The 69,513-nt window shown below is 42.0% G+C and overlaps 4 protein-coding genes across 7 annotated transcripts in view; 2 read left to right on the top strand and 2 right to left on the bottom strand.

Moving 5' to 3' along the window:
• The window catches only part of LOC117730546 (immunoglobulin-like and fibronectin type III domain-containing protein 1), a 10,668-nt gene extending 3,785 nt beyond the window's left edge, over positions 1–6,883 (top strand). Inside the window, exons 11-22 of the mRNA XM_034532302.1 lie at positions 1–126; positions 808–932; positions 1,069–1,210; positions 1,317–1,610; positions 1,721–2,020; positions 2,378–2,554; positions 2,967–3,095; positions 3,243–3,551; positions 4,375–4,460; positions 4,551–4,743; positions 4,868–5,164; positions 6,486–6,883. The exon at positions 1–126 is cut by the window's left edge and continues 60 nt beyond it. Of these exons, the coding sequence (XP_034388193.1) occupies positions 1–126; positions 808–932; positions 1,069–1,210; positions 1,317–1,610; positions 1,721–2,020; positions 2,378–2,554; positions 2,967–3,095; positions 3,243–3,551; positions 4,375–4,460; positions 4,551–4,743; positions 4,868–5,164; positions 6,486–6,883 (2,576 nt within the window). The remainder of the gene's footprint in view (positions 127–807; positions 933–1,068; positions 1,211–1,316; positions 1,611–1,720; positions 2,021–2,377; positions 2,555–2,966; positions 3,096–3,242; positions 3,552–4,374; positions 4,461–4,550; positions 4,744–4,867; positions 5,165–6,485) is intronic.
• Positions 6,884–14,496: 7,613 nt separating this feature from the next.
• LOC117730860 (protein phosphatase 1 regulatory subunit 12B-like) lies at positions 14,497–22,335 on the top strand. 4 transcript variants are annotated; one of them, XM_034532878.1, is made up of 7 exons: positions 14,497–14,978; positions 18,603–18,619; positions 18,774–18,912; positions 20,087–20,188; positions 20,561–20,599; positions 20,708–20,758; positions 21,951–22,335. In XM_034532878.1, the coding sequence occupies exons 1-7, from the start codon at positions 14,850–14,852 to the stop codon at positions 22,035–22,037; spliced, it is 564 nt and encodes a 187-aa protein (XP_034388769.1). In that variant the 5' UTR covers positions 14,497–14,849; the 3' UTR covers positions 22,038–22,335. The 4 variants fall into 4 exon arrangements, with proteins under 4 accessions (XP_034388769.1, XP_034388770.1, XP_034388768.1 ...); XM_034532877.1 differs by lacking the exon at positions 14,497–14,978 and adding an exon at positions 15,012–15,183; XM_034532880.1 differs by lacking the exon at positions 14,497–14,978 and adding an exon at positions 15,314–18,258.
• Positions 22,336–28,214: 5,879 nt separating this feature from the next.
• Positions 28,215–34,744, bottom strand: LOC117730981 (synaptotagmin-2-like). The gene is made up of 8 exons (XM_034533085.1): positions 34,531–34,744; positions 34,227–34,384; positions 32,174–32,308; positions 30,954–31,121; positions 29,540–29,707; positions 29,057–29,174; positions 28,592–28,725; positions 28,215–28,430 (listed from the first exon to the last, which is right to left on the bottom strand). The coding sequence occupies exons 1-8, from the start codon at positions 34,742–34,744 to the stop codon at positions 28,215–28,217; spliced, it is 1,311 nt and encodes a 436-aa protein (XP_034388976.1).
• A 25,393-nt stretch (positions 34,745–60,137) lies between these two features.
• Positions 60,138–69,513, bottom strand: part of mybphb (myosin binding protein Hb) — a 10,453-nt gene continuing 1,077 nt past the window's right edge. The window contains exons 2-10 of the mRNA XM_034533306.1: positions 67,757–67,891; positions 66,854–67,021; positions 64,573–64,661; positions 64,283–64,478; positions 62,684–62,823; positions 62,430–62,589; positions 61,781–61,917; positions 60,299–60,485; positions 60,138–60,169 (exon numbers count right to left, since the gene is read on the bottom strand). Of these exons, the coding sequence (XP_034389197.1) occupies positions 60,138–60,169; positions 60,299–60,485; positions 61,781–61,917; positions 62,430–62,589; positions 62,684–62,823; positions 64,283–64,478; positions 64,573–64,661; positions 66,854–67,021; positions 67,757–67,891 (1,244 nt within the window). The remainder of the gene's footprint in view (positions 60,170–60,298; positions 60,486–61,780; positions 61,918–62,429; positions 62,590–62,683; positions 62,824–64,282; positions 64,479–64,572; positions 64,662–66,853; positions 67,022–67,756; positions 67,892–69,513) is intronic.

The raw sequence follows: 69,513 nt of genomic DNA, 5'->3' as shown, positions 1-69,513 counted from the left end.
TAGAGGCAGCCCGACGAGCGCAGGCTGAAAAGGAGGGCGAAGAGGATGAAAATAAAGGGAACGATGCAGATGATAAGAAAACGAAGCGAGTACGAGCCGGCCCGTTGGTTCCTGACACCGTTAGAGGTAAAACACTGAATAAAGTGTCGCTATAGTTTAAAGGCCCGGTTGTCATAACATTGTGACACTGTACAGGACCGGTCAGATCTATGGATTCAGAAAAGTTTTTTTTAAATGTGGTATTTAATTTCTGGATTAAAATCAAACTAATTTAATAGCTTTTGGATTTTCCAATAACATAACTCACTACAACAACAAGTTCGGAGGCAGAAAATGAACTGTTACTGGTCAGACAAACAATTTGGGACAATTCAATGGACACTTTGTAAAAGGATTATGTTTCTATTTAGGGCAACTCTTTAATTTAATAATTATAAAGGACTTTGATGATCTACAATATGAAACATCTTGTGCAGTGCTGCATATAGACACATATTATATATATATATATATACATACATACATACATATACACACACACACACACACACACATAGTGACATACTGGAAATAAGGAAGCTAGAAGTGTTAACAGTAAAAAAAGAAAGAATTAAAACTGCATGCGCCTTCAACTTTGTTTCTTTGTTTGCTCTGTTTACAACACACTTTATTTCTTTCTATGGAATGGAACAATAAAGTGGTCAATTAAAATACATTATTATATTTACCAGAAGTTGCATGTGGCCAAACACATTAAACACAGTCATTTTTGATGATTTCACAAATGTATTTTGTTCTTATTTGCAGATCGCGGCGTCCAGTTCGTCTGTGGACTCTCAGACACAGTTGCTAATGTGGGTCAACGGGCAGAGCTGTCTTGCAAACTAAGCAGTGACACCTCTGAGGGACGTTGGTATAAAAATGAGACGTTGGTAAGTATAGAAGACTATTGCCATGAATGTCCCTGTTAAAAAGGACCCATCATAGTCATCAACCTTTTAGTGCACTGCATGCCTTAATTTATCTAAATGTTTGTGTGATGAATATTGAATCTTTTTATCCGACAAGCTAACCAGTGAGGATGGGGTAACAATTATCAAAGATGGAGCCTGTCACAGGTTGGTAATTGATTGCTGTAAAGAAGATGATGCAGCAGTGTACTGCTTTGAAGCCGAAGGCCGTAAATCAGAAGCAGCGCTTAATATTCAAGGTCAGAATAAATGTCAATAACATGGTTTGGCATCAATTGATCAATTATCCGTTGGGTTAAATGGGTGAAGGTTTTTTGACAACAACTTTTTTCTCCAACACTGAAGATCCACCAATAATCGATGATGACGCGCTAGGAAAATTCACAAAGCCAGTCATTATAAAGGCAGGTGAAAATGCAGAGTGGAAGCTGCCATTCTCAGGTGGGGCTCCGATGACTATACAGTGGTTTAAGGATGACGATGAGCTTTTGCCCGCTCTCAATGTGAAGATTGAAACATCCGCCGCTGAGAGCAAACTACGCCTTGTTAAGTGTCAAAGGAACGATGGTGGCGAGATCAAAATAAGAATAAAAAATGAATTCGGTACAACGGAAGTTATTTCCAAACTTATCGTACTGGGTGAGTTGTCAAATCAAAAGAGACTTAAAGTGTTGCTCACTGTTCTGTACGTATGGAGAGAAAAGCTTTTCCCGGTTTTCCCAGTACGACTGCTTTCATTCCATCAACAGACAAACCCACACCACCACAGGGGCCGGTGGACATTATGGAAAGTGCTGTAACATCTGTGGAGTTTAAATGGAAGCCACCAAAAGACAGTGGCGGATGCCCGGTCACAAACTATGTCCTAGAACGCCAACAAGTCGGGCGCAATAAATGGTCAGATCTCGGTGAGATCCCCGGCAGCAACCCAAGTTATAAAGACTCAGACGTGAACCCTGGGAGGAAATACTGCTACCGGATCAGAGCCAAGAACGCAGAAGGCATCAGTGATTACCTGCAGACAGAGGACATCGCAGCTGGTGTATTACGTAAGTCTTTAGCTTAACTCGGGCTTAGAGTAAAACAAGCAAACAAAAGATGATATATATTTATTTACATCTATTTTAAGTTCTTTCATGATTTTCGATCTTCACTCACAAACCTTTACATAATGTATCACGGAAATATGTTTGCATTAATTGGAGGAAAACATAACTTCATCCATCTGCCACTGGAATACAAGTTGAAACGCCCGGCTTTGAGAAATGTAAAACAATCTTTTCTTTCTCTTGCTGGTTTTATTTGGTGAATAAAACAGGGTGGAGTTAACATGTTTTAATTTCGAATGGAATAAAAAGCAATATAGCATAACACAGAATAGTCAAAATGTCACGTTTCCTCCACAGGTTATCCCGGATCCCCAACAGCACTAAAAGTGGTCAGTGCCTTTAAAGATTGCATCAATCTGGCATGGTGTCCTCCATGTGACACTGGAGGAACCAAAATAGTGGGATACAACTTGGAAAAGAACAAGAAGGGCACAAATTACTGGAGCCTTGTAAATCAAGGAGGGCCTATTACAGGTATCCAACTCTTATGGCAAGCTGCAGAAATATACCGAATAACCCAGTGTGAATATTAACGCCTGCTACGCATACTAAAAGGTGTGAATCTTCACTGGCTTCTGAACTCTTGTTTTATTCAGCTTTTTTATAATAATAATAATAATAATATACCAAGCTGCATCTTTTCATACCAGTGTCCGTGTTAGTTGGTTGGTCACTTTTCCTTTTTCGCAGCTCTTCTACTCTTACGAAGAAACTCTCTGAAAACAGAGACCAGAGGAGAGTGGAGAGAAAACAAGCGCTTCAGCTAATGACAGCAACACGCAGTAAAGACTCAATCTAGAAATACCCATACCCTCTAATGCATGTACGGCGACACAATTTAACATTTATAGTAATAGGACAACAAAACATCTTTCTTTTTCCACAGATACAAAGTATGCAGTGAAAGATGTTTTTGAAGGGGCGGCATATGAATTTAGGGTGTCTGCTATCAACCTATCTGGTGCTGGAGATCCTAGTATTCCATGTGACACGGTGATCGCAAGAGATCCAATGAGTAAGCCTGTCACACTGAATTATTATACTCTACTGCGGTTGTCATGCATCATGGTGAACCTGTTCAACAGAATGCTCTCTGTACCTCTTTGGTTAATATAAAAGCATGGCAATGGTGGGCCAATATTTCTAATTTCTGCATTTTCAGAACCTCCAGGGAAAGTCACAGATCTGAAGTTAACATCCTCCAATTACACCACATTTTCACTGGCTTGGACTAAACCTAAAGACATGAAAGGGGTGGAGGATGAAGCCCAAGGCTACTATGTGGAGATCAGACCAATAGAAAACCTTGAATGGACTCGTTGTAATGCCATCCCAATTACTCTAACTTCCTACACCGTGCATGGCTTGAAGGCAATGGCCAGCTACTGGGTGAGGGTAATTGCCACCAATTATGGAGGCAATGGAGAACCTCACGGCTTCGACAGTTACGTCATTGCTATGCCTCCTCCTGGTAAGATTTTGTTTTGCTATAGTGTTTGTTTAGTTTCTGACCATATTTTTAGGGGGATTGATGTGACATGACAGTTCAATGTGCAGGATTTAGTGACATCTAGTGCTGAGGCTGCAGATTGCTAATGTCTAATGTAAAAACACGACAAGCTCTGTCGTGTATTTGGTTTGTCCATTCTGGGCTACTGTAGAAAGAATGGAGGTGCAACATGGCGGACTCTACGAAGAGGACCCGCTCCCCGTAACCAAACGCAGAGTAAAACATTTTTAGGCGACTTTCAAAAAGTTAAAACGCCCTATGAAAGGGTTAAAGTTCTAACCCGAAAACACAGTCAACTACCAAAACCAGACCACGCTGTAGTCGTGACCTGTCAATCACAAGGTAGCCTTGCCCAAAATTACTAAATTAACATCATGCTGTATTGAAGACTTGGAACTAGAGATTGAGCCAATAAACTCATGTTAACAATGTTTACTAAAGTAATAAATCAAGAAAGAAGTAGGGTAATTTTCTCATAAGCATCTGTTTAATCAGACTTCCTTTTGCAATCACATGAGTCGCCCCCTGATGGCCATTAGAAAGAATGCAAGTTTTAAAGTTTCTTCAGCATTGGCTTTGCTCTACAGGCCTAGAGGCTGCTGCTTAAAATGTAAAGTATGTGGCATGTTTAAAAATAAACAGTGAATCTCTGGACGTGTCGAGATTTGGGTGTTAAAAATCAAAGAATGAGTATATTATTTCAAGAAGAATAAAAGACTATCAGTTTGCTAAATTGTATAATTACAAGAATCTAAACATTTTATTCTAAATGTTACCCTCACAGTAAGGCCAAAGTTTAAAGATCGCAACATGAAGACCTTTATGGTGGTACGATCTGGAAATACTGTCCGTCTGAACATCAACTTTGAGGTATTGTGCAAGACGTTTTCCTCCTAATGGGTTTATTGGAAATGTAATAAATCTAATGAACAAATTGATTTTCTTTTTTTCTGCCTGCAGGCCTCCCCCTTGCCACAAATCGTGTGGCAAAAAGATGGTACTCCAGTGTCCAAACATGTGACTATTACCAGCTCTGATAAAGGCTCTCAAATGTTAATCCCCACATCTGAGCGGTCCGACAGCGGCATCTACACCCTTATTGTCAAGAACATTGTCGGCCAGGAGAGCGTCAATGTTGAAATCAGAGTCACGGGTGAATCTCAGTGTGCATGGCCATGAAATGAGAAACTGAGCCGGATATAACAACAGGTACAGTTTGTTGCATAAAAGATACACTTTTCTGACTCGACCCTTTGTCTCTCTAAATCTGGACGTAGATGATCCCAAGCCTCCAGGTCCAGTGGAGCTGGATCAGAACATCCCAGGAACAGTGACTCTGTCCTGGACCTCCTCTCCAGATGAGAAGAGGGATGACAGACTACATTACATGGTATCCATGCGTGACTCCTTCAAACGCACTTGGAGGACAGTGGCTGACAACCTCTTCAACAATAAGTTCACGGTTATCAATATTATGTCTGGACGGGAGTATTACTTCAGGGTTTTTGCTAAAAATGACATGGGTCTTTCACCACCTTCCGAATCCCCCGTGTTTGGAACCATAAGTCAAAAAGGTTGGTGTCTATTGTTAAATCACTGTTTAACTCTATTGATCCCTCAGGCATACTGACCTTAGATACACAGTATAAACAGAATGAATTACCGGGGATTTTAAAAACTTGAATGTCTCACCCCAGTGGGGGATTTTTTTTTTTTCAAACGTTTAACTTTAATCACTTTATGAATTCAACTACTTAGTCAGAACCGTATTACTGTATTTAAAAATGAAACTGTTCCAGAGATAAGAAAGCAACACTTCAATACTGCAAAAATGCATACGGACAACTTAATCTTGCTCACTAGTTAAGGTATATTGCGAAGTTCATTCCATTTATCCAGACAAGTGAAGAGTAAACCGAACGTCAAGCGTAAACTTGATAACGTGTCCTATTAAGACTTTTTGAGAGTCCCTAAGCGAACACCATTTCCCACACACAGCCCATTTCTTTGGTGAAATGTCATCTCATCTTGACAGACTGAGACCAGTTCAACTGTGGTCTACTAAACTAGGCCTACATGAGAACCAGGAGGACTGAACAGACTCTCTCTAAGTGATGGAGATTACAGCTAAAAGCTGACATTAGAAGAGCGTATAAGGGAGAGACAGTTCTGTCTCTTGGCCCAGTGACCCTTAAATGGGATCAAGTAAAACAATTAACTTACTGGCTTATGTTACTGGCCATACAAGCTGTATTAAAAATGATGGATTCATACATTTATTGTTATCATTAAGAGGCATGTGAAATTGTCATCAAAGTTAGGCTGCATTTTGGTGAGGGAAAGGTTGGCATTTCTTTTCCCGTTTTGAAATAACCAACTTGACCTTTTGTGTTTTATAATCATATTAAGTATATATATATATATGCAAAACAAAGCATTGGACGGGTCTATAACACTGGATTTAGAAATGGTTGTGGCCAAGAGCTTATTTGAAATTGCCATAACCTCTTGCAGCAGCAGCCTTGGCCTTTCTCTGCTGCATTTCTTTGGTAATATTCTCCAGCTCGAATAAATACGGCTGAATATCCGAGTCAGCTAAAACACTTTTCCTCCTTCAAAACATCCCTTTTCTTCCCCGTCTCCAACTACTTCCCCGTCTCCTCAAAAGATGACACAGGAAGAACAGATTTCGTAGCTACGAACTCAGCTTTCTCAGTCAACACAGCATGCATTGAGGAATATATTGGTTCAATCGACAACATGAGCCCTAATATAACTCATATTTTGTTTACTTTTTCCATTTAAAAAAAGGGTTCAAATTCATATAGCATGTGCTGCGGTAGATCATCAATCCACTTGTGAAAGCCTCAACTTTTGCGTTCCGTCGCATTTCAGGAAAGTTCAAAGTAAACATGCCGGAGAGAAAACCCCTCGACTTGCAGTCGCCGCCATCTTTTATCGTTCCCCTGAAGACGCGCACGGCTCCACAGGGTTACGAGAGCTACATGAGCTGCGCGGTTAGGGGGGATCCAGCTCCACGAGTGACGTGGTACCACAACAACATCAGCCTGAACACAAACACCAACTACCACGTCACCAACGTGTGTGGAGTCTGCTCCTTGCTCATACTGACGGTGGGACCCAGGGACAACGGGGAGTACAAAGTGGTCATCGAGAACAAACTGGGGACGGCCGAGTCCTCAATGACACTGGCTGTCAGAGGTATTAACACTTGTATGAGGTTTACAGGGTTTTTCGTCTGGACACTGAGGAATGGTTCGAGTGAGCAGTAAGTGAATGAGACAAACTGAGAGAATCCATATGTTCCTTTGCAGAGTGAAGAAGAGCTGCAGCTGCCGAACAGAAGCTGAACCAAAAAGGCGTCTACTGCGTTTTAAATCAATTATCCAAAATGTAGTGACAACGCATTCATTTGAAGTTACTTCATCTCCAGCTGGTGTGAGGCGCCACTATTTAAACCCCTTTATTTTAGAAAGTACCAACACATGAATTGTGTCTTTTGGGGGAAATGTTAGACATCCTGTACTATTAAACTTTGGAGATACTTCACCATCCTGCTCGTATTTCCTGAAAATGAGTTCAAATACAAAATGTGATGTATTATGTAAACATTTTAAAGTTCTACTGTTCAATGATCTTAAATTATTAAGTCCTTTTAACAGTTTAATATTGTTCTAGATTTAGTGCAGCACACTATTGGTTCTGGACATTTTGGTAGAGAGACACTGAACATGTTGTTTCTCTCATACAGTAGACTGGGGTATTTCTATAAATACAGAACTGGTTCAATTTCTGGTGTCTTACATTAAATTGCTAAAAGAGAGCCTTGGGAATTGTAATCCTTGCCCTGAACACCACAGTCTGATCTATTACACACAAAGGCAACATGATACACCTTCCTGTCAACGGGTTCACGCCATTGGTCGGTTTGAAAATGACAGCTGTCAAGCGAGTTTCAACCTACGGCCAGGCTCCATGGACATGCTGTGCATAGGAAGTGGCACCAGAAGTGGGGGAAATAAAAAAGTTAAAACGTATTCAAATGCTTTACATAATGGAATTTAATTTAGTGTTTTAACATTCTACACAAATTCTACTCTTAGGGTTTCATTTCTATTCCGCTACATTTATCTGATGGTTCAATTTCAAGCGTGTCAAATATGATGCATTACTACAAACGAACAACCACAGCAGCACATAATCTGGCCACACCTGGACCAGCTTTAAAAGTATAATGTTGCTTTTAACATTACGCATTCTAAGCCTTTGAAAGTTGTTATGAACAGAGTAGTTTTTTTTTTTTTGGATTTCTTTGCATTTTGATAATTATCCACATTTTATTGCTAATGCCACTGCACTTCCCCTTGAAAATAAGTTATGAATGTAAGACCCTTGCAATCTAATTGAGTATTTTTTTATAATGGTGGTATTATACTGCAGTCACATAACATGCTGCCACGCCCCCCCACCCCACCAGTTGCTGTGGGTGTTATGGGTGTCATGGGGGTCCAATGAATGACTAGGTCAAAGGGAAGAAGGAAAAAAAAAAAAACTGATACCTTTTGTATCTCCAGACGAGAAGCCACACTTTGCACAATCCAGTTCCCTGAAGCAGGTCTTCCGAGTCACGTCCAGTCCTCCTCTCCCCCCGCTGTCATGACCAAGCGCAAGTCAAAGAAGCCGCAAGATGACACCTCCATTTTATTGGAGCCATCGGTGTCGCAGGCCGAGAGCAAGACAAACGCCAACACTTGTTCTCCAGCGTTGTTGTTCGTCGTGGTCTTCACGGTCGGGGCCTCTGTGATGGGGTGGTTTTGTGCTCAGCAGCAGCAGAGCCTCGACCAACTGTCGGACACTTTTACAACGATGCAAAATAGAGTCGCAAACCTGCAGCAGGTGGTGGAGATGACCGACGCTCAGGTGACTTTAACTTAGTTTTTCTGTGTTTTTTCTGCACGGACATTGTTAAATAGTGGGACGTTATTTGCATTTACTGATTTTTTTTTTAGTGTTATTTGGTACCAAGGTCAAATATCTGTTTGCACTTTATTTCGGCGTTGCAAGGGGCTAATTGTCAGTGCGTGGCTGTGCAAGTGCAACAGCTGCGTTTAACTCGCTGAAGAGAGCGCACGATACCGGATGTCGGGGGATGTGCCTTCAAGATAATGTATTCACAATTGTCTTTTTTGAAAGAATGATTTAATATGAATTAACAAACACATATAAAAGGGTGCATGTGAAAAGGCTATTTCAGACGTGTAGTCTGCGGCGTTTAGAAGGATAATATGACTAAAAATCTAGGTCTATGACTTTATTTTGAAAAGCTTTCGATGTCCAATGTCTTAAAATTGTAGGTTTGACTTTGAGAGACACGCGTGTTAATTTTTTAGCAGGACCTGACTTTCAGTGGCATTTACAGCCCCGACGACTATTGTGAAATATTAATAGCCTTATGCAAAATATATTTTATCATTATCAGCAGTGATGTTTAGTCTAATAGTATATTTACTATAAAATCATTTAATTTGGAGTGTCTTAAAAAATCTTTTAAAAAAACCATCACTCAGTGATTCTTTTTTTTTTTTTTTTAACTCTACCCACAATGGTCTAATACACCCAGAGAGATTAACAGTTATAAACAATATTTAGATGTTGCTGACAAATGTATATTGTCTAATGGAAGGCTATAAATTAGCATATTGCACCAACCCCACTAGCTACAGCAATATGTCAGCTCAGTTCAGATTTAAAATGTTTGAACGGAAGTCAAACCACATGGCTAAATAATGTGTATCTCACTCTCTAGACTGATGCAGGTTTTGGTGTGGAGGAGAGGATGTTTGCCCTGGAGGAGGCGCAGAAACAGGCTCAGGAGAAGGCTGACGTTGCCCTTGCCACTTCAGAGAAGTTGAAGAATTCCGACAACTACGAGCAGCTGTGGGCCCTGCATGATGACATGGACACTCGACTGACTGGGATAAAGCAGGTCGTCCTGTCCGTCACAACCCTCCAGGCCATGTTCAATAACCAGAGTGAGGAGTTTGAGGCTGTGAAGGAGAGCGTCGTGGCCGGTTTGAGCTCCAGCTCGGCACTGGCCGAAAGCGTGGCTGGGTTAACCAGTGCTGTGCTCAGTGCATGCTCCAGAGTTGACGAGCAGGTTGCATCAGTGGAGGCTCTTAATGCTCAGTTAGAGGGGCAGGCATCAGACCTGAGTGAGCTTAAAGAGTTGATGTACCTTCATAAAGATGCACTTCACACAAACAACCAGGAGATGGCTGCAATAAAGTGAGCTCTGGTTTGATTTAACAGCTCTTATACGCCTGCCTTAACACTAATTCAATTTTATGGCTTTCCGAAGAAGTGTTAAATTATGTTTTGCGTTTTTGTGTTTTTCAGGGAGCTCGTCGAGGCGAAGCAGGCCATGCGTGCCCAGGCATTAGAGGAGATGCTCAGCTCAGTGCAGATGACTCTGGATGAGCAGTATTTCACTTCACAAACGCTTCGCAGCAGCCTCATGTCTCAGCTGCAGACGTTTCACTCTCAGGTCAAATAAAAAAAAAAAAAACTTTTTCAAAGTACTTTTCCTCTCAAACACCTGAGGAATTAATAATGAATAACATATCCAATTATTTCAGTTGGCGAATGCTTCCTCTTGGTCAATGAAAGCTAAATCAAATGAAGAGGGTCCAGCAGCAGAAGAGTTTGTCTCCACTACAGCACAGAATGCCGCTGAGGTGACGGAGGAGAAGCTAGAAGATGATGAGGAAAAGGATGAGCACCAGGACACTGACGATGAAGCAGAAGAGGAGGCCGAAGAGGAGGAAGCAATGCAAGAAGTACAGCCACTGGAACAGGAAGTAGAGAGAGGCCTTATAGAGGAGGAGGAAATTACAGAGGAGGAGGAAGAAGAAATTACACCAGAGAAGAAAGAAGAAATTACACCAGAGGAAGAAGAAATTACACCAGAGAAGAAAGAAGAAATTGCACCAGAGGAAGAAGAAATTACACCAGAGAAGAAAGAAGAAATTGCACCAGAGAAGGAAGAAGAAATTACACCAGAGAAGAAAGAAGAAATTGCACCAGAGAAGGAAGAAGAAATTACACCAGAGAAGGAAGAAGAAATTACACCACAGGAGAAAGCGGTTGCAGAGACTGTAGACGGTCATGTTTTAGACCAGTCTTTGGAAGAGGAGGTATCTGAAGAAGTTGGAGAGACTGTAGTGGAAGATTCTGGTGAATTAAATGGCGAGGTCTTCATGGACGGAAATGGGGAGGAGGTGTAAGTCATTAGTTCACAAGACTGTTGTTTTTCTAAGTCTTATTAGGATCAATGGGAACCATTTTTACACGCAGCACACTTTCTTACAAATTATTTTGAAGTATTTGTTTTGTTCTAGAAATTACATTTTATAAATTTAGGTCTTGACAACAAGTATAGATGTATGATCGCTTTTGCCAGTTAAATATACAAATGTATAGTCGGCGGAAACACTGAAACGATTGAAAGTCACATAAAGACAGAGTTCTTTAGTCCGACCCGAAAATGGATTTACAATATGTTGATGCTGAAGGTTACTGAGAATGAAGTGATGGAAATTACGCAATTCATGTAAAGTAATTTCAACAAACCTTTGAAATAATTTAAAATTAAATTAACTGCATTTTATCTGTTTATGCATGAAGAGATTAGAGTATGAGAGTATACAATGTAAAGTGTTTTTTGCAATATGACAGACATGATTGTGACTGTACTTACAGCTTGTAATTTAACACAAGTACATATGTATTGCTTCTCTCAGTGAAGTTATTTATGGTACAAGTATGCTGTGCACATGGGTACATGTGATTCTATTGGTACATACTGTTCTCTAGTCATGTCACAACCTCTTTTGTGAAAAGGTTAAAATGCTATTTCTGCCAGCAGGTGGTGCCTGATTACTACCATAATGATAAAGAAGAATCAACAAACAAAACCTTTTCTAAAAGAAGAGGTTATCTGAGTGGTTCTGAATGACTTTTATTTTGGTAAAATAAGATAAATTCCACTAACGATTAGTATCATATATTAGCCTTCTCATGCTGTACATTTAGGGGGATCAATTGGCACAAATGTATTATGATATTAATAAGTCTGTTTTCGTTTGTTTATAATCTAAAGATAGTCCAAAAATAGATTCAGTGGCTTGTTTTACCTTAGAATGAGCCATTGGTTGCGATCTGCCACTTCACAACTAGATGTCACCAGATCTTACACACTAGAACTTAAATGGTGATTTTTATTTATTTTATAAATGGGAGTAATTACATAAATCTCTCAGCACAATACAACAAAAGTGGAGCATGATGACCAGTTGGAGACAAGCTGACAGGTATATTTAATGTACAGTGCATCCGGAAAGTATTCACAGCGCTTCACTTTTTCCACATTTTGTTATGTTACAGCCTTATTCCAAAATGGATTAAATTCATTATTTTCCTCAACATTCGAGTTGTAGAAACATCTCAAGGATGATCAGTGGAAACAGGATGCACCTGAGCTAAATGTTGAGTGTCATGGCGAAGGCTGTGAATACTGAATGTACATGTTGTGTTTTCGTTCTTTATTTTTAATAGATTTCCAAAAAACTGTTTTCACTTTGTCATTATGGGTTGTTGTGTGTAGAATGTTGAGGAAAATAATGAATTTAATCCATTTTGGAATAAGGCTGTAACATAACAAAATGTGGAAAAAGTGAAGCGCTGTGAATACTTTCCGGATGCACTGTACAACAGCTATCGGGTGTCATAAAGCAAAACCTAATGGGAGGGTTAACTGTTGAATGTTAAACACGTAATTTCTATATCTTTTTAATATGATGATGTTCTTAAACAGTAATGTTTATCCAGAAAAAGAAAAAAACATGAGGAAAAACAGGAGCCGAATGGATATTCCCATTCAGATCGACGTAGCAGGATGGTTTTTAGCGGTGGCCATTTTTATGTCTGCCATTGTGACTGCTTAAGGGAGCTCACTATACAAACTAAAACGACTTGCAGCAAGTCACGATTGTCACGACAGTGATGTTTTGCTGCAGCAAATAAAATGAGCGATGGAGTGGTACCGTTACGAAGCCTAGAGGGCCCCGAGTAAATTAGTAACATTGAACGACTTAATGCTTAATCCACACACTCCTGCAACAGTGTAGGATCGCCAGATCAATGGCAATTTTGGCTTATTTTCTGTACACAGTGTAGCATTTAAGCATGGTGGAATTAACTAGCGGACAGCTAGCTAGCTCAGACTAGCTTGCTAATTTTGCCATGCTATATTAAGATAAGATAAGATAATCCTTTATTAGTTTGCTACTTTATTATATTGCTACACTGGTTAAAGAAAACCAACCGAACAGCGGGAAGGACAAGCTACCTAGCTAGCTACCCAGCCGTTTAGCTGCAACAACACTTCACGGCCCCACTGACGTGTGATGTCACCTTAACAGCGGAACAATAATCCCCATTTTCTTTTGTACGAGGCAAATGACCACAGAAAACCATTCACTGTTAGTTTGACTGCTACTCTATTCGCTGAGAAAAATCCCTTTATCCAAGCGATTGCTAGCGGAGCACCACATGCACTCATCAGTGTCACTGTGGGAATGGAAAAGTGTGAAACTATTCATCTTATGCATGCCGAGGCTCGCTCTGACAGCCAACTCTTGACTGGAAATAATTAGAAGCAAACTGAAAATGGAGACATGGAATTAGACATGTGTGTATCACCATATTAAGACGTTAAGATGTATTTTTGAGCCATACCACATATTTTGTGTGAAACTTTACAGTGTAAGCTACTTGATTTGACATATGTGTCCCATACACATTTACTCCATGATTAACACGGCACTCCCTTTTTAGGAGAATAAATTGCAAACAAATGACCTGTGCTAACATAATGAATGCAACTGTGTCACGTAACATAGTCAGAAAGCTGTCAACACATGCAGCCTCCAGCTTGTTGTTTTTTTATACACTCTTATCTCGCTCCGACATAAAGATGCCTGCTTGTCCAACACAACTCTGTGTATTTTTTAATTATACTTCCAGATTTAGCTTCTCCCAATTGTTTTAATTGAGGACTTACCATCTTTAACTGTGTTTTGTTTCCAGTGGTGGAATGTAACTAAGCTTTACTAAGTACTGTGCTTCAGTACATTTTTGTGGTTTCCTGTTATGCTACTTCATACTTTTACTCCACTAATTCAGAAGGAAATGTTGCATTTCTAGTTACTTTGCAGATTCTGATTAATACAAAAGGAAATCAACTAATAAAGTATGATTTATTATTATACCCAGCAGTATTAAATTATCTCCAACTTTACCAGCTGTAACATTAAAGTGATGTACACATAATGCATCAGTATTTATAATGTGATTATATAATAAACATGATTCTGGACCATTATGCATGATACGTACTTTTGCTTTTGGTACTTCCAAACATTTGATACTTCTAAACATTTGGATACTTCTAAATATTTTGATACTTCTAAATCCAAGTAACATTTATCATTTTTACTTGTAACAAAGTAGATTTGTTGTAGTGCTACTTCTACTTTAGTAAAATATCTGAGTACTTCTTCCACCATTGGTTCTCAAAGTTTCCTCTTTGTACAAAAAGTGTAATAAAATCACACTTATTTTTAATGCAAAGGAAACTACGCTTATAATAAGCATACGTTCCTGTGTATTACACACATAACCAAAATAGAGTGCTGAGATGTGAATAATACACACATTATGGAAACAAGTTTCACATTTATATAACAGAAACTACCCTAAAAGCAGCAAGACTGATGATGTTTCCATTTTTGGCTGAATGACCGAGTCCCTTGAGAGCCCTTGTGCACAATACTGCTGTCAAATCCTTGTGTGCAGACACACACACACACGCACACACACACACACACAATCACACACAATACTGCCCGCCTACTCCCCAGTCCCACCACTTCCTCCACAGCTCTCACATTTGTGCAGTTCTTTCACGCTCATCACATATTCAACGTCTCACCATCACAGGAAGATCACACTTGCTCACTTAAACGAAGGGAACCAGCCACAGAATTTAATACCAGTCGGTGGATTATAAATAGATCCCCCCTCCTACATCTCTTTTTGCTGCTTTTTTTTGTTTGTTTGTTTCAGACAAGAAGAAAAAAAAAAACTTTTCGAAAGTCCTTTGGACCAAATTACAGCTGCATGCGGAGGCCAGCAGCTTTGGGAGCGATGTCGTCTCTACTTTCTCACAACAAAGATCAACCACGCATCCGAAAGTCGCTCTCGGACTCTTCTCCAACTTCATCCACTGCCACCACCAAGAGCCAGAGGGTAAGGCCGGACTGTCTTTAATCTCTCCAGTGTCTGTTTGGTTAGAGGAAATACCACGGCTGACATGATGCAAACACTAACATTCAAGTTCATTCCCTGTCAAACACACGTCTCTAACGAGCCACAGAGGTATTCCTGTGTGTTTGTCTGCTCGGACCTACAACAACATTGTTTACGTGCGACAGCTGTTGGAATGCAACTAAAGGTTGTTCTAATGTCCTCCGATCCGCTTTGCACTGTCTACGGCACTATTATTATTGCAATATTATTGCAATTATTGCAATTATTGCATTTATATTGTGCTGCAATCGAGAAAAAGTATGTAGAAGGAGAATTTCTCAAGGGATGGCGTAGTCGGTGACTTTTAAAGCTCAAAATATCCTTTAACGCATTTATTTGTGTGCTATAATTGACAATTCATCATATTCAGTTACAGGTGGTGTTTTTTTTTCCATTTTTCAGATTTATCAGTGTAATATTTATAAAATCATGCACTATACTTGCTGGTTAGAATGGCACATGTTCTTTATTGAACTTTTAACTTTACAAACATGTTAATTGGTTTTGATTATAAAAGTTGTTTTTCGAGATTTTTTGGGGGGCATATGCCTTGAATCCTATTAGTGTAACAGGGGCATTGTGGGGCATTATGTTACATGGTACGCATCTTGGACCCCTAAGCCACCCCACAATAAAGATTGATCCCTTCTAACCCTTTGACATGCTGCTAATGGCTCGTAATGACTCACATAACGCGCAAAACTAAGTTGCCTCTTGATGTACATGAGCGCGGAGGAACAAAACTTGTAAGTGAAACCAAAGGAAAGTTGTAACGAGCTGTTGGTCTTATCTGTAGAATCCACTTGAGAAAGATTAATGGAGAGACACAGAGAGAGGGATACAGGAAGAGAGAGAGAGAGAGAGAGAGAGCACGGGGTGAAAGACAGGATGACGGAGACCAGAGAGGAGGAGGCGGGAGAGAGCGCTGAGGACTGGCTTGTGGGAACTCAGACTCAGTATTTATGGATGTTTATCTCTCTGCTAGTCCTACGGGAAGCTCACATTTTCCACTTGGGAATAGCTGGTCAGCAAGCAAGAAGTTCCTCTATGGCTGGGGGGACAGCTTAGTGACAGAGTCCTCTCACATACACGGGACACAAAAGCCCGTGTTTCCATCAGCATCTGTTTATAAGTGCTGTCGCCTAATCTAAACCAGAGCCTTTTCCAAGTGTGCACACTGTATATCATTAATTGCCGTTTACCGAGCAGATCCAAGTGTCCAGAGAGAGTCTTAAAGGAGCTGACATCAGAGTCTGGGGAAGATCCAGAGATCTTGTAAATGTCTGAGCGGGGCCATATCACTGTTTACGCACAGTGTCTGTCACTGAAAGCCCTGTTCCTCTTTAAAGGAATCCTCTCGCCAGCGCCAGGATTTAGTTAGATGTGTAACTGGTCACCGGTCTGCTTTTCGCCTGAGGTTATGTGACTGTCACAATAAGGCCCTGTGTTTAAAATAATAAGACTACAATGCATAAAGGAACTTCATGTAGTGTCTTAGCAGTTGTGTCAGCAGCAATAAGTAATTCAGTGCATCATTTATTCTGATATATGCTGATGTAAAATCGCTGCAGGCTGGATAATGACCTCTTCTAAGGTAATACATATTGATTTTTTTTAAAAACTGTAAGAGCGAGTCATATCAGCTTTTTTTCATATGATTAATATGAGCGCATTTAAAGATGGAGAGGATGGGGTCCAGCAGGTTCAGAGAGTATATACGGCAATTTAATATCCTAATGACATTTTATCTTCTATGTAAAGCGCTTTGAATTGCATTGTTGTTGAAAAAAAAAGGGCTTGTGTACAGTAATGGTAGCAGCAGTGAGGCTTTACTAATGCAGCGCTTATGGTCATTTCTCACATCAGCATACCAACATGCTCACAATGACGCTAACAAGCTGACGCTAATTAGTACCAAATGCAAAGGACAGTTGTGTTGATTCGCAAGTCATTTTGCAGGTATTTGGACATAAAGCATAACGTATTGGACAGAGCGGCTCCATTGTCTGCTTTAGTAGACATTACTCTAGTATATCTCAGCAGTTATAGTTAGTAGTAATAGTTGTTTGCTATTGAATGTTATATATTGTTACTTTAAGTCAAATAGGATGCATTACATCACAATCCATCCAGAAGTTGAGAGTTTTCCGTCTCGACCAAAGTGGCGGACCGGTCGACAGAACAACATTGACATCCATAGAGTCAGAATGAAATAGAATAACGGAATAATTAGTAATTAGCAACCCTGGCTCATACAAAATGACCTTAAGACTGAACCGTCTTACGGCCGCAGTGGTTAATGTTGTAAACAGAAACAAAAAGGAAAACACAGACGCTACAAAACTTTGTTAGGTTTAGGCAACAAAACTACAGAACAACATTTGACTTGAATTACTTTGAAATTCAAACTAAACTAAACAAAAATGACACAAACGTATTTGTCTCTGTTAGGAAGTAAAACTACTACTTGGTTAAGTTTAAGCAACAGTATATTTTGGTTAGTCTCTTGGTGGAACCTTTATGATTTTAAAGCTTTCCACCAACCGGACCTGCCTCTCCATGCGGACTTCTACAGACTCATTTGAAAAAATTTTAATAATAAAAAAAAAAAGAAGAATCCTTCACAAAGCACATGATATGATATATGTAACCGTAAATCAGCAGAGTCAGCAGATGAAATCCAAATTGAAACCCAATGGCACTCTCTGCCATCACCATCATCAAAAGCACTAAATAAGGAAATATGTTGCGAAAGAATATTGTTTGATGTTTTTCCACGGTGGCTCAACACCTTATTAAGACACTTTATGTGACTTTAAGTCGTCAACTATCTGTATCTGCATTTTATTTATCTATCACTCCTACTGGCGATGTAGGAACTAAACCTTTGTCCCTTGTCGTCATCAAGCTACAATTTCTCAGTTTTTTATTGTCGAGCTGTTGTTCTTCTCTCCCGAGTGGAAACCTCTCACGAAGGAAACCGTATAACCCTTCGAACTTCAGCAGGCAATAATGAAGACATTGTGAAAGCCACCGCCAGAACTATTACCTTTTTTGGATGTGTTTAGTTATCTCTGCTTGTCAGTTTATTTCAGAGATCACTTCCTCTCTCCTTCTTTGACTCGGCTCGGTATTTCAGACCGCCATAAACCTTTTCTTGGAAAACTAAAAAAAAAGAACTAAAAAAAAAAGAAAGTCTTTCATGGGGAATTCCTGCATGGTAATGTCACTTCAAAGAGCCACTGAGCTTGGCTTTCTAGATCTATTGATAACGAATGGACTTGCTGACATTGTACATAAGATATGTCCTGTGCGCATTGCAACGTTACGCAGAGGAAATGATCGACTCGGTACAAATGACGACCTCGTTTGTCAAGCTGTGTGACGTCGTTACTCGTGCAGTAATGAGCATCCTGAAGACTGGCCACGACTTGTTTATGCCATTGTAACGTTTAAATGTGGGACTAAGCTTAAACCTTTGGTGAGATAATCAGAAAGGTCCTTAGAAAAAGGACATCATTTTGGTCAGATAGGCGGTTCTAAAACGTTTCTCCTCTCTTTCAGCACGAGAGACTGTCGAGGTAAGCAACTCTAATTCACTCCATAAATATACAGAAGACATTTAATATCACCAGAGAGACAGACAGAAGTACAAAACAGGATCGCTCAATGACTGCAACTGAGCTCAACCTCAGTGTTGATGAATAGTCCATAATACCTCTCATCTGTTTTCAGACTGAGCTCGTCTGGATCCTCGGACGTCTCCAACGACACGTCAACAAACCACGCCGAGTCCTACTTCCTGCGGCGAGAGAACAGGCTGTCTGCGAGGAAACGGGCAGAAGAGGAAGCTGCAAACAACGACTATAAGAAGGCAGGTGATGCTTGTTGCATGTTGATGAAACTCGAGAGGGACTGTTGTTTTCATGCTGAACTAACAAAGGAACTACATGGATGGGGACATTTGACAATCAATGAACTCGCTTCAGGAATCTGCCTTTGAACTCAACCGGTGGTTTTCGGACTGTCGTCACGGTGTAAATACACGACAAGACGGCCGAGCTTTAGTGGAACATCTAGAGGATGTTGCACCACCGACCAAGAGATTTCAAAATAAACGTACACAACAAAATGTTGCATCAACAGTAGAGCAGAAACAACTTGTCATTTAATCAGCTGGTCCACAGAAAATAACATTGCATGAAGTTCTGTGAATGATCATGTATTGTTGTCCTTGATTAAGCAACGATTCCTGATATATTCCAATTTCTCAAATGTTAATTCAATATCTTTGGGGTTTTCTGAATGTTGGCATTTTTCACAATATTCTGACGTTTTATAGACTTAAGGATTCATTTGTAAAATAGAATCTCATCAACACAGTCGGGGACCCCCACTAACTCGGACTATCACAAACATTTACATATCCCTGCACAACACTTCACTTCACTTTATTGCATCTATCTACTATGTTGTCACTATGTTTATTGTAATGCACCAATCCCCAAGCCAAATTCCTTGTATGTGCAAACATACTTGGCAATAAACTGAAATTCTGATTCTGATCTGCAGCTTAATGAACTAAGAAGTTGTTGTTGCTGGAAGCTCATATCAGTGAGTAAAGAAAGTGACTGTTAAAAACAGGGCCGAGAGTCTACAGCCACACTAGAGGCTCTTTGATGCTGCATCACAATGATGCTCCCAATGGCAATGCTAACATGGCAATGCTAACATGACAATGCTAACATGACAATGCAAACATATGGATACATGTTTACCCAGCTCAACATCAGCTGAGACTGATGACAATGACAAAAAGGCAACGCGTCACCAAAACCAATTGTACAAATGTGAACCTCTGATGGAAATGGTGGATATCTGTGCACATTTTACAGAAGACAATGTTTAATACGGATCAAAAATCATTAGTTGCGTATTAACTCCCGCGCAAATGGTCACTTCGGCTGTTGACACCAATGTTTGTTAGTCTGTGCGCTGTGAAAGCAATCAAACGCTCCCCTTTTTGCTAACTAGATCATATTTTGTAGATGTATGAAAAGGCACTGGCCACCAATCAAAGGCTGAAGTCCAGGCTGGAAACAAGTAAACAGGAACTGGCCATGATTCAGGACCAGCTGCAAAGAGCACAGGTACGGTACACGTAGTTCAGGTGCCCGATCCAGACTCACGAGAGGGAAGGAAGGAACTGATGGAAACCTGAAAATGAAGCTGAAAGTTTCTGCAAGTCACCATTCAGAGTATTCTTGTCAGCGCACAAAGAAATGTCTCTCATACGTTCTCATGTTTATATGAATGCTGTAATGGGGGAGAAATGTGACATGACAGATAGCAGTTATACAAGGAGGCTGCAATTTTGGAACAATAACAGGGAGAGTTTCTGTGTGCAAACTGTGGTTATATTGGATATACATTAGACACTTGTGCTCACCGTTATGAAAATAATCGTACAGCTTCAAGGCTTTGTGCTGTAATCGTTTCGTAATAACCTTTCATTTATGCAGAAGGATTGTGGCTTCAACAGGCTTGAGACAGAAAAAAAGGTCTGAATTCAGGATTATACAAATATTTATAAACATTTACAGTTTTTATTCAAAGTGTGGGTCCTGATTTATAATGTTAATTACTTTTTTGAATGTTCTTCTTTATAGGAAAGTCGGAGTCTACAAAAGAGGATATCAGATATGGAAGAACAGTTGAAGGTAATTTAGATATTCTACAAATTAGTTTTTTATTTGTTATTTACATTAAAATCCACTTGTTTTTTCACATTCAATCTCCATTTAAAATCATCAATAGTTCACAATATTGCAGAACCCCTTACACGGGAGAAAGTAAAGCTCATTTGACGCGAGGAAAACAACGAACAATCAAATCCAACCCGTGTAAAGTGTCTGTGGGACGTTAGCTGCTCTGTCTGCGGTGGTTTTAGCTGACATCATTTGTCACCATTATGCTCCGCCGGCTGTGGAATGTGTGAGCCTTTCTGACACTGCAGCGAGCGACCCGTCAGTATCAGATGTCTGCTGTGTGTTGCCCAAGAGGATGCAAACAGAAACCTCTTGTTATCTGTGAATAAGAGGTCTAAACAAACACGGGATGCTGGTTGGAAAATAGATATCCACAACAGAGAAGCACAGTGTATTTAGATGAGCAAAGATTGTTCCAGTTGTGTCAGTCGCTGGATGCGACGGTGTTGAAAGAGTATGTGTGTGTTTGTGTGTACGCGATCGGATTTGTTCTAAACTGAACCAGATTTATTCAGACTAGATTGCACTTTTCGTGTGAAGCTATCGTCCCTTCTGGTTTAGTCCTTCTGGATTTAGTTAAAGGCTAAATGAGGCTTCATCAGTCTGAGTTAGACAAACTGAGTTGGTCTTCCAAAGTTACAAAAGTCTGTTTTCTCCAATCATTCATCTCTCCAATGCAAAAATACAACAACAACAACAACAACAAAAGCATTGCTCCTGGAAACACAGAAAGGGTGTTTTGTACGAAAAAAAGACACTAACTTTGGAAAATACCCACTTGAGTTCTTCTGAAAAGAATACATTATTTTATAGTTTATGGCCCAAAATGTTGATGTAGTGGAGGCAGAAACCCGTGTGTTAATCAAAACCAGCATTTGGTGCATGGCATATGAAAATACTACCAAAATATGGATTGACTTTAATACTTAAAGTAAGACTTAATTCATATGGCAACAATTCACATGCAGCATGTGAGGTAGACCTGCACTCTATTCAAAGGCAAACTATGCAGGAATTGTCACTTCCTGTTTGTTTAATGTTTTCTTTTTTCTTATATATGTTCCACCCGGCACAATAAGCCCTCCAGGTTATGAGCAACATGTAATTTCACATCTGTGTCCATTGTCTCGTGCTCTTTCTTCAGGTCAAAGGAGAGCTGAAGGTGGAAAACCAGAGGCTGAAGGACGAGAATGGAGCTTTAATCCGGGTCATCACTAAACTGTCCAAGTGATGAAAGGCAGCAGGAAAGACGAGAAGAAGAGGGACGCATACCAAAAGCCATCTCTATCCCTGCATTCTTCTCACATTCATCCGATCCTCTGACAGAATGTATGTTCGAATAGTTTTGTAATGTTGGAAACTAACATTTGCAGGGATTAAGACACATTTTACATCAGATGTTAAAGCGTCACGTTACCGTACTGTATCTAACGTAGTAGCACATTCCTCGACAGAAAATATATTAAATTAAAGTTCATATTGTATACCCGTAACATATTTCTACATAAAGGCGAATGCCAACACGACCACTTCATGTGTTTTTCTCTCTTCTGTGTTTGCATGAACACACTTTCCAGGAGTAAAGCATTCATACAATTGCGTAATCATGTCAACAAGATACCCACATACATATATGGACAAAATATTGCAGGTATTTCCACGTGGGTATTACCATGGAAACTGCTTCTTTTTTTTTTTCCATTCCATATGCAGACCTTGAAAATTAGCTGTGAGGTATCAGGGACAGCGGATGATGGATGAGCTACATTTCTCAGGAGCGTGGGAGCGTCTAGTCTGATTCAAGAGCTTTACCTTGAAGTATGATGTCACAATGACAGGCTTTTCCTCTTTAACTACAATAAACTATTACATAATAATAATAAAAAAAGTCTCGCCGGTAAAAAAATATGAAGCCAGGAATGAAAATTCACAAAACAACTTGTACATGAAGTGTTCTGGAGCTTTCAGTATCTCCATGTGAGCAGATGGTGAGATAGCGAAAGGGAGATTGTTTTGTCAGCTGTAGTGTCCGAGATCAGAAGTGAATTTTGAACACAGCTGCATCTATTGCCTCCGCGCGGCTCTCAACATGGCGGCAGCTGAGCTGATGGCGAGCAGCTAACGGCGCTAACAGCACAAAGTGCCGTCAACGTTAGCTAACCGGTGGGCCTCAGCAGAGAGACGTGCATATAAAAGGTGCACGCTGCCGATCTGGCGTTGTCTATAAAGCACAGTAAAGCTTGAATGACACACACACACAGAGAGATGACTTCATTTTCTGCCGAGCTAGACGTTCCTCCACTATATCTTGACAGAGCTAATAGTTGTTTGCTGCTGTATTAAGGCTCTGAAACACGAATAGAGAACCTGTAAACTCAACAAATGAGACGTTCTGATGGAGATCATGTTATGTGACCCAAAGCTCCAGAACAACTACCGTTTCAAGACAGTTTGAATACATTATTAAAACATCCGAATATAATAAAGGGAATTCTCTTTTATGTGGGAATTTCCCTTAAATTGAGTTTGATCGTAACAAATGAAAACTCGTGAATGCTTTAGAAGCACCACTCTGGACAATAATTTATCTTCTAAATTACATCCAGAAGATTAAATGAGCCTCATTTATGTTCTTACATTCACGGGACCCCTTGCCAGAATGAGATTTTATTGTCATGTCTGGTTATTATTAGTTTAGATTATAATATAGCATTAATAATTTGAAGAACCCTCAAATGAGTCTCGAAAGTGTGTTTGCTAATTTTTTTAGGGATTATAAAATGTCATGCATAATATCTTAAACTCAGAGAAGTGGCTCCTCAACACCCTTCGAGGTATTTTTCTTATGCTGCATATGCTGCCACCCACTGACCAAAAGGGGAAAACGTACCCTCTGATCCATTTACACACCACACAGGACGAGTCTACTTAAAATGCCTTTATTTCCTATGGTTACATTTTCACAACACACAGACATGTCCTGACCACATCCCATATTTTGGATTTCCTTGAGTAATTCAGTTCTACATAGAGCGACATATGAATACAAGTTGTGTGGTCTTTTTGTTCCCTTTTTGTTTGAGTTTTTTTTTGCTGCAAAACATGGATTTTGTATGGAAATAAATCATGCAGATCACACAAAAGGCACAACTATTGACACACCTCTACAACAAGACAAAAACAAGAGTCAAGAGAGACGTCCAAGCGTTTGCCCTTTGTCTCCGTTGCTGGGAAAGTGAATGCCTGACGGAGGAGGTCGGATGGCGATCAGGTCTTTGGGTATCTGTATCTGTGGCTGTGTTCGCATAAGAGGACTAAAGAGGAACCGTTATTAAAGCAGCAGGTTGGCAGTATTGCATTGCGAATGATGTTCTGCTCAGTTTGGGTCTGCTCTGTGCTTAGCTAGCCCGCGAGACCCAGGAAGACGGGGATTCTGTTGCCTGCATTGCAGAAAGTGAGAGACTCATATAGTTCATTAACTGAACACCGATAAACAAATACGGGCTCTATTGGTCCTATGGCAAATACACGAAAATAGGAGATAGAATCTGATGGCAGCTCATATATATATATATATATATATATATATATATATATATATATATATATATATATATATATATATACATACGTAGATGAGAGTGAGTTTATTCAATGACCCCAGGAAAGGAAGACCTGGGACGCATTGTGGAAAAGAATAATGTAGCATATTGAATGGAGAATGTGTGTGCTTGCTGTGTGTATTTCTCTCAGCGCCTCAAACAAAGAGAGAAAGCTCTCATTACACTCTGGAAGATGGAGTGTCATGAAGATTACGATTGTTCATCTTCATGCACTTGTATGTTGTAAATGACGGTTTATCTACCGGTAAATGACAGTGACTCCAACTAAAAGAAAAGCACACAGGGTCCCCCCCACATTACAAACGCCATGGTAACACGCGGCATCAATATCTCGGAGCATGCGACAGTGACACGAAACCAGCTCATCCCATTGCAATCCATTAGTCAACCTGCGTGTTCACTCATGAAGGGACATTTGGAATTGAAAGATTATTGATTGCCAAATGACACGACTGGAGCTCCTCTGCATCAATAATATGCAGCACTGATATTTCACATGAACTAATCCAGCGAAACGATAGTAATATTGAAAAAGAAAATGTAATAAACTACAGTGACATCAAAAATAAAGGTATTGTTTAGTTTATCAGCAAATTGCTGACTCATTTCATATGGTAAAACGTATAATTAGAGAGGATAGCAGGTTTATTTGAATAGCAATAAGATGTGAGGGTACAGTTTAATGACGTATGGATGGAAAAATGGGCGACAAGTCAATTAAGTCATCCAATGCGTCTACATTTAATACACTTTAATAGACTTGACACCCATCTGGCAGGAGTAGATGAAGGAAACACTTACGGTACACTGAGATAGAAAATCGAGGAGCCGGCAAATATTCTCCTTTTTTGAAATATATACAGTTTACTGGTCAGCGACCAACACATACTGTATATCAAGTGCAAGCAGAAATGAATAATAATTACATAACGTATAGCCCGAGCATATCGTGACATATCGTATGTATCACAGAGGACAGACGGTGACAGACAACCAGACAACCAGACAACCATGCAGTATTAATATTAACGAAGCGGAGACACAAAGCAACCCTGCTTCTGTCCCGGGCGTTAAAGGGAGCCTGTGAACCCTGACATGGATTATTCAGACATACATTCAGTCCCATTCAGCAAAAATACATACTCTTTTCAGTCAGTGCATACTCTTTTTTTTTTTTTTTTCTTTTTTTTTTTTACTCCGTTTTATTATCAAAAGTGACACAGAACACAAACACACATACACATTATAATTATGGTTCCTCTTTAAAACATGCTACTATTTACATCATCTTGTGAGTACATGCTGTAGCATATTAACAGATTTGCGCAATGCATAATGTCAACATTAGGGAGGAATAGTACTGTGCATGGACCAGTCAGTGTGCTGCTGTTCACCCTCCTGCAGAATTATTGTTATTTTGTTTTTACTTCTGGAGGCTATATATGGCCTCCTGTAGAAGCAAGAAAGGCTGAATACCTCATTGCAAAATGTAATGACTAATAATCCTTAACATTGAAATTTATATACCACTGAGATTAGACAATTTACATTTTTCACTTTGAAAATCATCTTTGAATTCATACGGTTTGAAATTCCCTCTTTGACGTAGATTGTTTTACTTTTCATTCTCACAAATTCTGATAGAAAATAGTTAAAGTATGTTTATCGTATAATCTCTAATCTGATCTTCTCTTTGGTTGATTGTATTACTGGCAAAATGAGACTAAGTTCCCCTCTAAATGCCAGTTCTTTTGAAATGATATCAACAGTATTAATAATATAAATGTGTTACAATATCTTTTTTTAATCAAGATGTTCTTAGTTTTTCTACTTTTACCACTTGAACAGATGCTTGATGATCATTTTCTAATGCTCACTTAAACTATCAGGTTTTTGTGACCAAAATATACTGAAGATCGTCATAACACATATTTATAATTGGTTGGTCTTCATTTCACTCCCAGATGTCAACATGGGGATTTATTCCTTTTTGTTTAATTTTATCAAATAATAATTTCCTTCAGTTTTCAGTTTGTCCTCGTTGGTCGAAACGTTTAAGATTTCGAGGCGTCTGAATGAGCTTGACTTGAATCTTAAGATCAAAGATGAGCAATTGAAATTGAGCAATTTGATTTTAGTTTAATGTGACTTTATTTTGTGAATTGAACGCGAAAAGAAATCTATTAGTCTTTGAAATTTCAATGCGGGGGGAGCATTGAAATAAGTTTTTCCAAGTAAAACATGTCAATGCTATAAATTCAGTGGTATGAACAGTATTCAGTAGGATTCAAACTTGAACTCAAACTGATAATATTTAAATCCATAAGGTCTTTTTCTTCTCGTAACTGCGTCATGTCGCAGCACTTTGGCTCCAGGTTTACAAAGCGTGAGCGAGCGATCTAAACAACATGAAATACTGCGAGGCATGATACATGCTAGATTCTGCAGCTGTATTTGGTTCAAGCAACAACAAAAAAAATGGTCAAGATATGTTTATTGTATTATATGTTTTTGACCTGTTGAGATGTATACAAACCGGCTGTTTTGTACTTTGATTTCTCGCTCTCCTAAAAAGTGCAGCTACATCTTATATTTCAAATTCTCTATAAAAAAACATCTCGTCTCCTGTTGTTTCTCCAGAAACTTTGAAAGTATGGAAGTGTACTGCAGTATGTTTTCTAAGCTACAACATTCGTCAAAGAAAGACATGTAGTCCGTTAAGTGGGTATCAAAACAAAACTTAAAAAATAGGTTCGATGGCACTGTTTTAAGGAAGCAAGAGCAGAATCTAAAAGAAGCATATAGTCATGATTGGTTTGAACATGATTGATAAGCCTTCCTCGTAGCCTTACTTTGTCCACAGATAAGTAAGGTTTTACATCCAAGTGGTCAACACAGCTCAAGACAGATTCCAGATGGCACATTCACAGTGTCCCTGACGACTTTTGAATGACTTTCAAAAGTTTCTCTTTAAAATAAAAAAAGAAAATGATGCTTACTGTATTTGTCAAAGTGTCACGTCGGGGAAAAGGCACCCTTGTATTCCTGTCCTACATCAGATCTGCGTGAGGACGCAGACGTGCGTGTTGAACCTAAATGCATAGATGCGCCTTCATGGCAACACGAAAACCAGCAACTTAAAATCAACTATTCCAAAACGGTGTTCTACTGAGCTGATTGAAAACGAAGACAATCATTTATGCAGATTTATCTTGAAAATATATATATATTGCAACATGGATCGTTGCATTCGGTGAACTTGACCTCATTCGTTCTCAATTAAATATTTTTGCATTAATAGACTTAAACAGACTCTATGCAGGAAATAACCCAATACTACAGTACTTTCTATTGCAAGTTATAGCACACTTATTAGCAAGATACAATACTGGGCGTGGTGTATGCAGAGCAGCGGGGAGGTTAGGAAAGCATGCCCTATAAACTAAAGCTTTATTTCCAGCATTGTCTTTACCAAGACTTTCCTTCAGTGTCAGCACCCTAGGAATCAGTTTCTAAGTCGACAGTCGATCATTCATGAACCAGTCACTCGATAACTCAACGCCACTCTTCCCCAGCAAACACCAATGTGTGAAATGTGAAGCTTAAAAAGAGTTTGTTTTCGACTTAACCGTGAATGAGCGGATATTTCTAAGATGTCTCTTTTTTTGCTGAGCGGGTTTCTTGACGAGTAGTCACGTGTTAAGTCATGGGTTTCATGCAAAGTAGGGCCGGGGGAGGGGGGGGTTGATTTCTGAGTTAGTGCATTAGCTGGTCGGTGGAGCACGTTACTTCTTTGCATTCAAGGATGCCAGCTGACCATCTATATCCTCCTCTGGCTGCAATGGATGCCACTGGGCAATGGGGCGGCGCGGATTGGTCAGCATGTCGGACCAGTGCTTCAGGCCGAGCCCGCTGGCCTTACTGCCCACGAAGATCTTTCCAATGGCGTCGTTCTTACCGATCTTGTCATAATCAAACACTGTGACCGCCACTAAGATTTTCTACGAGGGGAACAAGAGAGAATGTGTCACTCAAATATGCTTGGAAATGACTTTCAAAGTGAAGAAACAACACTTTGCTTTGCTCCCATATATATATATATATAATTATTTTTTTTAACTTACTGCTAAAGGAGAATATTGTGGTTTGACTTGCACCGTACCTGCATCTGTTCCAGAGGGATTTCAAAGCTGAAGGATTCATTGTAGTAAGGGTTTAGGGTGTTCTTCTTCACTGTAGTCTTCTTTTTCTTCAGACGCTTACCCCCCTGCAGAAGCTGGATCTTCACATAAGGATCTGCAAAGGGCATCAATATGATCCGCAATAAAAAAAATGAAAAAATAAAGTTATTGTAATGTCATAGTACCTGTTGAAATTCTCTTCGCAGGACGGTATAATGAGCCTACTAGATCTAGTTCTGGTAGCAACTCGTCAAATACCATTGACGGTCCAAAATGTTTAAAATGTTCAGTAATCTCTTCAAATGTATTTATTGTTACATCACGTGTTTTGAAATATAATTCAAAACTACGGTCACAGACGAACACAAATCAAAGTCTAAACTGTTTCCCACAGTCGCGATCCCAGAAATCTCTTTTCCGTTTAATCGATTGGAACTTTTCTCTACCAGATAATCCACAGGCGTCCATCTTCTTCAGGTTCTTCGCCTCCAGGATGCAGACGGTGAGTTTACCGGCGGTGGGGACGTAACGCAGCGAGATGCAGATGTCTCCGAGTTTCTCCGGCTGATCGGGCAGCACAGAGGGAAGAGACAGAAAGGACACGAGCTCAACATCCGACAACAGCGAAACCGTTAAGAACGTGATGACGGACGGATATGAAACTGACGGTCTCGTAGCCATTTCGTGGTAACGTTGACAAAATGCTCGCTTAATAGAACAGTTGTGCTCCAAAATGAGCCTCGCTGAATGAGATTTGTGGGTTTTCGATTTTTCGTCACTTATCCCAGTATCATAATAAAAAAACGTCACGTAATGTTGTCAAGACCAGATTGGAAAATGATTGGACTACTGTAAGAACAGCTGTTAATCAGTTCATCATCACAGTCTTCTCTAAAAGACACATTTCCAAAGTGTGTCGTTAACAGCACCTCCTCTTGATCGGCGCTGTCCAGGTCCCGCCACTCCTCGATGGGCCGCCCGAGGTCGATCGTGTTCATGGGAATCTTCACGTCTCCAATGACGTCATGTTTGGAAAATCGGTCGTAGTCATAAACAGACATCATCAGCGTCTTCCCCCCGAGCTCCTCGTAGGGCACCTGATTGACACAAAGTTTTATACCTTAATACCTCGAGGATTTCCCCCATGAGGGATCACACAGTTCTATTAGTGACTCTAAAAACAGGGTACAGTTGAAGAAAAGGTTCGTAGGAAGATACAGTAGAAGAAATAAGTTTCAGAAAGTCGACTCTAAATATTTATTTAATATGTTGAAGAGGAATTTTGAGAATTATTAACGTGGTCCAGTTTCCTCCAAAGGGAACTTACCAAGAGGGAAGCCACGTTGACCGGAGAAGATTGATTACAATATTAATACATGTGCATTGTGTTTTTCAGCTACTCCCAGTGAATGAGTGAATTCTCTAAAGCTGCCACGAAAATTGACCGAACAAAAAGTGGAAATTAAATCCAGATTGTCAGAGAGAAGACCAATTATTCAAATAACATCAAATGAATTGATTTCCGTGATATCATCTCAATATCTAAGAAAGATATTCGGAAAAGATGCTCCAGCTGACGGAACTTTCTTCAATGGAGATGAGGACAATTATGCACGCTACCATAAGTTGATGAGAAGAATCCGTCTAATGAGGACACTACGCATATTAATATTCTCCCTATTAATTGTTTGTGCACTCATTGAAAAGCGTGAATATTGTATAAACCTCGTATGTGTAATCTTATCTTTGTTTTTAGGTTCATTTTTTTGTGACATCTGCCTCTCGGGACTACAGATGAACAATCGCCTCTTGGCTAGAACATTTACATCAATGTTTTTTATTAATGTGCACTGTCCCTTATCAAATAAACCAAAGTAATCAGGTCCCTGAAATAAACCTTCCCACACTAAATGTGTCCGTGAGCGTCTCCTCAGCTGAGTCTGGGATAGAAAAGTCAGAATATGACGTTTTCTTTTTGGTTTTCTTTGCTGCTGCACATTTGCAGGCAGGCAGAGCACTGGAGTGAGACCCGGAGGCACTTGTAAAGTCTCTGCGGGCTTTATTAGCCAGAACAGGAAAGAGCAGCATGTACTGAAGGTTGCACAGACCAGTGTGAACACACACACACACACACACACACACACACGCAGAAACACACGATAGGGGACTGGAGGATCAGGGGGATAATTTGTACAGCTCTCTTTTATATAAAAAAAAGACAAACTTCCTCACTGTCAGCTATCGGCGTTTGTCTCGGATTCTCTCTCCTCTGCACTAAAGCGGCGGCGACCGGAAAGCAGGATGCACACCTGATCCGCAACGACTTCACTGTACAAGAATTACCTTGAATACAAATGTCTCATTGAAGACGGGGTTCAGCGTTTTCTTGTGGACCTTGGTGTCGTACTTCTTCTTCTTCTCGGGTAGGAGCTGGACTTTGACGTAAGGGTCCGAGGTTCCACCCGAGTCCATGGATATGAGGTCCGCAGCTTGAAGGATGCCGACTGTGAGCTGTGTGGAGGTAGAGGATGCAGGGGATGGGAGGAAAAAAAAATAAAATAAAAAATGTTGTAGGATCTTTCATTTGTGTCAGTGTCACTGCGGCAGAGATTTGTTACGTAACATCATCTGACAACTTAAGCGTCGCCATCAATCTACACACACTTCTTGCCCGACCGGAGACGTTTTGGAATGTCACACAACTGACACCGTGTGATTTGTCTCTCCCATGAGATCTGTGTATGTACGTTATCCTATTACCGGGACAGATGGAACATACACTTTTATTATTCTCGTCCTTGCTCTGTTTTTATCTTGACTTAATTTAAAGAATGTCCTCTTTGATTCAGCACTCAAGACTCATTAATTCACATCATACACGGCCAGTGTGTCCATATGCTGCGGAGGGCGTTACAGTAATGATGATAAAGTTACAGAATCTTTGACAAAGGCGTTCCCTTCCCCCGAAGTGAAAGATATTGCAAAACTATATAATATGTTTTATTTTTATTTGTTTGAGCATTATGGTTGCTCTGATTAGGTTTAATACAAAAAAAAGTTGTCCAGAATTGTTCAAGGATCAGACCGTGTAGGAGTAGTTTGACATTTTGGAAATAAGCTTTTTTGAGACGAGGAGATGGTCTGTTCCATTACAATATTATATCATAAACTTTAGAGGTGCAGATGGATTGTGTTACCGTTGGACAGAGCTAACAAACTGTTTCCTCCTGCTTCCAGTCTTTATGCTAAGCTAAGCTAACCAGCTGCTCGGTGTAACTTTATATTCAGCTTGCAGGCATCAATAGGTCACATGACGGCCCCTGATGTGAATAAACTTAATAAACTAAACTAATAGAGTAATACATCTCAAAACGGATCTGTTTATTTTCTTAAATGCTGAACTTTCAACACTGGAAACTTTTTCTGTAGATAGGATATGAAAAATATTCACTATAATACACCCTCTCAATCTTATCTGATTGTTCACGATGCTTTAAAAAGACTTGTTTTTCATGTGAAGCGTGACAATATGTGTAATGTATTCACACGTGACTACCACAGACCTTTGCATTTTCAAAGTCATAATCTATAGAATACTGCAGCTTCCCCAGCTTCTCTTCTTCCTTCTCCTCTTCCTCTTTCTCCTCCTCCGTCAGTCCGGTCTCCCCCTCGTCGTCATCCTCGTCGTCCTGGTGTATCTGTGGCGTGAAGGTGACAAGACGAAGCGGGGGGGGGGGGGGGGGGGGGGTTAATAAAGGTCACAGGGGTCGGCGACATGACCAACAAGGCTCCCTACAACAGCCAGCATGCCACAGACACTGGAGCTCCAGGAAGTGTTCACGTGGGAGATACATGTTCTGGTTACTGCTTACCTGCACAGCGCCTGATGATAATAACCAGGGAGTTATTATTTACAAGGTGAGAAACCCACAAATACATGTTTTTATATATACTGTATATATGTATTATTCAGCACACCTTGTCCTCTCAGTGTTTTGGGGATAAATTCCTTCACATGCTTGTGCAGTACACAGTGAAGGCTTTGCATGCTAGTTCCACTAAGTAGGGTGCAAACGTTTTCCAATGAAGTCAGTTGTTTGTGTAGCTCTCTTGTTGGAAAAAGGGCTTTGAGTTCATTAAATCTTTATATTAAAAAAAACCCCAAAAGGAACTAGCTCAAACCAGCGAATGCACGGCATAATAAAATAATAAAAGGACAATAAGACATAATATTCAGAGCAAGGAGCTGCCTTTAAAATAACCCACTGCATTGTTAAACCCTACATTTTTCTATATTTCAAGATAAAAAAATTCCACCAGCTCACCGTTATTATAATAAATATTTCAGGAGAGACATTTGAATAATGTATAGTCTTATTGCTGCACTGTAAGTGTTTTTTTTGTATTTAAATGAAAGCCTTATTGCCAAGGCGAGACCTTGACTTTTAAATGTCTTTTATTTTATTTTTTTCCGGCCATCCAGTGTATCCACATCCTCCTACCTCCTTGGGCATTATAATAAAAAAAGGACAGATTTGAGAGTAATTTCTATCTTCATGCAGTTTTATCATCACCGTTTCCATGTCTCCCAAACAACCAACCATGCCCTTTATCACATGCATCAGGTAACAGTGTTAAAAGTGTCTTGCATATCATCTCTTAGTCCAATACTTTCCATATTGGTGTGAGTCACAGTTACATTGTCGCAATAACAATGCATTAGATGGTTAGACTCTCCTCTCTGGGGTTTATGGAGCAGATCATAGCTTTCCATTGTTACATTCCGCAAGCTGACATAACAAACATTAACATTAACAAAAAAGTTGCAAAGGAAGCTACGACTTTCATTCCATGAAACCCCGTCCGCCCCTCCAACGTGAGCTATCCACCTACCGTAGAGCCGGAGTCCACCACAGTCAAGAAACACGAGGCACACACAAGACAGACACAAACGGGGGGGGGGAGAAGGAGAGCAGAGAGAGGAAGAGATTCAACTCACAAGACACCGAACACACTACAAGAAGAGAAAGCAGTCAACGCCACCACCACAGTTATGATGAGAAATGACACTGGCTTTAATTAGCTGTCAGTGGAGTTCAGGGCAATCGACGGTGATATTAGTTGATTAGTTCTCAAATAAATCATTGGCTTTTCTATTATTTATCCTCTGATTTACTGTACTTTGTTACAGAAATCGCTCAAAAATATATCTGCAGGGCCTTTATCCATGATCTCTAATTATAAAAATGAAGCTTTTTCTAAATTGCCAGAAGGAAAAAAGCACTACACTTCACGGCGCTCATTATTCTTTGCCGCCCGGCGACAAAGTGTGTCATTTTTCATCCACGTGGCCACAATGGAGTACGTCACACATTTGACGACCACACCAACAACATCAAATAAATGGAGGGGAAGAGAGCTCTCCTTGTGTCCTCTACAGCTTGGGCTACAACAGCTGCTGGTGAAAGATCAAATTTGGTTAGCTAGAGACATATTTAAACGAACAAGAATGCAGCAATATATTATGAAGATCAATGCAAACTGAGGCTAAACATCACCCATAATGCCCTGTTACCCTGACTGTTTTGGGCACGTGGGAAGAACAAGGCGTCATACCTCGCCCTGCATGTTCTTCATGTTGAAGCCATCCTTGCCCTTCTTCCCTTTCTTGTTCTTCTTCTTCTTGCAGCAGCACTTTTTGATTATGCAGAAGCAGCAGGTGAGGATGAGCAACGCGGCCACCACAGCAATGGCGATCAGAGCCCAAGGAGGTACTGTGGGTTTTCAAAGACAAGAGAGTCGAGGATTGAGATTGACTCGTCGGTTTGTCGTTTGTCAGAAAGGAAGTTCTATCTTTTTGACAAATAAAGAGCATTTTGAATCCAGGCAGGAAGCGGGGATGTTCCGCCGCATTACTTACAGGGGATTTTATCAATTTCATTCAAGAATTTGCTCTTGATCTCCTCAAACATGTCGTTCTTGCTGATCTCTGTGTTGTTGGAGCCGGAGGTGTCTGGCACCGAGGTGGAGATGAAAGCCTGGGTGGGAGCCATGGTCGCGGTGGTGGCACCGGTGGGACCGGTGGGATCGGCGGCCGCCACGGCCTCTGGCCTTCTGAACAAGTTGAACTTCATTATCGAAGACTAAGAGCAGCTTCCCTGAGGAACACAGATCAGACAGAGAGGGAAGATAAGGTACGCCCCCCCAAAAAATGTAGTGTCATGACCTCGCTCGTGAAATATGGAACAAAAGTGAATTAAATAGTACTCATAAGACGTTCAGGATACATTTAATGTTACAGAAGTTGACTGAGTTTCAAACACATTAATATGTCTTTGGCACTTCAGAGTTCCTTCTGGCTGAGTGGTACACTGGGAAAAGACAAGACTGATATTGAGTAAAAGGAAAAACATAAATGTAGTCCTGAAAAGATTTGTAAATTTTTTGATAAGAAAAACAATTTCTTCATCTATTCAAATGAAGAATTAGATGCCAAGTTAGATGCAAAATGTGATACTGCACCCATAGTTGCATTAGGCATGGCACTGGAAAGAGATGCGGTTAGCTTAGCTTAGCATAGAGACTGGAAATGGGGAAACGGCTATCATGCTGATGATATTCATTAAAGTGAGAAAATAATCTCCAATGCTCACTAGTTACATGCTGCAGCTATTTCTTGATGAACTGCAGTTCATCCATCTGTGCAGCGTCTATTGATGATAGCTCTGGTTGCCTGGCAACCCCACAGTGTTTAGTCGTTTGAGAGCCTTCAGGTGCATTCAGACAGAAAGCGGAACGAACGCATACAAAGATGTGAGGAGCGGGCAACTGAGGTGAAGGTGCATCGGTACCAGTACAAAATGTTTTTGACTTGAGCACAAACTACAGGTCAGCCCAGAGCTTTATGAATCGACTTCATGCACGCACAGAGAGAGACTAAAGGAAAAAGGAGAGACTCCAGGAAAACAACAGTGTTAGTGTGCACTCCCACGCACACCCGTAAGGCTTTTGTGTCGTTTGCTAGTTAGCTTACAGCTAATATCTGACGGTTGACACATCGGTGACTCCGACACTACACAAATGCCGGCGGATGGTATTAGGTGAACATTTATTCCGCTTATGGTCTGAAACACCATTAAAAGGTGTTGTGACGAGTCACGTTAACCGTTACTTCGACACGTTTTCACTCCCGACTGGTCACATGCGAACGCTTTGGTCAGGACCCCTTGGTGTCATTTCTTTAGCGCACATGTGTATCCCTTTAGTGGTGGTCCCAGACACGTCAACACACAGTCAACGTTTGTGAATTCAAACAGAACTACTTGGTTAGGTTGAGGAAAAGATCATGGTTTTGGTTACAAGGATTTATGGACGTATAAGTCAAGTAATGTTACCGAAGTGAACTTTGGTGTCACACAGGACACAAACAGCAGACTCCTGAATGAAAGTCGTGTGTTTGTTGGCCCCGTCTATCCCCCCTGACCTCCTTCCCTCACGGACTTTGACGCTGTCTATAACACATCACCTGACTTTCTCCTCTACTCTAGTCATAATCACTACAGCCACTAGAGGCAGTCCTGCGCCTACAAAACTGACTCTACAGGGCAACGTGAAGCTTGACACGAAGGACCACTTACTCTTTACGCTAAACTACGCTAATAGCAATCCGGCCCAAGTGATTTTGATCTTCATATTGTAACGTTTCGCTACGTTTGTTTATGACACGGAGACTGGTTAATGTCCTTGGAGGCACGCTTTATTGACAGCCGTTCATGAGACACTCACATGCTACCAGCACCGACACTTTTACAACAACACGGTCCCCGTCACACACACTTAACTCCCTCCTGTCCCCCAGACAGGTCAAACCCCGCCTCCCCTCTGTTCCACCAATCACAGGCACACACCTCGACCATCATGCCTGCGATTGCTAGAGAGGAGGGGTTGTCGTACAAAGCCCCCTTTACAGGGTCGCTACAATATTCAACTTTCGGATAAGAAAGCATGCCCACAATGTTACTAAACTATTTCTCTCCAAGAAAAGATTTATAATGGAACAAAAGAAGATGTTTTGCTGCAGTCTTAACTTGATATTGTTGCTCTTTTGAATAATGTGAATGTGAATAATGGATAATGATGATCCCAGTTGTTTTGAGAGATGATGCGATCAGGAGCTGGAATGAAGCTACTCATCCTTGTGAAAGATGGAAGGATGCAGAAACAGGCAGTGTGGGAGTACTAATCAACAATGTCCATTGTCTATGAAAGATTAAACAGAAACGACTTACATTAATGAGCACAAACCCTCAACTGGTGAATCTCATAAGACATAAAAGCCATGAAAGTTGAGACTAATCATACACATTATGCTGATGATGCAAGACTTTACTGCCGGTGTGAAGCATGAGCAGAAACTGAGGTGATTATATCTCCCCTCTTATCACAGAGATATGCCAGAACGAAGAACCAAATACACACAGGGATTTGATTCTTCAGATCGGTTGTTAAATGAATGATTGATCAAATCTATTCACATCTGTAGAATATGAATTACAGCAATGAGACAGAAAGACTTGAAACAGCTGGGATGGCTTCGTCCAAAATTAGCAAAATTCAGTTGCCAAGAAAAATCACAACGTCTGCTTTTGAATTACACAAATCAGATATAATTGTTAATTGGTGAACTGTAGAGTAGAGGAGCTGGTAAACATATTGTGTTACCTTTGTACAGTGCCAGGCTAGCTGTTTAAACAGATAGATAGATAGATAGATAGATAGATAGATAGATAGATAGATAGATAGATAGATAGATAGATAGATAGATAGATAGATACTGTATTCATCCCCAGGGGGAAATTTGGTTGTAGCAGCAGCAAGCAAAGTTTTAGTGACAAAATGCACAATATATACAATACAATAAAATAAATTTAAGAAAATGTAATAATGAATAGAATAAACAAATTAAATAATAAATGCAACGTGTAAGGTGTATAGAATAAGGTATGTACAGTGAAGTTTATTGAATCAATAAATCAATTTCAATTTGAGGAGGATCTGGCAAGAGGTGTGATTCATTATAAAAGTCTAAAGCCAGTTTGTATGCTAAGCTAAGCTAACTGGCTCCCAGCCAGTAGTGTCACATTTAGATATAGATAGATATATATTTATAGATTTACTGTATACGGACATGAGAGTGGAATCGATCACCTCATCTAAAGTTACATACAGCATGAAGGCCTTAAGTTCGGCCTCCAGCGTGAAGTTAACATGTTCTGATGTGTTTAGAAATGTATAACACGTGGTTGGTAGCATCCTCGGTTGGCCCCTGGCGAACACACAATGTTGTAATGTTGGGCATTTAGATTCAGCACAACATTGTTGAAATAAATAAAGATGGGCAGTCCTCCTCTTTCAATGAGTTAGCATGTTCTTCGCACATGTTACATGGGTTTATAATAGTTTTCTGTCTGTTTGAGTTTTATTTTTGTGTCCTTCGACTAAAATCCTTGGATAGACAGTATTTATCTCTCTGTGATCGTAAATGACAAGGAGCTGTTGTTGGAGTCTGTGAATGAAACATAGACGGCAAATATGTATTTAAATGTTAGATTTAATTGTTTGACATGTTTATACAAAATTTAAATAAAGCAAATTCAAGAAATAATAAGCGGACTTACCGATGAGTTGATTGACAGAAAATTAATCGGCTAAAGAATGTTGAAACATTCCGCTTCTCAGTTGTGAGGACGTGCAGCTATTCTTTGTCTGGTGATTGTTAATCAAAGATCTTTAGGTTCTTAGTGGGAAAAAATAATACATTTGAGGACATTATCTTTGGTACAATTGCCACAATTTATCTGATATCTTTATAGATTAAAATCTATTAATTGAAGCTCTAAAGAGGAATAAACTGAAGTGAAAAACGAGGCTGCCGTTCCAATTGCTTTCCCCACATTAAGAGAACAACAAGTTTCTCTTTACATGGATTCACCTTCTCTATCCTCTGGAAATTCAATGCATCGGGAAAAACAGCTGACAAAATCAATTTACCTCTCAACTGAGTATTATATTATGTTATTCCCCGTTTTCTCTACGCAAAGTGACCAGAAAGATATTAACATTCATGAAGGTCTTCAGGCTCCCGTCTAAATGAGTGTCCATATTTATTTATTTTTGTGCTGTTCTTGTTTTCACGAAAGAACATATATGCATATGACAACTGTAGCATCCATTCACTTTGGATGGAATTAGAATCGAAGCATTATAATTTGGTGCAGGGCAAAAAATAAATCATTAGGAGGAGTTTGGATTCTATCGGCGAGAGTATTTTGACTGCAGTATGATACATTTCTAAGGAGTTACCGAGTGGCCTGTGTTTCAAACGCTGCCTTTATGCTTTCATGCCAGCTCAACATAATGCTCGCGAATAATTGGTAACTTCACAAGCGTTCACTCGTTCTGCAGCTATACCATCTCCATAATTCTTTGTGTTCCTTCGGGGTGACAAAATAATGCATTTTTCGAGCACACACACACACAGAGAGAGAGCATTGTGTGATCCACTCTCTTTGTTTTAAACTCCTTTAGTCCCTTAATGCCACGGCTACGACTGTTAAGCAACCCACTGTGTGGAGGCAGAAAATGAAACATCAAGTAAAAACACAGAAAACTAATACGTGGGAGTACGTGGGAGTATGTTTGTGTGTATGTGTGAATGTGTGTGTGTGTGTGTGTGTGTACCATCACAATTCATTGTGCATTACTATTCAGAGGATGTTTGTTCAATCTACGGCTACAATAAAAGCACTAGAAGAAAACTGTTTCTTTGCAGTTTAAAAGAAATGAGCAGGGACAACCACTGAGTGCAGGGTATTACGCACACACACACACACACACACAAACAGTGAGTCTTTTGCTGTGGAGACATTTCTATCTAAATAGGCTCACAGTGCATGTGAGGATTTGTGTATCACAACATGAAAGTGAACCAGCCGGCTTCTACATCAATAACTATTGCGATCCCACATGTGTATTTCAGCGTGGGATTTTGTGGTCAAATCTGAGCCGTTCACGTACAGTATAGAGAGGCCTGCGTGCTTCGGGCCAGCAGATTATTGTTGCTAAGCGATACTGATAGTGTCTGTCAGCCATTGCCCACGACCTGCCTATAGCCGAGCTGACCAGCCAATCAAATAACCAACTTGGCTCAAGGCCCGCGCCAAGTCACTGCCGGAGCGCCAGGGTATGGGCATCATATGAGTGCCGACCGCTCTGCTCTTATTTATGATGATTAAGATGAAAGTTTTAGCCCAAACAAAGGTCCCTCGAAAAAAAATCTGTCACTTAGTATCTGTCCGAGACATCATCACCTCGAAGAGAACATGTGCGCAGTTATCCGAAAAAACTCAACACTAACTTTCACAAGTTTCACTCAATTTACCACTAATAAGGATATTGGCTTCATGCAAAATACACAAAAAAACACATCTGTAGCCCCCCCTCTTGCTTTAGTCTTGTGTTTACCTCTGTGCCATCAGCACTCAGTCCTTTGATTTCTGCAGTTCACCACTGGCCAGCATCACTCAGCCACACGCACACACACACACACACACACACACGTAAAAAAAAGGGCACTGACATCCTCAATCGCAAGAATATATTCATGTACAGAGAACACAGGCACAGTGTGCAGTAACAATAGTTTATCAAGACTCACTTATAGTTTAAAAATGCAGAGGAGATCCTCCCCATCTTCTAGTTGTACGTTTCGATTGTATTCACGTCACACAGCTGCCCCTTAATTATAAAAAAAAATAGAGATCTCCAAAACAAAACTCACCAGTCGGATGTGGTATTCCCCTTCGCGAGGTGGCCCATCCAATCTCAATGACTACAGCTAGCTACAGTCCCTCAGAGCTGTGGTAACATAGTCTGATCTCTCCCATAAGCAGAGACTGCAGTCTCCCTTCACTTCTCTCCACTGCAGCACTACACCCCTCCTCCTCCTCCTCCTCCTCCTCCTCCTCTTCCAATGCACACCGTCTCCCCTATTTTCCACCCTCCCATCACAAACCTCCCTGCTCCCTCTATGTCTCTCTCCCTCAATGCACATATGCTCTCTCTCTTTCTCTCTCTCTCCACCCCCAACCTCATTTGCGATGCTGCTCACACAGCTGATTGCAGCATGTCACTCTTTAATCTAGCATTGGAGGGCAGTTGTAAAAGATCAATATGTACAAGCTCTCTGTTTGTGTGTGTGTGTGTGTGTGTGTGTGTGTGTGTGTGTGTGTGTGTGTGTGTGTGTGTGTGTGTGTGTGAATAAAGCCACAGTTTGCATGGGTCAGAGATGAAGAACAAGGTAGGTAGCAGGATGGCTGACAAAGGGTGTGCAGACTTTATACCACATCTACCTCAAATAGTATCACAATGAGCTCATACAATTAATTGGATCCCTGCAATTGATCTCAGAAGTGCGATATCAAACCCCGCCCGGAGAGACCTTTACCTGGGACACCCAATTCGGAGCGAACCACTGGAATGGAGAAGGATTAGGTCAACTTGTCTGCCTCTCGCTGATCCCGCAGGAGACTCGTCAACGATGGTTGGAAGTGAGCAGAATGCAGAGCAGACTCTCCAGTTACAATACAAACAAAGACTGCAGAAGGCCACAGCGTCAGTGACATAATGACAGGCGTCAAAGCAACAGAAACATATAGGCGTCCCACATGGAATTACAGCTGTACATATTTGAGCCCTCTTTACTTCCAGCGTTCAATCCCCCCCTCCTCACCCTCCTTGGGGAAACACCTCTCTGTCTGCTCATGCTCAGCCAGCAGCTGTCAGCAGCCGGCGTTAAGGCGCCTGCTCTCACTTCAGGTTACGCTGCAGTGAGCGCCTTCTGCCACAGAGGGGCACGGACCTCCCACTGAACTGCTGCATCACAGAGCTTCTTTTTTTTTTACTGTTTCTATACCAACGTGCTGCACAACCTGGAAGATAATTTGGCTGCCAGGTTTTTCCCCCAAATAAGTTTTCATCTTCTGTCAAAAAAAAAAAAAAAAAACGTTTAGTTGCAACTTTTGTGCAGAACTGCATTTTTCTTTTTCCGGCTGGAATTCATATTTCACTTGCTTTTAAGTAAAAAAAAAATGCCTGCAGTTTTCACCGGGTTCTCTAAACCTTTACACTTTTGCGTGGACCTTCGCCATTGACCTCCGAGCCACATAACTCAAATTAGAAATGAGTGAATTTAGTAGACTGAAGTGGGTGTGAAGAGAGGTCATGGGAGTGAAAAGTCCACGACGACAAGCAAACATGTGTGGCCCCGTTAATGAAGAGCGAAATCAGACAAAATAACATCCTCCCCTATTTTGAGCGGACAGATGTGAGCGTTTATTAGCTTCGCGTAATGACAGGAAACAGTCTGAAGATAACAAAATCCACCTACGAGCATGCCATGTAACCAGTGCCGTAACGGAAACACATGAGGCCCCCCTGCAGAATAACCCTGAGAGGGCCCCCCCTCATGAAGTTAAACAACGATGTGGTTGTGGAGATAATTAAGGAAACGTGTCCGATAATGGGCGCATAAGGTTAATGTATTTTCAAGCACAACACATAGACAGAGCAGTACAGCTGTCAAAGTATAACGTTAGCTACGTGGTAATGTTAGCTATAGCAAATAGTACAATACCCGTCTCTTCTGGCAGATGAGTGCATCCTTCACCAGCTGGTCGAAAAAGACTTGTAATTTTGGGAAGTTTGGCATTTAATTCAGAAATGTTCTGTTTTGAATGCCGCTTTTGGGCACCACTTTTAAATGTGCGTTTCATTTTTCCCAGAATGCACCGCGGCCCAACAATAACACCAGTCCGCGTAGCAGGAGGCCCTAGTGGTTGCCTGTTACGATTGCCTTTACAACTATTATTTAAAACTTATAAAGCCAGTTTAAAATACTTTTTTTTATTGTGTAGCTTTATATGAGAGAGACAACTTTGAGGGATATCTTAATGTTATTACGTAATGTAATATTATTTATTTATTACATTATTCGGCCCAGATTCGGCAGCCGATAAACCGGTTGCCATGTCTCAGACAGAATCTGCCCATGTCCGTAACAGCTACACCTGGGCCGGACATGGCAACAGTGAAATGTGCCAAAGGTGGCTCACATTTGGCCGCATCGAGCCGGAACACAGCCGAGTCAGCCGACACTTAGCTGCAATACGGCCGAGTGCGCTGGCTAGTGTTGTCACTGCGAGGCCCCCCCGCAGTGCGGGGGCTGCGGGGGTGATCTCTACGGGCCTGCATGTAACATATAAAATAAAACTGAAGAGCTTTAAACAAGACACGTAGTTTTACTCAGGAGTAGACGTTGGACTAATCGGGGTCTGCGGTTTTCAAGGTCACAGTGATTTTCCTGGAGCTAATTGTGTGACATCTTCTGATGTTGCTGTGTCTAAGTGAGGAAAGCTATTTTCTTTTTTAATTTGGTCCAGTAAGGGATAACACTGTTACAGTAAACAAGCTGTAATGAGTGAAAGGTTTTTAATGTCCTTGCCATAATGTTGTCAGACGTTTATAATAACAAGCCGGTCAGTGGTCAAGACAAGCCCTCTTAGTGGGCGTACATTGATGGTGTGGAACGGTATGATTACACTGCAGCCTGTTTAGCGTCGTCCGTCTGCTGCGTTCTCCCTCAATACTGGAGCACTTAAAACAAAGATGGGGTCCCTATTTAGTCATCTGGACACAATAAACATGGAAAAATGGTGTCCAGGTGGAAACATACAGAAATGACTCTTTGATGAGTTGAAATCGGAGGGGGTGACTGTTGGATTTTGTCACCTTTAAAACAACCATACGTTTTCTCAGATTCACTTCTTACTGTATTTATAGTTGTATTTATAGTTTTTATACTGTTGAATGACGGGGAGACTGAGAAACCAAATAATCGTACAAACAGCTTTAAAGGTTAATACGGCCAACAGAACAGCAGAGTCAGCGTTTTTCTGTTTTTTTGGGGTTAAAACTGTGCCTGCAAGTTAAAGTATGAACTCATTGTGCAGTCTCAATGGAAAGTTCCTACAGCCAGTAACTATAGAGCAGCATTTAGTGTTAAGTACGGCAGCACTTAATGTATATCTTCATTTTAAGTGGAGGAAACTTGGCAATAACTACAACTTAACTTAAAGAGTTAGGACAGAGTAAACCAAGACTTGTGACCACAGTAGAAATGGAGAAAATGTTGACGGCAGAGAGCCAAACCAAAGAGTACTATTCTAGAGAGAGAGAATATATATATATGTGATATTAGACTATGGCCACATTATTTCTTTGCTTCGTAGAAAAATATGAAAGGCTCCATTATGAATGCATTTTTTCTTTGTAAGTAAAAAAAAAGAGATTTCAGTCAATTTATTTTAGCATTTTAGAAAGATGTGAAGCAGAAAGGGTTACAGATTCATTAAAATACAACACACAAAAACAATTTTGTGAGCAGCCATCAATTTTTATAATGTGAAAACTTAACTGCAACTCCTGTGATTAACAGATTTAAAGGTCGAGCGTGTGCGTTGTGGCGGCATCTAGTGGTGATGTTGCAGATCACAACCAACTGAAACCTCTTCCGTGTGCCAAGAGGAGAACAACGGCGGCGAATCCGGAAACGTGAACGGGCCTATCGAGAGACAGCGTTTGGTTTGTCCCTTCTGGGCTACTGTAGGAACATGGACGCTGGTATGTAGATTTAAACTGCTCAGTCAAAGGTGACTAAAACACAGGTGATTACAAACTAAAGAATACCTACTTATTGATATAATATTCCATTTCTGCCAATAGATCCCTCCAAATGCTACACACTGTTCCTTTAAAATGTTCTAAAGAAATAACAGTCAGTTGTTTTTTTCTCCATATAACCTTCATATATAGGTTATGTCCATATGGACATGAACAAGAAGACATTAATCATCAAAAGACAAATTAAAACCACATAACAAAGTCACAGATGTGTCATCCTTCTGGATGTCGTCATCAGATGTAATCAGCTAATGTTCCTGACCAGGTTTTATAAATCATTTGTGCTCCTTGACTCAGCAGTTTTGCGAACGGGGAGAGTTTAGTGCAAGGTCACAATGCGGCTGCATTATCACCCAAAGCAGTGATAGCATTGGTTCACTCGGGTCTCCTAGTGCATTGTGGGACACTCCAGCTCTTCCCCTTACTCTCTCATTCCTTCAGAGCATCCGTGAGTGAGTCAAACTCTCTTTCTCTCTCGACTAAGCATCCTCTCCACGAAGGATGAGTCAGGCCTTGAGGACTGTGCGGCGCCGCGGCGTCAATGAGGAGCACCGCACGCGCTCGCTATCCAGAGCCCCGGATAGCGAGCGCGTGCGGGGGCCCCGGCGCCGGGGTACGTTTTGGTCGAGGTGATCCGTCTCCTCCGAGGCAGCAGAGGGGATGTGTGAAAAAGACTGCACCCTTCTCAGCTCCTGCAGGGAGTGCTGCAATGCAGGGGTGTAAGAGAGAGAAACACGAAGCCAGAAGGCAGCTCTTCGTCCAACAGGCAGCTGCTCACACTCTTCCCTCCATTTCCTGCCATGCCTCGCTTCTTCCTCTCCTCATTGCTTTCATCTGTTCCCTCTATCTATTCTCTCACTTTCTGCCTTGCTACCATCTCTCTCTCGCTCTGTATCTCTCTCTATCACACACACACACACACACACACACATATTCTGGCACATCATTACTGCAGCGTAAACAACAGTAAACAGAAAGCACCATATGGTCGCAGTTGGCTCTGACCATCAGTTTTAGTGTTTGGGTGTCTTGGAAGTAGCAGTTGGTCAACAAGGTGGCGCTGTGTGTTTGTCTGTGTGTGTGTGTGTGTGTGTGTGTGTGTGTGTGTGTGTGTGTGTGTGTGTGTGTGTGTGTGTGTGACACCGGGAGGATATGTTTGGAGTACGCCGTGTAAGTGGACGGCTGTCGAAGAAGAGCTCTTGTGCTTTGACAGCAGCTTTTCACGCTAACTGAGTTACCGGCATGATGATGCTAACGCAACGTCCGTCTCCCAAGTGAAGTACCGGAGCGCTGCGGTCGGTCAATGTCTACACGGTCGCGTGACTAAAGCCGTAACTAATTGTTTATTACAAAAAGAAAAGAAAGACAAAACATTAGGGCTGCTGAGTGAAGACGATGAGGAAATTAAATGGGAGTAGAACAGACATTCCCATTCATATTAAAGTAGCAGGATGAACAGAGCGGCGGCCATTTTCACGACTACCGCTGCCATTTGCCACCGTTGTACGAGACGGAATCGAGCGACAACTGAAATGAGCAGCGGAGTAGTGACATTACAACGCATAAAGAGTGCCAGAGTGAATAAAACAACAACTAAATGCTTCATCCACTCACCGCTAGCGCCAGGTGACCACTTTGTTTGGCTGGTTTTCCGTCATCATTGTAGCATCGAGGCTAACTAGTGGACGGCTGGCTTTCTGAGCGAGCTTGCTGATTCCAGCGGCCCAAGGTCCCTTCGCCTCATTCCCCTTCGCTCTGGAGAAGGACAAGCTAAGTAGGTAATAACATTAGATTACGCTCTTTTTACTACATCAGCTGACTTCTTGTTCTGCGACTGTTTGAATTACGAAGGGCAGTGGAGGGCGCCAGCGTCTTCTTGCATTTGTATTGGTGATCAACCTTGTGAACAGATGACAACAGGCCCCTTTCTAACTCGTATATATATATGAGGTTTAAAACCGTGGACAACGCCCAACCAATCAGCTGATGGCATTAGAAGCGGGTGCCTATTCTATTGCTTCAAAGAAAATGAGGTCGCTTTAACTAATTGTACCCCTAACAACAGGCTGTGGGAATTATCAGAGTCAGCAATCGAAGCTGGGCATCGATGTGTGAAATAAATGAGGGGTGGAGGTGCTGAATAGTGTTGAAATGAGATGAGAAGACCGAAGTCAGCTGATGGTCCGGATTGTGAATGTTGCATAATCGAGCCGCGGTTGATCGGATGAGATACAACAGCTGATCACCCTCCCAGGTCTGTGCTGGACCAGAACTGTCCGCTCTTTGAGGGAGGTCAAACACGTTCACATGGAAATAGGAAAGCATGAATATGAATGCAGCTCTTCGAGATGCTCATTTAGGAAATGACAATCAAACCGTCATCCAAACCAAACGTCTGCTGCGTTGGGAATTGGCCACGATCACTTTTATGCTACAGTACACTCATGCGTCTATACTGACATCATGAAACCAGCGGAAAACAATTCTTTTCACAAGGGTGAAACTAACAAAAGTCATTAACTGCATAATGATTTTCTACTAAATGTCCCCTGAGAGTTGGTTCACATACATTAACTCAAAGACAAACTATAACCTTTCCCTGTGTTCATAAAAAACGTTAACGGAAAAAATAACATATAAAAGAAAAGCTCATTTAATTGTAGTGTAGCTAATATATTGCACTGCATGGACATTATTTGACTGATTGTAGTAACCCTTTACAGTTATTCAGTGCACAAATGTGACGTTGATATGCAAAGGTTTTTTAAAATTTAAAGGGACAGTTCCGGTGTTTTTGGTTGTATAATGTACTTATATTCAGTATATAAGTTGTATAAAAGGCGTATATTTTACGACATGGAGCTTAAAGTGAAACATATTTTTGCTGATTTTGAGAGCTTATGTTTCACTTTACCTGTTGGAAAGGGCTGTCTGACGGCAAAATATAAAGGGGGGTGAGGACCGTCTATAGTAGGTATTACACTGATAAATATAGATAAGTACAACCCCATTTCAAAACACCCAAACTATCCCTTTAAGGCCTCTAAGTTTGGACACATTTAAAACTTCAGCCATGGAAACTCCTTTCCTCTCATCCTCTTCCCACAACATGAACACAAACCACTGAGACAGATTAACTGCACATTATCAGGACGCCAACAAACAACAATACATATCGTCATCTACATACACTACACGCTGTGTTTTTGTACCTTTCCGGTGATTAAAAGAAGGCCTGACTGACTTGCGCTGGAAGGGACGGAAGAGGACGGAGCGGCATTGAGAGACAGGAAATGGAGGAAAAGGGCAAGGATGTGTCGCCCAGCTGCAAAGATCTGGGGCAACATGGCGGAGTCGGGAAGAGTGGAGAGAAGTCAGAAGGGACACGAGTACAGTGTGTAATTATCTGACTTCCTACTTTCCCTCTTTTACTCCTCTCTGGCCTCAAAAAGCATCCGATTTTATTCAAGACTCTCGCTAATTAGACAGCGAGCAGTCATTTTCTTTCCCTTGTTAAAACACACCTAAAGGCTACAAGATAAGTATGTTTATGATGCGTTCAAGAAACGGGCGTCATAGAAAGTGTCACCGCAGAACGTGTTGTGGACGTATTTGGGAGCAAAAACTTTCAGGCCGGTTTAACCAAAGTCTGGAGGCCAAACGGGAAGGCACTAAATACAAGAACCAGACGTGTCAATCGTGGCATCTTCAATTTTCTGCTCCAGCAAATCTGTCGGGGGGGGGGGGGGGGTTGTCGCGCCAGAAGAGGAGAAGACAAAGTGGCATCATTAAGAAAACCCTTCATCAGCAAATCCTCAAAAACAGGTCTGTGTTCTGCATCAGAAAGAGGATTAAATATCCTCTTTGTTCTGCTATTATAACCAATACATGACTCAATGTATTGAGATTAAAAACATTCACAGAAATAGTATTTCTCTAATGTGGTAATCAAGCGCCCATAAGTCAGCTTGGAGTATCGGCCCCAGAGTGACCAGTTTAGGGCACTTCATATGTTTATTTTACAGATATGGCTCTGCACATATGACAAAAGGTCTAGTGCATACACTTGTAGCTTCTCAGTGGGTATTAAAACTTAATGATTGTTATAATCGTGCAATTGACATGTGAAAATACTCCTTACTTCTTCAACACTGCATTTCAGGCGAAGATATTAAACTTTTTACTTCACTAGATGTATTTGCTATAGCTAAAAGCAAATATCTTGGCGGATATCTAAGAATTCTCCGAAAGTGATCCTAAAGTCCTAAATGATCTATCATTACACAAAATAAATGTAAAATTAGTGGGATCTTTAATATTTAAGTTGTACTCGTAACAGAACGCTTTCCTATTTAATCATCCAGCAGTTACGTTGCAACATTATGATTCATCTGGAGTTTAGTTTCTGCCCACCTGATGAATACAAGTCCAATATTCTCTCTCTTTTAGCTCTCTTTTTGGTACTTAAATATATTAATTCACCCATGGAGCTCTCAAAATTGATCCGCTGAAAGGCATCGATCCTCCTGTGCGGTCAGGCTGAAACTGACTGTGTACTGCACTGTAGTCTTCACTGAAGCAAGTAAATAAAAGAAATGGCAGACCAATGCACTACAGTGATATATCATATAGTGTTGCATGTTTTTTAAATCTGTCTGCCGGGTGGAGATGAGCAGGTTTTGTGTCCAGTCGGTTTGTTCTGCCTTTGCTCTTTCACCCTGAATTCTTCTTCAATAGTGACGTATTGTTTGGAAATGTATCCATTAGGTAAGCTGCTGCATCCATCCAGCCATTATCTTTACCCGCGTCTCCAGCTCACGGGTCGCAAATTCATTTGGGGCTGCATGTCGTTGGACTGCGGGAGGGAGCTGGAGAACCCGGAGGGAACCCACGCTGACACGAGGAGAACGCGCAAACTCCACACGGAAGGGCCCTGTTTGGTCTATAAGATGTCAAACAATTACATTAAAAGCACTACATAGTTTCACAGAGTCCCAGTTAACATCTTTAAATGACTTATTTTTTTAAAAATACAAAGATATTCAGTTTAACAGAGAAAAGAAAAAACAAGAACATAACATTGGTTGTAAACGACGGTTGTAGTTTTTACTTCATTTCTCATTATAGTTGCTGAATGGATTAAAAGCTGCAGCTCTAGTTTTCAATAAAACGTTCCCTTTAAACTCGTGTGGCCTCTTGTAACTCCCTCCTCTCCCTTACTCCAGTCTGCATTGTGGATTTGACCCGCTGCCTCTTTTTCTCAGGGAAAGCCTCTGAGGTTTAAACATCGACATCCAATATGTCGATACACTAACTGACAACAACAAAAAAGAAGCAAAATCTTGGCCAACTTTTGATGCCTTGACGATTGAGTTGATTGCAGTTAGGCAGATTAAACATTAAATCAAACCCACTCCACTGTATTGTCAGGCAGATAAATGTATTTAAAGCACCCGACTGACAGAAAAGCTAAACTGAAGAGACATCAGTTCAGCACCTTTCACAGAGATGCTCTAGAAGTCTGTCAAACATCTCCCCTGACATCATGGAAACAAAACAAAATATGTAATCAAATGACATTTTGTGAACTTCTATCACACTGAATACCTTCACAGTGGTACTAGTGATGACACACACACCACTGTGTCTGGAGTATAAATGAGAAACATCGACAGTGTGTGTACATTGATGCACCTGACAGCCTGTGAAAGAGCTCTGTTTAGAGAGGACAGGATTAAAGGCTGCAGTACAGAATCCCATTTCATGAACCATCAAGCAGTAGACCTCCTGGGGGCGTGAACACCTCTCAGGAGGAGCAGGACTGACCACAACCTGGACTAAAAGAAATCACTGATATTTAGATTTCCAATACACGTCGATATGATAACACCGTTAGCAAGCCACTTACAATATATATGGACCAGTTAGTGCTTTCTAAATCTACTGGTGGGGTTCAGGAGTCGGTTATCTGCCATTAATATAATGTATTCAATGTAGGAGGAAACCAGAGACCAAGACCCCAGTGTAAATACAACTTCCTGGTCTGTCATGTGATGCAACTAGGCTCAAAAAGACTGTCCCCGTAGACTTAAATTAGGAAACAGAAGTCTTTACCTCAGCAGATCTTTTTTTACATATTTTTTTATTCAAAGTTGCGAAATACGAGATTGTGAGCATTTCAATTGTCTCTCAACGGCTCTCAACATGGCGGGGTAAAGGAAAGGCTAGCGCGGTTGCTCTATGGGCCCCATGGATGCAGAAGATCAGCAGAAGATCCAGGTAATGTTATACATCCGCCGTCAAAGCATTAAGCCATTTTAGCTTCATACGCCACTTAGCAGAATGAACAGGCTCCGCCTCCAACTCCGTATCCAGTTCTCTTTATACATTCACCGAGCTACACGCTATCGTCAACATGCCACAATGCTCACAATGACGATGCTTAGCAGCTTTAATGGTTACCATCTTAGTTTAGAATATTAGCATGCTAACATGTGCTAGTTAGCACCAAACACAAAGCAGCGGCTGAAAGGAACGTCTTTTTAAACATTTCATGGGAAATTATTGTTAAAACATTTCACTCAAAACCACAAATGTCAAGGACTGAAGGTCAAGAGGCCACCAAAGGAAGTATGAAGGTATATATAAAGCATTTTGTATCAATCCAGCCAACAGGAGGTGTTGATATATTTCAGGCCTTCAGCTTCCCCACCAGTGATCAACCGCTTATATAGTAACCAAGTAGTCCACTTACAGTGTTCATTTTGGGTCTTTTCATTCATGCCAATAATATTTATATAAGGTTTATTTTCTGTTAAAACAAATGTAAATGCACTGAAACCACCGTCAAGCTGTGGCTAAGTCTGTTAGCACTACTAAAGTTACTGTAGGTATAGCCTATTATAATTTGAACTATAGTTTTTGAACTAGTACATTATTATAGTGTATTAGTGAATCATACTCATTATTCCATTTGTACAGTCATTTGTAAAGCGTTTCTGTCTATCGGGATCAATCTGACCCGGACCGACGTGAACAGGTTTCCACTGAATGCATTTCTTATGAAAGCGACCTCGTCGAAGAGATGAAACGCTGACTTCATCAGCAGACGACCCAGAACAGGCTGCACGACTGTGCGATATTATTAATCCTCTCCCGGGATACCGCTAAACGCAAATTCAGCAGGAAAACACAACTTTAGATGCGAAATGTTTTTTTTTTTCGTGGTTTGCCGGAGTCCAAAAAAAAACAAACGACATACAGTTTAACAATAAGGACCGTGCTGCTATGCTGCTTCGTACTCTGGCGATTAATCTTAATCACTCACAATTTTTAATTAGTCACATGAGCAACCTAATCGTGACCGTCTTTAACGGTTGAAAAGAAGAGTGAATATAGAGGGTGAAAATGACATTTAATGGCGAGGTCACACATTCACTGTACGAGTTGCTATTTGAAGAAATGCTACTTTGAACCTGTTAAACATCTATTGCAGCACTAAATGCACCAAGGCAAGGACATCAAGAGGAGAGCTGCGTGTGTCAGTGTGCGTGTGTCAGTGTGCGCGTGTCAGTGTGCGCGTGTCAGTGTGCGTGTGTCAGTGTGCGTGTGTCAGTGTGCGCGTGTCAGTGTGTGTGTGTCAGTGTGCGTGTGTCAGTGTGCGTGTGTCAGTGTGCGAGTGTCAGTGTGCGCGTGTCAGTGTGTGTGTGTCAGTGTGCGTGTGACAGTGTGCGTGTGTGTGCGTGTGTGTGCGTGTGTCAGTGTGCGTGTGTCAGTGTGCGCGTGTCAGTGTGCGCGTGTCAGTGTGCGTGTGACAGTGTGCGTGTGTCAGTGTGCGAGCACAGACACACTGCAGCTACACACCACTGCTGATGCCAGAGGAAGTCCTCATTTGGCTTACACACTCTGGAGTGTCCCAGTCATGTACTCATAACACCCCCGGGGAGTAGAGAAACCACTGCACCACCTGATTCGTTCACACCACTGCACTTCGGTGTAATCAGTGTCCATTAGAGGCTGTAATGCGCAACATTTACCGGCATGTTAACGAGAGCTTTACTTTCAACCGGCGTCCAGGGCAAAGGGACTATTTGTACTAAAATGCATTAAAAGAAAAAAGGTTGTAATGGGACTTGGGACACAAATTCATCGGCATAAAGAGATTTGCATGAACAGAGTGAGCTCTGCAGACTCTTACGTGGGCCTTTCACTCCTGCTGCCTCAGCAGATTTGACTTTGCACTCACTCCCCTCAGAGCTTGTACTGTATAAGAGTGAGCAGCCTCTCATCATCCATCTACAGTAAAGACAGCCATGCTGAAAGAAAGTGCCCCGGTAGATAAATACGGATGAAGAAAGAAAAAAAGAAAAAATCAGTTTCAGGTGATATTAGCAAAATCAAATACATATCCAGATTATAAGCAGCCAATGAAAAGTGTTCCAACTGTTCTTTCCATGGCGCAAGAAATCCCCATCTCGCGCTCTGCCCTGACACACGTTTATTTTTGATATGCAACATTATACTGCAGCACTACATGATGCTTCAGTGCGTACAGGCGTGAGGACTCACCAACATGCTGTAAAAGTTCCACCCTGGCAGATTTGAGATGACTTCAGGTGCATTAAAACGAGAGGCGACTGGCAAAACGCTAACACTTGTCTGCTCTAATTACCCCTGAGCCATTTACTATCTCTTTTTCTTCTTCTTTCTTTTTCTCTTCTCCACACTCAGACAGGATTGTGTGTAATGAGGCTATAGGTGCCTCTGTGCCTCTGTGACAGCAAAGCCCACAGTAACTGATGATGCAGTCGAGGACAAGACGGTGAAATGAAATGCTGCTTACCTTCAAGAGAGATGTGCCGCCTCCTAAACAATGAGTGGAAGCAGAGAGCAGGTTCAGATATATACAGGGAAGAAAAAAAAAAAAAAGAAAAAAAATATTAACAATCTGCACTTTGGTTCATCCAAGACATCTCAAAAACCCCTGAGCGGGAAGGTCCCAGTTTCACCCTCAAACAAGACTTTTTTAGTTTTGTTAGCAATGTGCTGCTGTACTCAGATCAGGCAGACAGGAGAAGAAACACAGATTAACATTGTTCTAACACACAAGCATCAGAGCCGGTGCAGCTCCACTGCTGTATTTCCCGGCACTGTTCGCTCATTGGCTGAGGAGCTACTCAATAAAAAGCCTCCTGGTCATCAATTGGGCACGGAGGGACGGGGGCCAGATTTTCTGTGGCGCACTAACAACCGTGCTCCTCCTCTTTTCTTTCTTGCTCCATCACTTTTTCCCTCTCAGCACAGGCAGCCAGGGGAGTGCTGAGCTTTGAGAATCAGACGCAGGAGGAAAGGGAAGAAGAGAGCGAGGAGAGGGAGGGAAGTGCAAAAGCCTGGGGGGAGGAGGGGAGGTGGGGGGGGGGGGGGAATCGATGAATGGAGAGGTGAAGATGGTGATCGGAAAATCTTGTTTTTTAGGGTCCTGTGCCTCCCTGCTGCAGGAGCTCTGCAGGAACCTGAGTGCAGTGAGGTGTGAGGACCAGAGAGGATAGAAAGAGAGATGGGGGGTGGGAGGGGGGTGTTACCGGTCTGCCCGTGGCTGGTTTTGCTGCAGTATAGAGGGAAGTTTTTTTTCCCCTCCTCTTTTTCTTTTTTCTTCCTGTTTTCCCAGCAGCAGTTGACGTGACGCTCCAGCAGACTCGGCAGCGTAAACATTTTTTTTTTTAAAAAGGCAACTTCCTCCCTTCCTTGTTTACCGGCGTCTTTCACATCACTGGTGAATAATTTAGAAGAGCAGAAGGTGGGCTGAGCTGCAGGACAGACACCGATCACTGCTGCCTCATTAAGGAGACTACAGAGAGTCGTCCGGTTTATGCAAGAAGCATCAAAGTCAAGCAGGAGTCAAGAAGAGCATCACACCTGCATGCAGACACAACATTCACTTCAACGGCTTGATATTTGATATGTTTTATAGATCAGCAAAAGATGAAACATACATGTTGCAACATTTAAGTCTTTCCGCTTGTTCTTTCCTACAGACCCAACCACTCAGAGCCTTAATTTAATTAAAGGTACTTAAAGAAGTCTCATTCTGCCATCTGAAATCAATAGACAAGCACACTGGGCAGCTGCAGCGGGCTGACGTAGGTTTCTCCAAATCCATATCCAAACAATATGTTGCAGGAATTACTGTTTGCTGCAGCCCCTGTGAAGCAGAGTCAAGCTGTTTTACATATTAAATGTGAAGGCCGGTGAATAAGAGACAATATTTGTCCAAAAAAGGTGCCTTTGAAATGTTCTCACACACACACACACACAAGAGAAAGAAGCCTGAAAGGATAGAACGGTATCACACCACCAGACAGAGGAACCTGAATTAAGAATGTTATTTCTATGGCCGAGGAAACCCCCTGTAAATATTTGTGAACGTGAGCTACTTTCTCTTAAAAACAGAAACCAGAGACCTTTTGTTCTTGTTTGTCAGGAAATGTACCCATATACTCAGATGGCTCCCCTGGGTGCTCTCAGTGTCATCGATAACGTCTATAACCATTATCGGTGGAGCAGTTTATATGCTTATGCTATAGATTTGGGTGACACTTCTATTATACTATGATATTATACTACTGATATTTGATGGAATGTCTTTTTTCTGGGGACCTACTTTTTAAAAATGGCAAACCACCGCGACCCAATCAACAAAAAGCCTCGTGAATAAATCATGAGAGGAGTAAATTTGTTTGTAAATGAATGTTCCTGCCAATTTGAACTGCTATTTTTCTTATTTTATACAGTGGAGCAGTTATTTTGAGGTTTATTGAAAACATACACATAATACTTTATAAATGAGTTCTCTCTTTCTTTTTCAATTTCCTCTCAAAAGCAGAACAAACAGAATGTGTGCTATCCTTTTTTATATTAGTATACATGTTATTAAAAGGCTGCAATTATTAAAGTAACACAATCAATCAGGCTCCCTCGTGTGGCTTAAAGGTGTACCGCAGATATAAATGTTAAATTAAATATTGTGGAAGAAATTCAGCAAATTTATTGTGTGGACCAGAATCAAACCTCCTCGGTGGATAAAATCTCCCGATCCGGTCTTTGAGAATATCTTGGACCACATGAATAACTTTAACTTTGGCAACTAAAAAGTGTCCTCAGACAGTCTGTCCGGCTGATTTAGTGGTGCAACATTTGTTAATGAAAGCAGCGAGTGCCAGTTTCACCATTACACTTATTAAATCCTTCTGGGAATGTTGCCAAAGTCTCTGCAGCAAATAGCAGCCAAGCGGCTCCCTCCAAGGAGGACACGCCATTTCATTGCCTTTGGCGTTACCCTTGACACAACAGCGGCCAGTCGGCGCTCAGTGCATGACCGACAGTTAGATCACCACACCAGTAACACACCAGAAACACACGCGAGTACCATGCGGGTAACACACCAGTAACACACGAGTACCACACGAGTAACACACCAGTGACACACGAGTACCACACAAGTAACACACCAGTAACACACGAGTACCACACGAGTAACACACCCGTGACACACGAGTACCACACAAGTAACACACCAGTAACACACCAGTAACACACGAGTAACACACCAGTGACACACGAGTACCACACGAGTAACACACCAGTGACACACGAGTACCACACGAGTAACACACCAGTGACACACGAGTACCACACAAGTAACACACCAGTAACACACCAGTAACACACCAGTAACACACGCAAGTACCATTCAATTCAATTCAATTCAGTTTATTTTGTATAGCCCAATATCACAAATTACAAATTCGCCTCAGAGGGCTTTACAATCTGTACACATACGACACAAGAGTACCACACAAGTAACACGCGAGTAACACACCAGTAACACACAAGTAACACGCAAGTAACACACCAGTAACAAACAAGTAACACGCAAGTAACACACCAGTAACACACAAGTAACACGCCAGTAACATGCCAGTAACATGCCAGTAACACACCAGTAACACACTAGTAACACACGAGTAACACACCAGTAACACACCAGTAACACACTAGTAACACACCAGTAACACACGAGTAACACTCCAGTACCACACCAATAACACACCAGTAACACACGAGTAACACACCAATAACACACCAGTAACACACCAGTAACACACCAGTACCACACAAGTACCACACCAATAACACACGAGTAACACACCAGTACCACACCAATAACACACCAGTAACACACCAGTACCACACAAGTACCACACCAATAACACACGAGTAACACACCAGTACCACACCAATAACACACCAGTAACACACGAGTAACACACCAGTACCACACCAGTAACACACCAGTACCACACCAATAACACACCAGTAACACACGAGTAACACACCAGTACCACACCAGTAACACACGAGTAACACACCAATAACACACCAGTACCACACCAATAACACACCAGTAACACACCAGTACCACACCAATAACACACCAGTAACACACGAGTAACACACCAGTACCACACCAGTAACACACGAGTAACACACCAGTACCACACCAATAACACACCAGTACCACACCAGTAACACACCAGTAACACACGAGTAACACACCAGTACCACACCAATAACACACCAGTACCACACCAGTAACACACCAGTACCACACCAGTAACACACCAGTAACACACCAGTAACACACCAGTACCACACGCTGCATCACTGAGGCGTCCGGCCTTCTCATGAACTTCCCATTGCACCACGGTCCCGCTCGAGGCCGGAGAGAAAAGTTGTGATGGGATCCAATCAGATGTTTTGCGATCGCCTCGTGCTGAACTTGTGATGGACATAAATCACAATAGATGAAACGGAGATGATTTCGGCAGAGAGATTAATTTAGAGGTGTGCCTTGAAGCGCCTGTGATAAAAAGGTGAACCAGGAAGTCGAATGATAGCAGATGAAATCGGAAGTGAGAGTCAACGGCTACAAGAACAAAGCCACGCGAGCTGCTCTGAGGGATGCTAACATGCTCACGATGACGAGGCTCACGTTGGAGTCCTGGCACCCTGACGCCTTGCTCAGGAGCAAAGGAAACGCCTGAAGGATGTTTCGTCTGGGGCCAATGGATGTTGGTGCAAAGGTGTCGAGACATCAAAGGATTCAAAGCAACTGTGAGAAATGTAATCATTATTATGATTCCAAAATGTTTATATATATATATATATATATATATATATATATATATATTTCTTTAATGTCTTTTTTTATGTTCACTTACCTACATTGTACATCAAGTGATTCATGATGTTTTTTCATGGGAGGTTTGAACGCGCTCTCGGTGCAGGACCTAAATTAGACCAAGTCTCTCGCTCCGTGACCCTATTGCAGCATGTCAGCACCCAGGGACCCAGCAGAAGTAGGCCTGAGACCCAGTATGGCTCCCAGCACACAGGTTAAAGCCACACGACGCACAATAAGTGTGCCACTTGACGGCACAACGTAGCAGAGATAGAGTCAAAGGGTTGTAAATCAAAAAGGAGTTTAGAAGTGTGGACATTTCTCTTAGTTGTAGAAAATCACGACTGTACTTAAAAGGGCTCTCGTCAGATGTCATTGCTCAGTTGTGACACCAGAGGACGCCACACTCAAAAGATGCAGTTGGTTTATCTCCCCTGGAGCTGGCCGTTCATCATGCGGCACACTTCCTTCCCATCTCTAACACAGTAATACGAACCAGTGTTGGGAACATCTGGTTCATACAATCTGATGTGGAAAAGTTGCTGATTTTGCTTTTTTTTTTAAAAATGTAGATAATGAACAACTCCCCTCTTTATACAGTCACATAAAAGCACATTTTGACTGGTGCAGCCATTCGGTCCCAAAATAACCGGAGCGAGATGGGAGCACCGAGGCTAATTCTGTCCGCCTCCTTGTGAACCCATGCGTCTCTGTAACCTGGATATCTCTGGCATCCGGCATTGTATCACTATGCCAGTAACGCAGAGTCCAAATAGCAACCAGATCAGTATTAGGCACTGGTATTATTATTATGGAAGTCCTGGCCTACTGGGATGCATGCACTCTTTTTGAGCCAAATGAAGAGTGCGGTTCATTCATTTATCTGAAGTTAATTTGACAAATGAATGCCGCCTCCAGATTTCCGACTGGTTTGCTGCCAAAAGGGGGCTTCATCCGTACAGCAGCAGAGTCAAGCTGTCATTTAATCAATTTGGAGATGTTTTAAGCTTTAGAGAAGCCCAAAAAGGAGTTTTTATTTCATTTTTAAATTAGTACTAATGATAAATCAATTCCCTTTATTTGTATTTTTATTCTTTTCCAGCCTAAATTAGCACCGAAGTATATCGTTCTTCCCAGAAAACGTAATTAATCCATACGCTTTCAACTACTCATTTAAATATGTTAAAACAGGATAAACAAAAACTATGAAACACAAGATCTATATAAACTACATACAAGATTGTCTCTTATTTTACTGTATTGTATTACTAACTGTGCACATTTTGACTGATAATGGTCGTTAAAGTGAAGCACAAATTTAAAGTTTACATGCACAGAAAAGTCACCTTTACAAAGCTTCTGCAGGAAATTTGAAACGCACACACACACACAATATTGAAAAAAACAAAACCAGAAATAAAATTATTTATTGATATAAATAAATATAATTTATTGATGTTTCATGTAGTTCTCCGATGATTAACAGTAAAGTGAAGTCTTGGTGTACACAGAGTTAGACTGACAATAACTTAGTAACCGTCCACAGTATCGTTGGGGAAAGGGATGGTGGACATGGATATGGACCTAATAAAGTAGTGAACGATAAAGGCACAAAGCGACAACAATTGTTCATCATAACACAGGGTAACACTCGGCGAGAGGTCACAGGCAACAACCCTTTGGTAGTCTGGTCACCAGCCATATATACATGTTCTTCTAGGAGTCCAGCACCTTCCTGTAAAAGAGGAGGACATCATTCAAACTCTGAAATCTTTATTCCTCATCGTTAGAAACGCTAAAAGGGTCACGCACCTTCTGCTGCAAAGGCCTCATTCCTTCTGCTCCTAATTTGGGATCGCAACAGACAAACAAATCACAACAACAACAACAGGTGTTAAAACGCGTCAGCAATTCATAACAATTTAAAGGAGGGCAAAATATATAAGGTGTATTGGAAAAATAAATCTGTATTTTTTTAAATTTTTTTTAGATACGTGTTAAAAATAAACTTCATCCAGCAATTATTTATCACGTCTTGTATAAAATGACATTACACAAGATTAAAGCTACGACATGTTGAAACTCTGTTAGTGTTGAAGGGGGGGAGGGGGGTGGGGGGGTGGTAACGTCCAAATAAAATGCTGGAACCCTGTGTCCTTAAGGGGGCGGCTGCTGAGTCGAGGAAATGTGATTAAACTAACCGGGTACACGAAGAGCCTTTACAGATTGGATTTATGGGTGCTACCCCTCGGACTCTTTGAGTGGCCGAGGCCACCTTTTCCAAGTTTAGTGCCCTCCATGTAAGGAAAGTAAGTCACGGAGAAGGCAGATGTCACCTCAGCACTCTACCGATGCATCCACGTTACTTATAGAGCTTCTACTGCATTCATTTCCCAAAGAAACTACATATTTGTATAATTAGACTATATTACCATGTAATAGGCACTTTGAGTTGATCATGTCTGACCTGTGAGAGTGTGAATGTTGACTTATTTCTTTTCTGCATCTGCAACCGCCGGCTCTGTTCAACACAAAGACACGTTGTTGGCTTTCAGTCGGTTCAAACTCAAATACTGGTCGAGCCAACGCCACAAAATATACATTTTTAAATGAATAAACGATCCATTTTATTTTGAAGATCTCGACTTACGTTTGACCTCCAACTTGCAGCTGACAGTTGCTTCTCCGTGGCTGTTCTTGGCTTTGCAGGAGTACACGCCTCCGTCGTAGTTACCCGGCTTACGGATCTCCAGGGAGCAGATTCCCTGGACGCAGATCTGCCTGTACTTGGGGTCGTCTCCGATGATCATCTGGTTCTTCATCCATATAACCTTGGGCTGTAGAAAGAAAAGAAGAAAAAAGAGAATACAACAGCTTTTTTTTTTTTTTTAAATCTCACAAATACACAGGCAGCAACTTCTTGATTGAAGTGGACACACAGCACACGCTCAGAGTTTTATTGACACCGACAGAGTGAGAAACTCCTGGGGCCTCACGGGGGAATGTTACCCATCTGACCCCCACTTGGTTGAACTGTCACCCTTGTGGCCTCCTCCTCCCCCCTCCTCTTCCTCCCTTGCTTCAGATGCAAAGAATACCCCTTCCAGCCATCTGATCATCTCCTATTCGCTACCGGTTCTGTTGGCGACCCGGTGGGATTATGATCCCAAAGAGGAGGCGACGGTCTCAGCCAGCAGGCTAACAAGGCAAAGATCAGCTGAGAGCCAACACACTGCCACACAATGGAGGTACACTCTCAGTGCGTCCACTCAACGCCTCAATCTGGTCATTAGGCTGCTGACGAGTCGGGTGAGCTGTGGCTCCAGCGCGGTCACGGCATAATCTGGGAAACAATGAATGCTCACTGGCGTGTCCCAAAATAAACACGTTAGACCGCTTATCCTCTAAGGACTCATTTGTTTTAATTCATTTCACCATAAAAAATAAGTTCTGCCTTGTTGATGTGTTCAATGACACTCAGTGAGGGCCAAAATTCGAGACGTGGTAGCTGAAACGCACTGAATGTATGAGCTTCTTTGTCAAGAAATTGAATTTGGGAGACGAATATGTGCATGTTCAGACCATAGGGACTTTCCCGTTGTTCTAAGAACCAGGAACGACTGAAGCTCTTTGAACGTCGCTTTGAGAGACATTCTTTAGCTCCTATTTCAGTCGGCGCAGGCACTCTCCCACAAGAGCCAACGCAGCACTGCCGACCGCCATTTTTAACAAGCCGTTAGTCACGTAAAGAACAGACGACACAAAATGCAGGTCGTTAAGAAGAAGAAAAAAAAAGAAGAAAAAAAAACGTAAGAAAACACAGACAAACGGACCGAGTTGTGATTCATGACGGCTCAAACCCACCGAGCCACAGAACAGAGTGGAGGCTGCTGCCCGGCGAGCGAACCCGGCAGCACAAAGAACTAAAATAAAAATACTTATATATATATATATAAAAGCGTGTGAAACGCCAATCTGCCATCTGGAGATGTGTACGAGCGGGCAGCACACGTCTCTCCCGGAGGCCAACGACTCTCGGGGAGTCCCCAGAAAAGTTTGGTCCGAAAACGCGCGGCGCAGGTGTTTTGCTCGAAGCAGGTTAGTTCAGGGGGAAAAGGGGACGGGACTGTACTTTTGGGGATCCCCTGACGGAGCACAGCAGCTTGGTGCTGTAGCCGACGGTGGTGGCTCTGTCATTCAGAGAGGTGGTGAACTTGGGCGCCTCGGTGGAGTCGCGCTCCTTGTACTCGGGAGGCTTGTAGTCGATACCTGGAGGGAGGAAGAGAAACGGACTTGACCATGAAGCTCCAAGCTGCTCATCTCACCTGCACAGTTCTCACTAATATATATATATATATATATATATATATATATATATATATATATATAAAATAAATGTTTCCATTATGACTAAAATTGCTTGCAGCTTGCGTAATAATATGTTGGATTACATCTCTATTAAAAAAAATGGATCTGCCATATATGAATGAATAGTACAATTAGCTAAATTGGAACGTGCAACCAAATAATCTCAGCTCAAAAGGTCCAGTCACAAGCTGTCTGAGATTACAGCAGCATTTCAGGAATCTGCCGAAAGAGGACTTCTGATTGGAGGTTATTTAGTTGCACACACTGTCCTCAAAGTTGAAAGCGAAAGCCTGCGAGCAGATAGCAGCGAAGTGCATTCCAGTGTCGGCGCGGGAAGAACCAAAGAGACGGAAGCGCCAGCGCTAACAAAAGGAATTCTTGTTGGTTCGAGGATCAATAAAAGAACACGGTACCTGTCTTCAAGATTACGGCCTCCTCCTTTGCAAGCGTAGACTCCTCGCTTATTCCACACTTGTTTTCAGAAAAGGCTCTGAAGTTGTAGGTGTTGCCCATGATGAGGTCGGAGACGGTGGCGTTCATTCTGTGGTAGTGCTCCATCACGGTGAACCAGTCCTGTGGACACACAACACTCGGGACTTACTGCGTGGACTGTGCATCCTTCCATTAACAATCATCGCGCCGGATTTATTAGGTACTGAAAACTCACTCCGGTCTTTTTGTCGGCCTTCTGGATCGTGTACCCGGTGATTTCTGTGTTGCCGGTGTCTTTGGGTGCGGTCCACTCCAGAGCAGCGTTGAAGCCCCAGGTGTCCACCACCTTCACACTGGCGGGCGGACCCGGCAGCTCTGTGAGCAACAGAACACGCGTTACACCGAAAAGCCTTTAAAAAGGACATTAACGTGAATATATGACGCTTTTTATTCGCTCTGCTGAGATGATGATTGACTGTAAGCTGCCGTCCCTCCAGGACCTGAACGCCTCCCGCCTCTATGATCTCAACGCCTCTATGATCTCAACGCCTCCATGACCTGAACGCCTCCATGACTTGAACGCCTCCATGACTTGAACGCCTCTATGACCTGAACGCCCCCATGACCTGAACGGCCCCATGACCTGAACGCCTCCCAGACTTGAACGCCTCTATGACCTGAACGCCTCCATGACCTGAACGCCTCCCGGACCTGAACGCCTCTATGACCTGAACGCCTCTATGACCTGAACGCCTCCCGGACCTGAACGCCTCCCAGACCTGAACGCCTCTATGACCTGGATGCCTCCATGACCTGAACGCCTCCCGGACCTGAACGCTTCTATGACCTGAACGCCTCTATGACCTGAACGCCTCTATGACCTGAACGCCTCCCAGACCTGAACGCCTCCCAGACCTGAACGCCTCTATGATCTGAACGCCTCCATGACCTGAACGCCTCCCAGACCTGAACGCCTCTATGATCTCAACGCCTCTATGATCTCAACGCCTCTATGATCTCAACGCCTCCATGACCTGAACGCCTCCAGGACCTGAACGCCTCCATGACCTGAACGCCTCCATGACCTGAACGCCTCCATGATCTCAACGCCTCTAGGAACCAGAGGTGTTCAGGAAAGATTGTGGTCGACCCCCCCCAGCCTGTTCACAATTTTAATCACACCCACCTGGCAGGAGAGGCTGCAATCCATCAGGACCCAAACCCGGACACCCTCTTATCCGTAACATTAATGCACATATTTTTTGACTGTTATTTCTCTACATTGCATCATGAATCTTTGCACGTCCCCTAGAGCAGATAAATGGGCTTCAGACCGCCATCTACTGCGCCGCGGAAAAACTGCAAAATGGTGAGTGTAAATAATGAATAATACATTTTGGGTAAATTACACATCTAGTTTATTTTACATCTAAACGTGCTCAAGGATACACATAAATGAAATATAATCAGAAAGCTAACAATCCCTCAGAGACGGTGACAGTGAAAAGCTACAGCGCATGTGTTGAGGAAATATGACCCTGTGTACATTCAATTTGGATTCCTGATGGCAGGCACAGATGACTGAGGGCGAGTAGAACATTTATTTTGGTCACTACAGCTGTGGCATAATGCATATTTACAGCCCGCTTTATTTCGTTCTCCTTTTTTCCTCTCCTCTCATTTCTTTGAAGATTTTTAATAGTGGCTCTTTTTTTTCTACAAATACGTTCCGAACATGCTTTTAAATAAAAAAGAATTAAAAATAGATTATACCAACTTTGCCCATTATTCTAAACTGTATCTCGCACACTTCCGAACGTCACACTTCGCTCACCAACAATCTGCAGGATGAGCGTCGCCTTGTCCTCGAAGTCGTCCACCTTCACGCACATCTCGTACACGCCGGAGTCCTCTCTGTCGGCCGTGCGGATGAACAGGATGCTGTCTCTGTCGGTGCTGCGGACGTTCACCTTCTTCGTGTCCAGCGGCTGTCCGTCCTTTAACCAGCTGACCACGGGTTTGGGTTTGCCCTGGTGAAAGAAGAAGAGAAGAACATCAGGACGGTGTGCATTGTGAGTGCGTTTGCGTATTGTTATTCATGCCGCTTTAAGAGGAAACGCGTACGGTGAAGGGGATGGTCAGGTTGATCTTGGCTCCGGTGTTAGCGACGTATCTCTGCCGGAGGAAACGTGGCAGGCGGACCTTGGGACGATCTGTAGAGACACAAAAACTAAACAATGATTACTAAAGTAGCGACAACGCGTCACGCGGCATGAGAGGGATCGCTCGGATCTGTGAAGAGATTTGTTTTTGGAGTGAAACAAAAGTAATTCTTTTTTTTTAAACCACAAATCTTGAAGAAATCCATCAACCTTTTGATCTAAGCCCATCTGATACGGGGAATCTTCACTAGTTCCACCGCGGCGCGTCTTGTGCTTTAACCGGTTGTAAAAGAAACCCTTGTTCTAAGTCCTTTATCCTTTCGCTCAGTAGGCACACGTCTCCTTTTTCTTTTCTTTTCTTTTTTTAATGGCATGATGTGTTTAAACAGGCAGGGTTTTGTATAGAATATAACAAAAGCTAATACGAGCTGCATATGGCATTGGAGCACAGGAATGTATGGAAAGCATAGTAAATGCATTTTTTGTTTCTTTACAGTGCAAAAGTCACATATATATATATATATATATATATATATATATATATTTAATATATTTTTAATGCCTTCATAATTATTGTTTTACACAATGTTAAGTCAATATTCGCTCAAGCTCGTAATAAAAACATGTAGCCGTGTTTCAAACTTAGTTTATTGTAGTTTGATTTCCTATGTGCGAGCTGACTTATGGGGGCACATAAAGTTTTAATCACACAGGACATTGGAGAGGTGACAGATGTATCTGCATGTGGGGGAATCGAAAGAATTTTTAGTATGAATATCAAAAGCGCCCCGGTGGCTCATTGAAGCGTCCTTCCGTCACGCAGAATATTTAGCAACTGTGACGATTGAAATGATACTTAAGCCCACGAAGTATCTGTCCGAGGCTCATTTGTGAAAGTGATTTGGTCCGAAGGCCACGCCCACCCGGCCCGAGTCCAACGCAGCAACATTTGTCTCCGATTCTAAATAAAGAAAGCGAAGTGCAGAATATCGCCTCCCCTCGTGACGCATGTGCTCGGCAGCTTCGGTTACTCCCAAACATCAAAGATCAACGACGTGTTGGCGACTTGATTTGTAAACAGAACAAAACTCGATTTACTCAAACATGTTCGCCGTCTTATCACATCATTCGGAGCGGACGAGGCTCAATGAAACATTCTTGCTGTGAAGTCAGCGGCATGTTTTCAAAATAAACAGTGAATCTCTGGAGGTGTCATGAGATTTGGGTGTCAACTGAGAAGTCGGCTCCGTATCCACCCACCCCCACCCACCCGCTGGAATGTACCACCCACCCCTCACTGACTCCCCAGCCCCCCACCTGCTCGCAGTCAGATCACTTGTCACCATCGATCCTGGCGGGGATCACAATGCAAACCCTGCTCGGAAAGAAACCTGCATTAATAGCAAGGGGGGGGGGGGGGGGGGAGACATCCCAGCTATGTTTTTTGTCCGGAGCGTCGTGATCAATTTTGTCTTCTATATGCGGTGGAGCGCCCGCTATGGTCGAACATCACGGACGAACGCAGAACACTTGAAATACTGCCAGTGCGGGATCGGGATCGGGTTGCCGGGCCTCCCTCCCCCGTCCCCCGTCCCGGCTCTCCGTTTCGCATAACGATGATTTGTGAGTGAGCCGAAAGCAACGCAGCTCCTCCTGCTTTCAAGGCCCTCGGGGTCCAATTATCATTTTACCGCAAATCACTTAACATGCAGCGTCTACGATTAGCGCCGTCAAGGTGTACGCGGCACCAGTAAGACCCATCTGCTTAACAAGGGTGTAGTTATCACGGGCCACGGTTTTATACCGTTAACTCTGCAGGTATGTGCCGACGGGGACACGGGACAGCTGGGAAAGAAAACGTCGCGGTTTGACTTCTGCACTCCACAACTCCACCTTTCCCGTAATAAATGGCTCTATGAAACTTAAGGCAGACCCGGGTCAAATGAACTTTACGGATGGATTAAGCTTGCAATTTTAAATAAACATCCATTTGTCTTTAAGAAAATAAATAAATGTGTTTTGGTTTTCCCTTTTTGTTCACGTGGAAGTTAAGATCCAGACACACAAAGTGTATGCCGAGGGGAAAATGGCCTCATGACCTATACAGTCCGATTTGTCACTTTTTTTGTGATTATTGTGTCTCAATACACTTTGTTTTTACTATATACGGATGCATGGTGTATTCATTGTGCACATAGAAGGTGATGTATCCCCCCAGCCCCCCGTTTCACCGCGCGTCTTACCAGCGACCTCCTTCACCAAGACGGCCTCGGGGAGGGCGACCGGCGGGCTGCGGCCGCCGGCGTTCAGGGCCACCACGCGGATCTTCAGACGGTCGCCGGTGGTCAGGTTCTTGATCACGTAGCGGCAGGACTTCTGCAGATCCTCGTTGACTGCTTTCCAGTCCTCGGCTGAATGGGATCATACAACAACAACAAAATAGCCGTTGTTCATCTTGATGTTACACGGCAGGATAAAGACTGCGATGATACAGTTTGCCGACTGTGAAAACTCCAGCAGGCCAAGACGAACACATCAAATTCATGCATAATGAATGAATTACGACAGCTTGTTGTGCAGCTTTGGAGAGGAAATGGAGATTGTGTTAAGACATACGTGATAATTATTACAGTATTAGACATGGAATTGTGTGTGTTCTGGGGGTAAACAGCTTGCCCTGCTAAATCGAGCCTATAATGAATTACTGCTGATAAGAGCTTAGGGCAGTAAGTCTAAAAGCAGGACTCCCCAGCAGCTTCTGAAATGCCTCTTTCCTTATAGGGAGAAGTTAGGTAGCTCATAATATAACGGACTGACACTTGGGGGACAGCTGCAACCCATATGGCTGACCCGCATTACTGTAAAACAGCTATTTCACATGTTCCTGGGCGTCCTTAAAGAGCACTTACAGTGTGGCAGTATATACTTAACTGTCGAGAAATAATTATAGGTATTAAGAGATGGAATGATACTTTCTGTAAAAGAAACCTAGAATTAGCTTTTGAAAGAAAGCTTTCGACGTCATTTAAAAAAAAAAAAGAAGAAGAAAAAAAAAAGGGTCGGCTGACATTTTTTGTCAGTGTATTAATAATCTGACCCCTTCCGTGCACACGCCGGTTTTCCGTGCACCTGGTCTGAGGACTTACTTCCGTCCTTGCAGACTTCAATGGCGTATCCGTCCAGACCGGATGCTCCCACGACCTCCGGCTGGCTCCAAATGATGGTAACCGAAGTGTCATTCTTATCCTCGATGAACACGTCCAGCGGGGCGCTGGTGGGCTCTGCGGACGCCGCAAAAAGAACATTCAATTATTCAACTTATCAAATAATTAGAGACGCACAAAACCCATTTCAAATCAGAAGAAAAGTCGAGGGCCGTAGGAGATGAACGCAGATCTTTTTTTTATTAACTGCAATTTAAAAAAAAAAAAAAGGAAAGAAAGAAAGAAGAAGAAGAAGTGATGCAAGGAGAGTCATCCCACTTTGAGACCGTTACCTTTGGGTGGAGGCGGTGGAGGTGAGGGTAGTTTAGGCTCTTCTGGTGCGGCTTCAGCAGCGTCAGCTGATGTTAAACAGGCATTTGCATTATTATTATTATTATTATTGGCAGCGTGTAATGAGCAAAGCGATGCCGCAGCATCAAATAAAATCCAGCTGTGTACCTCTGGGCTCGACAATGCTCATACATTAAAAAGAGAGAGAGAGAGAGAGAGAGACAGTGGAGTCGAACAGGAACACGTTCAGGTTTTACCATCGGCGGGCGCCTCCGAGTCAGCGGCGGGAGCGCCTTCCTCTGCGGCGGGAGCGGCAGCAGCTATTAATGAATGTTAGATATTAATAATTAGTGCATTAAGCAGGTGGGGACATGTTCTAACGGATGATAACGTGTGTGTGTGTGTGTGTGTGTGTGTGTGTGTGTTGACAGTGCAGAGTGTAATCAAAGCGGCATGGAGCAGTCAGCGAGCGTCGCTAGCTTTAAAGAATCTGATTCTAGAAGGTATCTGCTGGGAGCTCATGGGATTTCTTTACCGTCGGCGGGGGCCTCGGCGGCGGCAGCTGGGAACGGCAGCTGGTATTAGAAGTTAGAGGATAGCAGCATTAGATATTAGGGGAAGTTAGCTCTATTGTCGGAAGGGGACGGTTCAAGATTTAATTGAACTGATGTGGAGGATTGTCATTCCACTCGTCTCTTTACCGTCGGCGGGGGCCTCGCCGGGAGCAGCCGGCGTTTCCTCGCCGGCGGGCGCGGCAGCTGGTATTAGAGGTTAGAGGATAGCAGCATTAGATATTAGTCAAGTTATAGTTCACTGTAGGAGGTGGACGGTTTCAAGGTTTAATAATACGTATGCAAGATCGGCGGCGATACGCTGACGAGCATGTTTTACCATCAGCCACAACAGGTGTTTCCTCTGTAGCGGGCGCAGCAGCTGATATTAGAGGTTAGAAGATATTAGCATTTGCTATTAGTGCAGTTATCTTTTCCTGTAGGAGGTTCAAGATTTATTACATATATTTATATGTATGTTAATACACCGATAGTCTGTTTTACCATCAGCGGGGGCCTCAACAGCTGCTGGTGTTCCCTCTGGAGCGGGTGCAGCAGCTGATTATGGAGGTTAGAAGACATTAGCATTTGCTATTAGTGCAGTTATCTTTTTACTGTAGGTTATAGATTTAGTATGTATATCTATCTATCTATCTATCTATATATATATATAAATATATAAATAAATAAACATATATATATATATATATATATATATATATACACCTATATACATGTTAATACACCAATATTACCATCGGTGGTGGCCGCAGCAGCTGATATTAGAGGTTAGAAGATATTGACATTTGCTATTAGTGCAGTTATCTTTTTACTGTGGGAGGTTGAAGATTTAATACG

This window comes from Cyclopterus lumpus, chromosome 5 (assembly GCF_009769545.1).
Source record: "Cyclopterus lumpus isolate fCycLum1 chromosome 5, fCycLum1.pri, whole genome shotgun sequence".
Lineage (NCBI taxonomy): Eukaryota > Metazoa > Chordata > Actinopteri > Perciformes > Cyclopteridae > Cyclopterus > Cyclopterus lumpus.
Note: the sequence above shows the minus strand (reverse complement) of the source record. Positions and strands in the feature narration are given on the sequence as shown.

Coding starts and splice junctions, on each gene's coding strand:
- LOC117730981 (XM_034533085.1), bottom strand. CDS start 34,744: ATGAAGTTCAACTTGTTCAGAAGGCCAGAGGCCGTGGCGGCCGCCGAT. Junction 32,309..34,226: donor TGAAGAACATGCAGGGCGAG/GTATGACGCCTT, acceptor TTCACGCCACAG/ATACACCAGGACGACGAGGA. Junction 28,431..28,591: donor TCCCTCTGGAACAGATGCAG/GTACGGTGCAAG, acceptor TTCCCCTCGTAG/AAAATCTTAGTGGCGGTCAC.
- LOC117730860 (XM_034532877.1), top strand. CDS start 15,043: ATGATGCAAACACTAACATTCAAGTTCATTCCCTGTCAAACACACGTC. Junction 18,913..20,086: donor CAAACAACGACTATAAGAAG/GCAGGTGATGCT, acceptor CATATTTTGTAG/ATGTATGAAAAGGCACTGGC. Junction 20,759..21,950: donor ATATGGAAGAACAGTTGAAG/GTAATTTAGATA, acceptor CTCTTTCTTCAG/GTCAAAGGAGAGCTGAAGGT.